We start from the raw sequence: 72089 nt of genomic DNA, 5'->3' as shown, positions 1-72089 counted from the left end.
ACATACTACCAGCTGACAATGTGATGCCAGATTCCCGCTCCGAACGTGTTTTACTAAAGAAGGAAAGCTTACCGGTTTGAAGTCACACGATTGGCATAAAATGTGTCAGGTACGTTCATAGTGGACTTTAATATCATTGCATAAAATGTGGACTTTAATATCATTGCTGCACATACTTTACAATTTATTTTACCGGTTGCCATTGAGGGATGTTTGTCTCTTGACATCCGTAACACAATCTACAAACTTGCAAAGCTGGTGCAATGGATCTCACAAAAGGAGATCAACGTAGACTCCATACCATTCGCCAAACTAAATGCTGCGGAGCTTGTGTGCATGTTTGAGAAACATTTTCCTACTACCATGCTAACCATTCAGGTGCATCTTCTTGTTCACATAGTTGATGAGGTGGAAATAGCTGGCATAGTTCATTCCTGATGGATGTTCTTCTTAGAACGTTTCATGAAAACGCTTAAGGGATATGTGCGTCAAAAGGCACGTCCGGAGGGTAGCATGGCAGAAGGTTGGTTGGTATCAGAGTCCCTAGTGTACATTGGAGAGTGGCTAGACGGATTTCATAAAGCCCGGGACATGCTATGGCAAACCATAGATGATGAGCGCATATCTGGGATTGTCATGTGCAATCTCGGTGTTGAGAAGAAGATGACGGAAGATCTAGAGGCTAAAATCAACCAATTTTGCATGCTTCACAATCCAGTGATGCAAAAGTGGATTTCACAATATGAGGATGTAAAGCAAGAGCGACAAAGGGCACGAATCGAGTGGAGACGGGGAAGACGACCACCGATGCACTATCCGACGGTTTTGGAGAGCCTACCAACATTCATGAGCTTAAGATGGTTGCACAACCAATTGAAAAGCGCACAACAATACGGTGACGAAGTGACTGAGGAAGAGTGGGAGTACTCTCGGGGTTGCGCGACCAAGGTAAGTTTGCAATGTACGACTAGCTAGTGACTTTATTTCTAAACGTTTGAATGGCCACTCATAATCTTTGTTCGTTGTAGTATAAGTCATACACAGCAGCATGGTGTAAAGGTGGACATTTTCGGGTGGAACGGATCGACAAAAAGCGTTTTACTCAAGATTGTGGAATCATGGCAAAATTTGAACAGTCTAGTCGACGACGTTCCTCTGATGCAGATCCTGTGGTGGCGGAACTCACTTACTTCGGCACGCTACAAGAGATTTTGAGGATCGATTACAGAGGATTTTTTGTCGACTCGTTCGACGTGGAATGGTTCAAGATAATCATGGAGGGTCGCAACGCTACTGTGCGTAGAGGAGAGTCTGGTTTTCTTGAGGTGGATTCTACTAAGAAATGGACTGACCTACGAGACACTTTCGTACTACCCGAGCATTGTGAACAAGTAAGTATGTAAATAGTTAACATCCCCCTTTTACAAGTTATGTGCTTGAAAGCTCTCATGTAAGTTATGTGGCTTTGGCAGGTAATATTTCATCCTACAAAGTCTACATCAAACTGGTGGTACGTCATAGAGGTAGCCCCTCGTAGTGCAAGGATGTATGAAGGCTACCATGTGCCAATCACAACGGCATCAATGGAGGAGATCAGAGAAGATGCTCAATCAGAAGCCGCTGCGTTGGTGCCAGACGAGCATCAAGATGCTACTACTCTATATGGGGTGCATGCAGAGGAGCTACAAAATGAAACAGAGGATATGTGTTTAAACGTCGAGCTCTATATAGATATAGGAAGTTATGCTGAGTTATGCGAGGATGAGAGAGAGATCTCTTAAAGCCACAAATATTGTATTTGAACAATTTTGCTCCGTGTTGTAAAAGCTCTGGCTCTCTAAGTACCTTCCATGGTGTATAACGCTCTTTTCTACTCGCGCTCACATCTTTTGATTGAAAATTCTGAGTTTTCGACTTGCCTCTTCTATCACTCAATTCATTGCGTCATTGTATTTATATGCGTCATTACGTCATTGTATTTAATGGTCTTTGCGTCATTGTCTACTCTATTCATTCAATATTAAGTTTAGATATTCGTGTGTTTAATGCAGGTATGGATGATGAGGAGTTTCTTTCTTCTTTGTCACCGCAGCAGAGACAGTGGTACGTGGAGCGTCATCGCTCTGGCGCATCATCGCGCGTTCCTACTCCATCCGCATCTCCCTCTCTTTCGGAGCATTCGGCGCGCTCCGAAGCTTCGGTGTCGACGAGACGATCTTCACACTCGTCTAGACACCGGCGCTCTAGTGGTGGCGGTGGCGGTTGTTGTGGGGATTCCGCCGCCGATGCCTCCACACCGCCTCATGTTCGACGAGGCTCTTTACCCTCCCCTTCTTTGCCCGCCCCCACACCAGCCACAGCATCGCCATCTACACCAGGTTTTGCGCGGCTGACTGTTCCTAGCAGCTACACACCTCTACCTACTCCGCCAGGAGCCACCCCGCTCGACACTCCTCGCTTCGGGGCCCAGACGCCGGTGGAGACACCTGACGTCCGTACCCCCATTGACACGCCGCTAGAGACCCCTGCCGGGACACCCAGGTTCACGTGTCACCGGCCAGAGGGCTTGCCTTACTCCGTCGACTTCAGCGGCGGCATCATCATGGATGATGACGGCAAGAAGGTGATCTCGCGCATGCGTGGTCTTTGCTCTCAGCTGTTTAGACACTACATACTAAACAAATGGAGTGAAGTACCAAGTCATTTAAAAGACAGAGTCATCAGCATACTTCATGATGAGTTTCCCGTTCCAACACGGGATCAACGCTTCAATGAAGACCTGATGAAGATTCGAATGCGTGAATACTGCAAACACAAGCATTCCAAAGTGCAAAAAGCAATCAACCATGGGTGGAACAAGCCAGATTGGCTGGTTAAGAAGATTGGAAGGATGCGAAGAAAGCAACGTGCGAGAATCCCGACAAGTGGAAGCAACAAAAGGATGCAGCCAGAGCGCAAGTAGAGGCAGGGAGCTCGCACCACTTGGGGAGCGGTGGCTGGGCATCATTTGAGGCCGATTTTGTAAGTGTTTTCGCATTGCTCTTTATGTTCGATAGTTTAGGGTTTATGAGTTTTTTAATTCTAACATAATGAAATCTTTGTATGTTTTGACAATGGTCGATGACAGGACGTGATCCCACACCGTACGAGCGCGAGTACGCAGGCAGGAAGGGCTTAAACGCCCTGATGGACATTCTCAGTTCTTGCGGCGGCATGGTTAGTATTAGGGTTTACTCTTTTCTATTTTTTGTATTGTTTTATAAATGTCGTTATATGTTTATACTTACTGAAAGCTGTCTTATTGTCTTTTTTTGCAGAATCCGACAGATACGCCGCTTGGACGCGATGAGACGTCTGACTAGACGACGTCAGTTTAGCCGTAGCTAGATAGCAATAGTTTAGGGTTTCTCATAGCTTATGTATCATGAGATGAATTTTATACGTCTTTTTGAACCATGTATATTATTACATTTGTCACCGCAGTTCATTTTGCCAATCAATTCTTTATGCCTATGATGTTGTACAATTGTCATTATTACATTTTCCAATCAATTCATTTTGCCTATGATGTGTACAATTGTCAATTTTACGCTTGTCAATTTTGCAAACAATGCGTCTTGTGGGTGACTATTTTGGGTCTATTATCTACCATTGCACTTTTTTTAAAAAGTGAATCAAGTACAATATGGTTGATGGGTGGCAGGGCATTCAATGCCCTGTCACCAAAAAAAATTTCTCTCGAGCGTCGCTATAACCGTCGCTATTTATGGCTCTGGAGCGTCGCTATAGACTTCTGTGTAAACGTCGCTATAACCGTCGCTATGAGCGTCTCTATATAGCGACGCCTATAGCGTCGTATATAGCGACGCTCTCGTAGCGACGCTATTAGCGACGGTTTTAGCGACGCTGGGGGTTATAAAAACCCAGTGTATTTCCATCGCTAACAGCGTCACAAGAGTACACAACCTCTTGTAGTGTTTTATTTTTTTATTTTTTTTATTTTTTTGGCTCAACTAGCCTAGTGACTAGCTAGCTGAGGGTTTTTAAGAAGATATGGGAAAATCCCCCTAACTCACACACGCCTATGTACAGTGAAATGGTAGGGATAGCCATAGCGTTTGGGTGAATTTGGTAGGGTGGAGTAACTTACTATGGCAATTATGGAGAGCTGAAAAACGGCTATCATTAGCCCTCCCCCAGGATGATGGTATATTCATGTACCATCATAGAGCATCTTTTCCAAAGAGAGTGCTTCAGAGTCCTTGACAAGATCTTCATTGTTTTGCCCCTCAGAATTTTGGCTGGAGTTACACTCATGCTTCATGTAACAATACTTACATGAGACAGTGGCCTTTGGACAGATCTTTGGTAGATCCTTTGGTAGAAGGCGACTCAAATAGGGCTTCAAGCGATACCCGTTTACCTTCCTAGAGTGCTCTTTACCATTCAAGTCCATAAGCTGATAGTAACTAGAATTGAAAGCCTTCTTGACTATGTATGGCCCTTGCCATCTAGTTTCAAACTTGGCATCAAAACGATTGTCAAGTCGATTGTCATACCTTAGCACAAGCTCTCCTTCCTTGATGCCTTTGTCCTTCAGTTTCTTGTCGTGCGTTTCTTTCGCTTGTGTGGCTTTCCTCTTGTAGCACTCATATGCTGCTTCTCTTTTCCACTCAAGCTCCACTAACGTAGGAAGTTGATCCATCCATACCTCTTGATCATCTTGTGCTCCTTTCCCATGAAGTCGCATTGTTGGAATGTTGAGCTCGATAGGCTGCAAAGTCTCTTGACCATAGACCAAGTGAAATGGTGTGAACTCCGTGGCTTTCCTATATGTGGTTCAATATGCCCACAAGGCACCATCCAAGAAGTCATCCCATAATTTTGTCTTGTTTTGCACCATCTTTCTAATGATTCCTGCAATGACACCATTAGCCTTCTCCACCAAACCATTTGACTGTGGGTAGTATGGTGTGCTATGACGATGTAGAATGTGAAGCTCTTCACAAACTTCTGTGAGCAAGCCCTTCCTAAACCCTGGACCATTATTAGAAACAATCTCCAAAGGTGTGCCAAATCTGCAACAAATGTGATTGTACACAAACTTGCTAACTGTCCTCTCATTCACTCTTGCCACACTTTGAGCTTCCACCCACCTAGTCATATAGTCTACAGCCACTAGAATGTAAAGTTTACCATTGATAAGGCGGTTACGCCGCTAGCGGAAGCTAAATAGCGAGAACTCAACCAACAACAGAATTTGTCAGACGAGGACGGAGCTTGACCCGCAGGCGCATGGAAACAACTAGGTGGGTGTCAAATCATCTACTCGACCTTCTAATGACAATCACTACTAAGGAAATCAAATCTAAGTTCTAAAATACGCAAGTGACTAAAATCCGTACTACAAACGAATGCTATACGAAACAGGATCTAGAATCATTGAATCGGTCTCAAACTCAAGGGGAAGTCTATACACTAGGTAAGAACAACACCCTAAAGACTTGAACTGCAAAATCAACCTATAACCACTCCGTGCGGTAAACGCGTATGAAGACAGGCCAAAAAATACAGGTGATCGAAACTTGACCCCGATGGTACTAATGTGTAGCTCTACTCGTTGTGGTTCTATAGATATGCTGCACGCTCCATTCCGACACACGAGTTGGAAGAAAACTCACACCGAAGCTCGTAGGAACTTACCACACATAGAAGCCGATAGCGCGCACTCTTGGTATCTGTGCGTAGCTCTCGCCGTTGCTAACACAATGGCGGTTTTGTTTCTCCAATGGCGGCTCCGTAGCTCGCGTAGCAAGTAGATAAGACTCTCTCTCTCTCTCTCTCTCTCAGACACAGTCACGGCGCTCAAAAACTCACTTTGATTAATAATCTGCCCCCCTTAGGTTACAAAAACTTTGGCTTATATACCTCAGCCTTGGAGGTGAGAACATCTTTAACTAATTACATCAGCAAGTGAAATTACTTCCGGATTACAAGCTGGAAACTCAATTGAGTCCCGTTACTTAATGAATGGCTCAAATAAAAATTAATGTCTGAAAGACATTTATTACAATCAATGGTTACAAAATGATGAGTGTGAGCAAAAATGTGGGTGTGATCCTCTGCTGGCTCAACACTCCCCCCCTCCGTGTTCATGTCGTCCCTGACATGACTTTTATGCTTGGTCAATAAAGTCCTGTCGTCTTGAGCATCTGCAAATGTGATTCGTATCGTAGGTTGTCGATGGTCAAGGTTGGGCCGAGTATTTTGCTTTCGTGGGTGAAAAAGCTGGTGTAGAAAGCTTCTTCGAATGTTTGCATGTGGAAGCTAGGCAAAAACATAATCCTTTGGTATAGGAGGTGTAACACTTTTGGAGAAGGCTGCAATGAAAGATCGTACATCATATCAGCCACTGTGTCGGCCGTCGATAGTAGACTCGAGGTCGTGGCTTTATCTCGCGCGAACACTTCAATGCAAGCCAAGAGAGTCCTGCATATTTTCTTGAGCATTTGACATGAAAGGTCAGGAGAGCCAGTAAAGAGCTTGATGGTGCCCGTTAGGGTTTTCACCATGTAGGCTTGACCTATTCTCTCTCCTGCCTTTGGTCCTGGCATCCTGGGATAATTAAGCCAATTTGGCTTCTTTTCTGCAATCCTGCCATGCTCTTTTCAGTTTCTGACTCTTGGCACCGGGCAGAAGGTTGCATCCTCCCGAATCTCCTTTGGTGTCTCCACCAAGTAGATGAGGTAGGCTGGGTATTTGTTCAGCCAACCTTTCCTCCATCTAAGTTGTGAATCTACTATCTTCTTTGATTGTTCCTCCTTTGTGATGTCGCCTTTGTAAAGAGCGACATACTCCTCTTCCTCTATTCTCTTTTTCGTCTTTAGCACTTCAAATTTCATCAAAGGGAAAGGCAGGCTGGGTTGCATCCACTGTTCATGGAGAAATTTTGTGTCTAGTCCTTGAAGTCTAATGGAGATTAGGAGTCTCCTCTCCCATTCCATTTCCGCCTTGGCACTCTCCTCTGCTGACTTTTCTATTTGGTCATGGAGCCTTTGTTCTTCTTCTTCAGAGATTCTTGAAGTCAAGGCCACCTCTTGAGTTGGGGCTGGATCTTCAATTGTGGTTGCCTCTCCAGTTTCTGGTAGCTCTATGGCTGCTCCACCTGATTCTTCTTGTGGTGTCTGTGTCTCTCTCCTTTGTTGCTCTTGTAGATCTTGGAGCTGTTTGCGGAGGGCCTCATTCTCTGTCCGTAGTGTTTGATTTTCTAATGTGAGCCTCTCCTCTGCGGCCAATGATCCCTCCGCAATGTGCAACCTTTGCACTTGCTCTAATCTCAGCTCTCTTTGTAAGCTTCGGACATGGTCTTCCAAAGCTGGTATGATAGCTCCCTCTTGTTCGGTTCCTGCTCTGCTAGCTCTAGGGATAGTTCTGAGTCTAGTGATTGTTCTTTCTTGGAGCTCGACTCTCTCCCTTAGCTCAATGAGCTCATCCTTGGCCGCCTCCAACTCATCCTCTATCCGCTCCCTTGCTTCCTGTGCACTTGTTACTTCTCTTGAAGCCTCGGCTAGCTGGAGTATCAAGCCGTCTCTCTCGTTTTCCGTGCCATAGAGTGATGCTTTATGACTTTCAGATTCAGTCATAGCATTCTCTGATTTTCTCTGCAACTCCGCTTCCCTTTGTTTGGCTGTCTCAATCTCTACTTCCTTTGCCTTGGACCTTTCTTTTATCTTGCTGAGTAGTTCATGCACCATGTGCATGTCTTTTTCATCATCATCTGTCAACTCTAAAGCTCTTTCCGCCACCACCTCCACTGGCTTTGGCTCTTCTAGTACTTTCGGTTCTTCCAGTTTCTCTTCACTTTCTTTTTTACTCTTTGTTTTTTTCTCCGTTCCTCTCCGTTCATCTTGTTTTTGTAGGGTGATCCAATAAACTGCCTCAAGGGCCTCTTCTTCGGTGTATCCTATCTCTACCAGATCCTCATAATCATTTCTCTTTTGCTGAACTGGATCTATCTTCTTTTCTTTGGTCTCGGCCTTTGGCTTTTCCAAATCATCTGTGTCCACCTCTACTGTGGTCTCCTCCATAATTTTTTCCGTCTTCTTAGGGCTTGGTACATCAGTCATAGAGGGATATCTGTCCTCAGCTTCCTTGGCTTTCCCTTTGTCGGCTTGCCCATCTTTCTCTTGAGGCTTAGTAGACTCATCTACTTTCCTTTTCCCCTTGTCGTCTTTTTTCAGCTCAGCTTTTAATTGCTGTACCTCCTCTTCAGTGTATGGCTCGACAGGTTGCTGCTCCAGAATAGCCTCTGACTCCTCATAAGCTTTAATATATTGATCGTATTGATCAATATGTGGCCTGGCTGAGCTAGTTCCGACTTTAGTGGGGTCTGTCACCCACTTTTCTTCAAAGTCACCCTTTAGAGCTCTTTCCGCTCTAAACTGCTCCACTAGTCTTTCCATTCTTGCCGCTTTCTGACTTTTGGTTTGCTTGGGAGCAACCTTCTTCTTTACTTTCTTCTTAAGCGGCTCGTCCACATCCTCTGCAGGTTCTGAAACTACTTCTAGTTTTCGGCGTGCTCTTGTGGATGCCCTCTTGGATACTTCGGGCTGTTCTTCCTCCTCGTCGGCTTCTCTAAGCCACTCATTCTGGGAGGGAACCTTTGGCCACTGATCTCTAGCTCCAATAGCTTCATAAGCTATTCTTGTCAGAATTTCCGCTCCTCCTATGTACTTTGGCTTCTCGTTGTGCATGGCAATTACTTGCTCGTGGATGTGTTGAGCGTAATTCACCTCTTTTGGCATATTGCTCTTTAATGCCCATGTGATGGTGGTCGTAATGGCATGGGGTGGTGTCGTATACTTTTGCGGTCTTTTACTGCAAACATGAAGAAATTGGTTGTACAGTCGGCAAAGGGTTGCCGCTCTTGGGTCCGCCATATCTCCATAGGTTGCATTTTGCTTCTTGGGCCCATAGACCTCTATGGCCTCCCTTCTTTCCCTGACCGAGCTCCCTTTGTTGTGCAGCTTCAATGCATCTGCAATGAGCTGTGGAGTGATCTGTACTTCTACTTTCTCTCCATCCATGGCTGTCAATGTGGCTTTTCCATCCTTCTGAATGGATGTTGCCAACTCGTACACTCTTCTTGTATCCACACCTGATGGTCTCGAGGTGAAGAAATTGTGCAAGTCTGCCCTTTCCAGGTACTTGCTGATGTCTTCTGACCTGCTATAATCTACCAATTCCTGTGGGATCATCGGTACATCCACCGCTTGCCCTTGAGGATCTCTGAAAGTCCCCTGGTAGATCTTTATTCCCTCTTTCTCCGATACTGCTTCCTCCACCCAAGTTTTGGTTGGCTTGAGGGTTTCTGCTGGAATGTCAAAGGGTTCCGCTTCTGCAAGAGCATCTTTGATTGTCGGTCTCTTTCTCTTCGTTGCCGATGACTTGGCGGAATCCATGGATCCTGTAACTCCAATTTCAGAAGTTAGTGTCTTTTTAGTACTGAAAGCCGAAGTGAAGCTTTTAACTATTCAAATGACTTGAAAATTGAAACATGAGCTATTCAGGGCCTAAGGATGCAAGGTAGGTGAAAAAAATATGCAAAATGGGCTCAAATTCATGCTGGAGACATCATACGCGTATGATGTCTTTGTGTCAAAATGACTTCATATTGGTTGTGCTTGTAGCTGATAGTGTATACATGAGTATCATATGCTTGGATTTGAGTTTGGATCCCATTTGGTCAAGTTTTGGCCAGTTTAGTCCAGTTCCGGCTCTTGGCAAAATTTTGAAAGGGAATTGGATTTTATGATCCAAATTGGATAAAACTTGGTGGTTCACTTTCAAATGGCATGTAGATCACTTCTGTTTGGTGGTTGAAGCCCTGAGGTGCCAAAATCACATAGTGAGACATCATACGCGTATGATGTCTTTTAGTGTATTTTTGGATCAAATTTCCCTATAAGCTTGGATTTGGCTTAAGATAGGCTTATTCAGTGGATTTATGAAGTTTGGATAGATTTTGGGCTCAAAATGGCTCTGGAGACATCATACGCGTATGATGTCTTTTTCATCAATTTTGCATGGGATTGGTTCTGTGGACTCCCCATGTACTAGTGAAGGACTGTTTCTACTCAAATCTTGGTTTGGACTTGAGTATGTTGGATTTGGGCCAAAAATAGGCTTTAGGTGAAGGATTTTCCCTCAATTGGGCTAATGGGGTGATCCTCTTGACCAAATGGTTCCAAATTTCATATGTAGCATGTATTAGATATATATAATGGATGTATGATGACAAATGAGCAGTTTTGGCTCTGTAAGTGCAAATAGACATCATACGCGTATGATGTCTTTTGTGTCAAAATGGTGCTTTTTGGTTCCAGATAGCTTGTAGATGTGTTAATCAACAATCCTACAAAGTTTCAATGAGTTTGGAGTTATTTTGACAAAATTAGGACCAAAAATCAATTTTATGGTCTACTTTGCGTCTTTTTGGTTTTCCTCGGGTTTTCTAACTCCAATTCTGATGATACTTGGTTCATAGGATGTGATTAACATGTGGAATGAGGCTATTCACTCAAATGTTGAAATGGATGTGAAATTCATGCTGTGAGACATCATACACGTATGATGTCTTTTCTTGAAATGTTGGTCCTTTTGTGCAAAGAATGCTTTGTGCTAGTGCCCTAAGCCCTGCTAACTAGTTTTCAACTTAAAAAGTCATCAGTTTAGCTAAAAAGCCCCCTTATAGGCATTTCAGTCTTCGAAGTCGTCTTTTTGCCTTGGAGTTGAATTTCTTCAACTTTTCTTCTCGAGAGTTGCATTTCCAGCTCATTGGATATGTTGTGAAGCCATCTATTTGGTTGAACTTGACTTTGGCTCCCCGTTCTCCATCTTTCTCCTTTTGGTTGCCCGAAAGCGTCTTTTCCACCATCGGTAAGTGAATCAGCTTTCTTTTGGGTTTTGCTTGCAAACATAAGTCATCCATGTATATTTGAAGCTGCTTGTGAAGTTTCATTTCATCCGGTCGTCAATTTCAGTCGTTATGCCAAAATGACGCTTTGTGTGTCTGTCGTCGAATCGGTTGTTTAGACCCACTTTTGGTGGTCCAAACGTGGAGATACTCCATGGTTGCATTGCCCTCGATGTTGTTAAGCTTCCTGAGAAGTTTTGTGTCGTTTCGACAACTTTTTCCTGTTTGCCTCTTGCAGGCTCTGTTGACCTAGGGTTTTTCTTGTCGTTCTTTCTCGAGCTTTGAGTGTTAGAAACCCATCTTCTATACTAGGGTAACCCACCTATAAGTTCTTGCAAGGTTTGGTTAGGCGGTTGTGCCACTACCTAGCATTCTACCGCATTCCCCGTCTGCTCTTGTTTCTTGGTTTTGGTCAGTTTTCGCGACAAAAGTTAATGATAAGCATCAAAAGCTTATGGCAACGAGTCTACCTCTCATGTCTGGTGTCCTCTGAGCTCTCGTAGCAGTCATAGAAGGCTGTAGAAGGTTGGATGCTCCTGTGTGCTCTTTGCTCTCTCCAAGAAGGTAATAGTGGAAATGAGCTTGAAAGTGATGTGAAAAATACTTAACTTCGGACTTCCCGGATCACTTGTTACCAAATTTGACATGTGCTCCTATCTCATCGTGAAATGCACTTTAGGATTTAAAATTTCTCAATTTGGACTCCGTTTGACCTGTTTCTGAGAAATCTGTCCACTTTGCCAAAATTCTGTCATTTCGGGCTTTCCGTAACTTTTCTCGAATTGTACTCAATTTTTACCATGGGTTGCCCTTATCATTAGGATCATCACCATCTATTCTTTTCTTTTTTCTGATCTCGTTTCACCCGCTTTTTTATTTTTCTTTTACTTTTATCAAGAAAATCATAAAAAATAAAGGAAAATAGCAAATTGAAGCCAAAAAATTCCAAACATACACAATAAATAACTGGTAACCCTGTGGATATGAATATACACTTATTTGTGATTTCTGGACTTGGATTACCACTTTTTAGCTCCAAAAACACTCTTATTTAGTAATATTTACACGTCTAGAGACCCAAATTCATCATTTGATCTCTTCTTGTTGCAAAACAAGGTATATAAGGGCATAAATATTATCAATATCCGTAATCAAACTTAAAAATTGCGAAATCATGTAAGACACTGCCCTTGTAATATAATTTTTGTTTTTCTTTGTTTTTGTCGCTTGTAGCTGCTTTGTAGCTCCTGTATACCTGTATACCTCCCCCCTTCCTAGTCTGAGTCCTCCTGGACGACTATGAAGTGTCTGTGGGCGAAGCATTGTAGTTGTTTTGGTCATAAGTTCCCAATGCAATTGTAGAGCGATGATACAACAGTCGTTCCAATAAAGCTGCTCTTTGTTTGATTGAAGGATTGGTGGTCGGGTTTTGGGTTGGTTTTGACATTTCGGTAGTAGAATCAATAGATGGATTCTTCTTTACCTTGTTGTTCTTTTTCACAATCCAAATCTGCTTCCGCTTCGCTTGTGCTTGCCACAAACTCTTTGCGACCCAAACCTGCTTTGTTCTTTGTGTTGATTTCCTTGCCTTGAAATACCTAGGAGTTTCCGTGGATTATACTGAAGGGAGTTCCTGTTTACAAATCCTTGGGATCCAAATTTGCTTGCTATAGCTTTGTGCCGTCATGAACTTCTTTGGAATCCAGATCTGTTTCACTGTCCTTGATTGTCTGGAATCACTCTGTTGTCTGGTATTGAAGACTCTGTTTTCCACCTTTGTGTTCTCTGGCACGACCTTTTTTGGTCTCCATACCAACTTTGACTCCGTTTTTTCCGAAGGTTGAGCTGTTATATTATTGCTTGTCTTCCTTATCCAATGTTGAGAGTTCCTCGTCGAAGAGCAATCCAGTTGTATAGAAATTTTTGGTTGCCATTGCTTCTTCTTTTTCTCTGGTTGTTGTTTACCTTTGTTCTTGGATTCTTCCTTTGGAGTTGTCTCTGATCCTTTGGTGAACTTAACTGATTGACTTTCACCTTCGTATTTGATAAGCACTGATTTAGAACTCCAGTCAATCATTGCATTGTATTGCTTATGCCATGGTTGTCCTAGCAATAATGGATGTTGTGTAGCTTGGTCTTCAACCACGTAAAATATATGAGGATACACATACTGGCTAATCTGTATATGTAAAACTGTGCATCCGACAGTTTTGATTGAATTCTCAGAGTAACTTTTTAACTCTTGCTTGGCAGTTTGTAATTTAGTGTCATTTGTCAATTGTCTGTACAAACTAAGTGAAAGTAGGTTAGTTTGAGCTCCTGAATCCAATAGTGCTCTGGCTTTGATTTGAGTGGTTCCTACTTTGCATTCAATGATGGGTTCTTTTTTGTCATTATTCATTTCTGTTATACTGACTGCGTTTATTCGTATTGCTCCTTCATTGCGCTGTTTCTGACGTAGTAGTCTTCTTTTCTCCATTCTTTCCTTCGCCTCGGCTTGCGCTTCCTCCACAATCTTTTTCTTTTTCTGGACACGCAGCTTTTCTTGATGTATTTTGAGAAGCATGTCTTGGGTTAGCGGCAAAAGATACTTTTTCACTCTGCATCCACTAATCCAATTGGGCATTTCTTCTCCGTCTAATGTAGCAAGCTTGATGGCTCCACTTGGTGATAGATCTTTAATCACCAGAGGTCCCATCCCTCGCTTTTTAAGCTTCTTAGCATGCTGTTTCAGAGTGTAAACTAGGACATAGTCCCCAACCTTAAACTCTTTAGTCCGCACATGCTTATCAAAAAATTCCTTTTGTCGCCTTTTTTGAGCGTAGATAGAAGCTACTGCTTTTAGGCGAAGCTCGTCTAGCTTTTCCAGGTCATCTATTCTATCAGAAAGCTCGTGCCCTGTCCACTCTAGATCCTTAGCCACCCTTAAGGTTGAAATCAAGAATTCTATTGGTAAGATAGCATTTAGCCCAAAAACCATGTTATATGGGGTCGTTCCTATTGATGTTTTATATGCTACCCTATATGCCCATAATGTTGAATGCAACTTCTGGTCCCAGTGAGTTCTCGACTCAGATACAATCTTTGTAAGGACCGTGCATATGGTTTTGTTTGTTGCTTCATCTTGTCCGTTTGCTTGTGGATGATACGGGGCTGATTTCCTATGGATTACCATGAATTCATCTAGAAGGATCTCTATCACTTCATTTATAAAATGTGTGCCTCGATCACTCACAATTTCTATTGGCAATCCATATCGTACAAAGACGTATTCATATAGAAATTGTGCCGTGGTCCTGGCATCTGCTTTTTGAGTTGCCTTTGCTTCGACCCACTTTGTTAGATAGTCTGTAGCCACAACGATGTATTGTGCATGAGTCTTATATGCAGGAGGTGAAATGGGTCCGACATAATCAATCCCCCATTTTGCAAAAGCTCTTGCCCCCATCATTGGTCTAAGCGGCATATCATCTCTTTTAAGTGGTACTTTGGTCCGCTGACAGTCATCACACCGTTTAACGTATTCCTCAGCGTCCATATGTAATGTTGGCCACCATATTCCTGTGGCTAAGACAAGTTTTGCTGTCTTATCACCTGAGAAATGGCATCCACCTACTCCTCCATGAGCTTGCTACAGGATTATCACATATTCAGACTCTGATGCGCAAATCCTAAGCTGGTTGTCTTTACCTCTCTTATAGAGTTGATCTCCTATTAAAGCGTAATCTCTAGCTTTTGTCTCTACAGATTTCTGACGAGCTTTTGACGTTCCTTCTAGGAAAGTTCTATTTGTGAGATACTCAACAATATACTGACTCCATTCCGGAGCTATCATTATCTGATATAATGTCGAATACTCTGCTGGCGGTTTTGATGAACATACAATACATATAGTGACATATTCATGTACGCTTTCTTTCATTCCTGGCCAATAGACTCCCAATTGTAACAAATTCCTATATGTGTTCCTTCTTGAACAATGAAATGCACATTCCTGAACATGTGCTTTGCGCAGATATATATTATATTCCTCAGGATTGATGCATAGTCGTAAAACATGATCATTTCCCAATTGATACAACCTTCCTGCAACCAATTGAAGATTCTTGGATTGCTGAATAGCAATATGTTTCTGGTTGTATTCTCTTCTATCAAACTTTCCTCCATAGGTTAATAAGCTAACGACATTTTGAGACCACTTCGGTATCATTTCTATGTTGAACAAGTACGCGTCTGGCATGTCGTCATCTACTCCTATAGGGTCTTCCCCATTCGTCAATCGCGAAAGATGATCAGCTCTAAGATGTGTTTTTCCTTTCTTTACTACTACCGTGAAGTCAAATTCCAGTAAGATAATGAACCATCTCACTATTCTCCCGGTATTGCATGGTTTATTCACTAGGTAGAGCAAGGCTTGGTGATCCGTAAAAAACACAAACTTGTTGGCTAGAAGATAATGCCGAAATTTCTTCACAACATATATCATTTCTAATCCCTCTCGCTCTGTTGTGGTGTAATTCTTCTCTGCATTGTTGAGCTGTCGACTGGAGTAACAGATAGGAAAATCCATGTTTCCTTCTTCTGGCTGAGCCAGAATGCATCCTATTGCATATGCCGAAGCATCTATATGCACATGGAATATCTTCTCCCAATCTGGTGATTTCAAGACTGGAGCAGTAATGAGTGCCTCTTTCAATTTCTTGAATGATTCCTCACACTCCTCTGTCCATTCAAAGTTCACTATTAGCCTGTAAAGTGGTTGGCCTATTATAGCATACATGTAAATGAATCGTCTATAATATCCGCAATGTCCCATAAAGCTCTGTATTTGTTTCGCATTGGTTGGTCTAGGCATATCCACTATAACTTTTATCTTCTCTAAATCCGTGGATATTCCGTTTTGTGAGACAATATGTCCCAGAATTCTGCCCTGTCGGACCATAAACACACATTTCTCAGGATTGAGACAAATGCGATATGTTTTACATTTCTCAAATACTTTTCCTAGGTGTTCTAGATGCTTATCTCTCAGAAGAGAATGTACACATAAGTCATCCATGTATATTTCTAGAAACAACCTTAAGTATTCTTTGAAAGCATGCGTCATCAGCCTCTGGAAGGTTGCGGGAGCATTGGTTAGACCAAAAGGCATAACCCAATAAGCATAAATTCCCCACTCCGTTGCAAAAGCTGTTTTATGTTGATCTGCCGGTGCTATGGCTAGCTGGTTATATCCTGAAAAACCATCAAGAAAGGAGTATGCTGTTTTCCCTGATACACGCTCTAGAACATGATCAGTTATCGGCAGGGGATAATTGTCCCTGATTGTTGCAGCATTCACTTTCTTTAAGTTGACACACACTCGGAGTTTTCCGTTCTTCTTGGGTACCACCACAATCGGAGATACCCAATCGGTGTGTTCAATCTCGTATATGAATTCAGCTTCCATTAGCTTATCTATCTCTTCTTTGATTCGCTTAGCAAACGTATCATTATATGTGTATGGTCTCTGTCTGCTAGGCTTTGCATCTTGTTTTAGTGGGATTGTGTGTTGGCATATCGATGGGTCAACTCCCCTTAAGTCCTTATAAGACCATGCAAACACATCCCTGTACTCTCGGAGAAGACTCAAAAGTCTCTCTTCCTCGCCTAGAGACAAATCTGTGGCTATGTACACCGGTCTAGGTGTCTCACCTGGAGCTGTTAAATCAACTTTTTTTGCATCCTCCGGTCCGTCATAAGATTCGTTCGCCTTTCTCTCTCGAATAGGTTGGGTTAATACCACCTTCCTATCCTCTATTGTGAATTTCCTGTAGTGAGAGGGAACATCCATGTTTTCCTTGATTTTGGTGTTTTCGTCCTCTCCACTCTCAATTTCTGTCGTCCAAACTTCTTTCAGAGTTTTCTTGAGCTCTCTGTACTTGTTTCTACGTTCTAACTTGGACTCCGTGTGTTCTCTGTTGTGCTTGTTCTTTTCTGATTTTTCTGTTTCAGTTTTCGTTTCATTCCTTTGAACTTGATTTCTTGAGCTTCTTTTGTCTTTTCGTAAGCTCTTTTGATCATTGCCTCTCATTCTTCCAGAAATCTTGTCCTTAACACAATCTTCCGCCTTTACTAGCATTAGGAATTGATTTTTTTTCTCTTATTCTAGGCATCGGATTGGTTCTAACCCCCTTTGTTTTTCTCTTTGCTCTATAGCGTTTCTGGCGTTGTTTAGTTTGGTTCGGAAAATCATAAAATCTGACATCCGTTATAGTTTCTTCATTTCCGCTTGAATTGTCCGTTGACTCGTTGTCTGCATCATTTCCCCACTCTGGATGATCGGGAATGTCGTGAAACACCTCTTCTTCATCTTCCTTTTCCAGTGTATCGTTATTTTCAGTTTCTTTTTTGAGTACAGTTCTCAACATGAAGTACGGAACCACGTCGTACCCGTCCTTGTCGCAAAATTTTGTTGTGGGACCATCCGGAATTGCACAAACATCTAGGGTTGCTAGAATGTGTGTCCATTCTAATGGTTCAAGCGTGTCCTCCGGAAAGGATTCTCCTATATAAGTTTCGTCTATGATAGCCCTTTCTAAAACATATTCTTCTCGCCTCAGACTTCCACATTTCGAGGCCCCACACATCCATAACTCCTTGGGCTTACCTAACCAAGCTGGAAATTCGGATCCCGCCAAAGTAGCTGAATCAAACTCCTCTACCGGTGTTCGGTTCACATCTTTGTAGCTATGGTCTTTCAGGTTCACGCGTGTAGTGGTTTCCATATTTCTCAGGTATATGTGATCGTAGCCCCAATCCTGGACCATTTTCAACTGTCTCATGAATGGTATTCCCAGTATGATATCATAGTTATTCTCCTTGCCAAAATCGACAATAGCAAAAGTATGTTCGTATTCAATGCCGCAAGAAGTCACTACGACTTTCTCTAATAACCCCATAGGTTTCTCCATGTGTCCATCTGCTAATTGGAGTTTCAACCTAGTCTTCCTTATTGCTGGTTTCCCCCATTTTTTCCAGATTTCTTTTGTAGCAATGGCTACCCCAGCTCCGCTATCTAGTATTGCCATCGTGTTCACTCCTTGGAATTCAACTGGTAAGGTTGTATTCCCCTCTTCACCTTCGCAATACTCTCCGACCTTGTTTAAGGGTACAGGCTTAGTGTTCTTTTGTGGTTTGCTCAGCTCTTGTATACCCTCTTGCAGTCTCGATGTTGGATCTTTTATCCCAAATTTCTCCAAGAATTTTCCTACAGTGGTCCACATATGTGGTCTTAGCCTCAAAAGCTCAGCTAGAGTGATAGTGCATGTCACTGGTGTTGACAAGATCTCTATCAGTCCTTGCGAGTCCATGACTTTTTCTGATGAGATTCTTCGTGAGGGAAGTGCTTTAATCTCGGATTTTGCTTCATACTCTCCTAAGTATGAAGGTAAAGTATTCAGTGAATGAGGTTTGCTCTCCATTGTTCTAACAGAGCCCCCATCTCCCCAGTAAGATTGCAGATCCAAGTCCACTTGAGATCCTGCCTCAAATTCCACTATGGGAGGATTCCTGATGTCCTTTTCCCAATTTGTCTGATTAGCTTGGCAACTTAGCTCGTTTGCAAAGTTTCCTCTCTCACTTGTTTCCAAAATTCATTGTAATCCTCATCTCTTCTGTAAGACCTCTGTATGACTGGATGAAATCTCTCTATCTCTTGATCAGTTGTGTTCAATAATATGCGGTCATCCTTGTGTGTATCTTCAAACTTTTGTGCACTGTGAGTCTTTTCAGCTACCCGTGAAATGATAGTCTCTTGCTGAATTGGGTTTTCCGTTCCACAATTCATTGTTTCTCTTGGTGGTTCTAATAAGGCTTGTGCAGTCTCGATCATTCTCTGGCACATTTCAAGTCTCTGTTTTTCCAATTCCGCGTTTGGGTATGTCATCCACCTCTGTTCTTGTGTTTGGTTGTTCTTTAACCTAGCTTCGTAAGCTCTCATCAGTGCGTCCAATGGTTCGTGTACTTTGTCGACTAGCACTGATCCCCCTGAGCTTAAGCTTGTTGTTTCTTTGATACTCTTTTGTTTCGTTCTTTCCGGGCTCATCTCTCGTTTTCCGTTTTGACTCTCAAGTTTTTCTAATCTATCTTTAGTTCGCTTTAGTTCCTCAGCTAGAATAGCGTCTTCACGTTCTTTTCTCAACTTCATGCGCGCTTTTCTAGCTTTCCATGTGTCTCTCTGACTCCGCGGTCCTTGACTAACCACTTCAGTCGCTAACTTTCCATTCTCAGGTTCTCTAGTGGTTTTCTTAGCTTGAGCTCTAGTAACAACTTGCGTTGGTATCAGAGTTTCATTTTCAGACCCATTGCTGGTAGGAATAGTTTCTAGCATATTCAATGTCGTCTTTTGCACTTTGTTTGGATTCTTTGAACAATCCTCAATGAAGTGAGTAACCCTACACTCAGTGCAATAAGCGTTAATTCTAATGATTTCCGTATGTGGACAAACATTCATCCGATGGTCACCTCCACACTTGTAACAGGGTCCTAGTGCTGGTCTTGGTCCCACTTGATTCGTCCTTTGTGGATAGGATGGTCTTTGTCCTATTAACCCTCCATGAGCTATGAACATCAATGTTCTTGCGTCCAAATTGTATCTCTCTTCATCAGAAGCACTTGTAACTGTTGGTGTTCCAACATTCCCAATCATGCCCCATGGTTCTAGTTGTTTGGGTTCTTCTGGTGGGTAATACACAGTTGGAGACATGTGTGCACCAGATTCTTCATAATAGGCTTGAACAGGCACTAAGGCTTGTTCTTCCTGATTCTCTAAGGTTGGTGCATATCTAATGCCCACTGGTCTTGCTCCTGGTAAAGGTGGTTGTTGTCCCAATACCGGTTGCGGTCTTTCTATCCCCATAGGTCTTGGTACATTTCCCGTTGGATATCGAGGTACTGGATGTACCTGAGGTGGTGCTAATTGAGCAGGAAGTACATACTGACGCTCCCTTACATACCCTTTGTTGTAATAGCACTCCTCTGTTGGATGGTTTGTCCATTTTTGTTCAATAACACACCATTTCAGTGGTTTTGGCAATGGTTTTTGGTATGGTGCCATCCTTTTTAGAGCATCTTCTATCATTTGCTCTACATTTGGAATGGTTGTTGTTTGAACATTCTTTTTAGTGGTAGTCTCGCTCGCTATGGAGGAAGAGCTACTGAATGCAAAATCTGTATCCGCTGACACCTCTCCATAAACCGTACAGTTATCCACTAAGTACAATGCTGCTCTCGTTACTTGCTTGAAACTTGTACAAGCTTTCAAGTGCAAGTCCTTCTTGAGAGTGTCGTTTCTCAATCCTTCAATAAAGAGAACAGATAGTCTGTCATCTTGTGGTCGTTCACGTACTGGACATCTCTCAATGTATTGTTTGAAGCGAAGTGAAGCTTCCTTCACTTTTTCGTGTTCTCTCTGTTTAAAAGCATATATTTGTGAGACCGTATTGTGCTTAATCCCTCGTTTTGAGAATTCCTCAGCAAACTCTCTTAGCAAATGGTCAATGTCATGGAATCCCCCTCTGTTCAGTGGTTGAAACCATGTCAATGCCGTACCTTCTAGAGTAAGACCAAATCCCTCGTATTGTGTATGGAAATCTGTTATCTGCTCAGCTCTTAAGACTTGCTTAAAGAGTGACACATGTGTATACGGATCTCTTGAACCACCATACTTCTTTGGCATACACTTGGCTACTTGAGATGGTCTCATACGTCTATGGTCTGCTACCAATCTCATTGCTCTTGTGTCCCGGCTAAAGCTTTCTCTAGCATCATGGACTTCATGGGTTACCCTTGTCGGTTCCCCTGCCCTGAGTCTACTACTAGGAGGTAAATGTGATGGTTCCGCTTCGAACCTTGGACCTGGAGTGGTATACGTGGGGATTGGAACTGCACTACCTCGATTCGTATCCATTGACTCTCTGGAATGTAATGATCCCATTGGTCCGGGCTTCGAGTACTGAGGTTGACTGAAAGAGTCAGCAGCCTGAGTTCTTTGTCCTCCTGTCATCATTGGGTTTTGCACTCCATTTGTTGGTGCTGGTCTTTGTGAGCTAGAAGTAACATAATACTGATGTAGTGGTCCCCCAAAGTATGTATATCCTTCTAATTCTTTCTTGCCCATTGTTGAGTATTGCCTCCCATACTTGTCGTAAGCGGCAATTTTCACTTCCGATCCCTCTGTGTAGGTAAAGACATAAAGTCTTTTTTTGGTCTGTCAACTCTCCGGTGTAGGGTTCTTCACATCTATAATAGAGATCTTGCTCCCCATTATTATATTTGTATAGCCCCACATAGATGTTATCAATGTTGATCCTTGTAGTTTCATTCTCTCTTCTTAACCTCGCATCAGGGAAGTTCATTATTGGTGCTTTCTCCTCGAGTTCTTCATCTACTTTGGCTTTGGTGCCCATCAATCCCCACTTGTCCACAATGTTAGGGTTTAGGACTACCAAGTACATGGTACCCTCGTCATCTAGATATCTATCTCCGCTATAGCTCACAAGCACTAAGTCCTTGAACTCACTAGGTCTATCTTTTATCTTTACACAATAGCGGTCCATTCCATCTTTGTAGATCTTGGCATCTTGCTCATTGTCGTACTGATATTTTATGAACAATAGCTTCATTGTGGCGGAAGGGTTTGATGATACTGCTGCCATATTTTCCCTATTGTTCAGGTTCAAGTGTTCTAAGTGTTTGGTGAAAATCTCGTAAGATCTCTCCGAAGAAGTATCGGAAACACTTCCTTCAAAGATCGGCTCTAATGGTTGCACCCAACTTTGGTTTACACTTCCCTCGGTTGATATGACACTTGCTTGTTCCCCTTGTTTTGGTTGGTTATTCTGGAGATTCCTGCCCGATCTCAAATTCATCAATTCCCCTAAAGGACTTTAACTTTTCCGTCTCGACAATTTGTTTTCCCAAGTTTTTGTGGTCAGAATTGATCCAAACTGATTGATACTTGGTCAATTGTTTAATCTTGTCAGTTGGACAACTTTTGTTTCATCAAGTGAGAATTTTGTTGCAGTTATGCTGAAAAAGACATTATACGCGTATGATGTCTTTTTTCACAGATTTGGACTATTTTGGTTATGCTCACTCTCAGTAGCCCCCTTATGCTCTGTCCACTCACAAAATTTAGTTTGAACTCTGTTTGAGCAAGTTATGGCTAATTTAGGCTTTTCTTGGCAATTTTCCGCTTTTGACTTGTTTTGGGTCAATTGTGATCCAAATGGGATGAAACTTGAAATATAACCTCTACACAGCTATTACAATGGATCTGTGTTGGCAAAGTATCAAAATATGTCCAAAATTAGGTCAAAGACATCATACGCGTATGATGTCTTTTTCATCAATTTGGGTCAAGACTTGATATTTATGCTTTCTACAGTGTTTGTAACAATCTTGTCAGGTCAGATATAAAAAATAAGCAGTGGATGTGCTAAAAGACATTATACGCATATGATGTCTTTTGTCCCAGATTTTGACTATTCTTGGTTTTAAGCCTTCTCCAATGTTTATAATTGAGTTTCAAGTGTTTTTGTTAGGTTTGAATGTAAAAACAAGATCTAAATCCAAAATTTCCTATTCTTTGCGTTTCTTGGACTCCGGCTTGTCTTTTTGGGTTTCTTTGAGTGTTAATGCTCTTGTTTTAAGTTGAAATTAGGGTATAACCCCCCTTTTGAACACTCTGGAAAAGTCAAAATTTTTGTTTTGGTCTCTGTTTGGTCATTTAGACATTATACGCGTATGATGCCTAAAGTTGCAGATTTCCAGTTTTTTGGCACAGAATCCTTCCTAAAGCTTTCTCAAGTGCTCAGCAGCTCCCAAATACACATAAAATTTCTCTGACTTTTGTTTATTGCAAGTTTCACCACTAACTCGACGGTTTAGTGATCTATCATGCAATCAACCATATCAAGCAAATACTCCGATGATTACTAGCTCCAGATCAGGATCAAATGAAGTCCTACCTAAGCTAATCCTAATCATAAAATGGGTTTGGTAATTGTGATTTTAAAGAGATCCACTGTCACTCATGGACTAGCAAATTCTTCTTCTATCAACAACTACCCAACACCAACAAAACAACAAACAAATCTAAGCTAAACTAAAAATACTGTCAACACGGAAGACCCAGGAATACCCCACTTCTTAGTATCTCTCGAGATCTTCGGAGTCCACCACTCCTAGATCTTTTCTAACTAAAGTATACAAAGTAGTTTATACGACTCACCTCGTAGGATTAGTCTAAGGTCACCTACTTAGGGCTCTCGTCCCCAGCAGCGGCGCCAAATGTTAAGGCGGTTACGCCCTAGCGGAAGCTAAATAGCGAGAACTCAACCAACAACAGAATTTGTCAGACGAGGACGGAGCTTGACCCGCAGGCGCATGGAAACAACTAGGTGGGTGTCAAATCACCTACTCGACCTTCTAATGACAATCACTACTAAGGAAATCAAATCTAAGTTCTAAAATACGCAAGTGACTGAAATCCGTACTACGAACGAATGCTATACGAAACAGGATCTAGAATCATTGAATCGGTCTCAAACTCAAGGGGAAGTCTATACACTAGGTAAGAACAACACCCTAAAGACTTGAACTGCAAAATCAACCTATAACCACTCCGTGCGGTAAACGCGTATGAAGACAGGCCGAAAAATACAGGTGATCGAAACCTGACCCCGATGGTACTGAGGCGGTCCGGGGCAGGCAACAAGAAGAGCAACCTCTAGACACCCTTCAAGGCTCCCGTGCTGCTCAATGGGGCTGGGGCACAACACAACACAAACCAAAACAACAAACCCCCAGCCAAATCCCAACTACACAAGGGGCACCACCTAGTTTAAGAGCGAACTAGGACGCAAAAGAGGAGAATCGTTAGAGCAACCCACAAACAAGCAAGGAATTTACACTAACCCTAACACCAATGGAACACTCTCACACACTAAAACACGAGAGAGAGAGAGAGAGAGAGAGAGAGAGAGAGAGAGAGAGAGAGAGAGAGAGAGAGAGAGATAGTGCTCGGGCTGCTTTGAAACGTATCGGCAATGATCAAGCAAACACAACTATATATTTAAGAAAGAGAGAGAAAGGGGGAGGGGGTGCTTGTTGCATTAATACCTTCTTACGAATCTGTGATGACAAATCAAAGTGAGATTAGTATTTGTTCAACATAGCTTGCGTAAATTTCACCACAACGCATCACAAGAAAAAACCACCCCAATCACTGTCTTAAGGCCAGGGGAGTCCTCTCCACCCTGTCGCCCTCTTACAGTATGTGGGATTTATGGCTAGATTGATGACAACACCAAAGACAAGCTATCAAGAACTTAACAAAAAACACCAAGACACTTACGCATCATTGTTGTCCATTACTTCATGTTGGAAGGGAGACAAAGTATCCAAACTTAGTCCAAATCCACCCTCGATTCAGCAAATGTTGGGCTTACACTAGTAGGAGAAATGATAGATTTCCTACTCTCAATTGAATGAACACTCTCTCTCTTATAAATGGCATAGAGTTCCCTTGCTAATCCCCTATTACAACACATGCACATGCATAAGACAATGAGCTTCCACTCAAGAGCTCCTTCTAAAGAGGTTGAGCTTGGCTTCTCAAGCTATAGCATAGTGCTCTTGCTTATGGCTCCCCCTTTTGTGCTAGCTACACCCTCCTTTTATAGCAATTTTGAAGGCTAGGGTTACTCCTCTAACCATGGTTGGGTTAGATTTTCAGCAATTTATCTAATTTCTTTTGCTTGGAATTATCAAGAAGTTGGTGGGGAAAGAGAGAGGAGAGAAATGGAGGTGATAGGACTTTTCATAGTGGGTTAGTGTTAGTAGAGTTAGTATTAATTTACAAATGGAATTGGATATTTACAATGGGAGTATCCATGTAGGATACAAATAAGGAAGAAAACTCTTAAGAGGTAAGAAAAGGTGGATTTCTTACAAGGTTGATGCTCCAAGTGTCTTGAGTAGGCCAATTTTTGACGCTTGTTGATGGTCCACTAGCTTTGACGGTACATTATTTCTCCACTCTTGACCTTCCTTGAGAGACAAGGTAATTGAAGCTGAGTAATCAACCACCATGATGCTGTCTTTTAAGAGAAGAGACTGAATTTTGTGGTTTTTTTGATAGATATGGGTAAATTGGAGGAGGAAAAATGAGACTAGGTGGTCAATTTTGGAATGGAATTGTGTGTGGGAGGTATGAGTTCACCATGGTTTCTCTTATTCTTCAAGGTTGAGGAGAAGGTGAGTAGGGTGCAGAGAGGAGTGGTGAGAGAGGTGGGGATGATGAGTGGAGAAGTGTGTGTGAAAGAGGAAAATGATAAAGTGGAAGAGAGAGTGTGGCTGCATAGCATGGGAAAACTGGGGTCCACTAATAAAATCATAGCTCACAGCTCGTAGCTCAAAAAAATATGAAAAAATTTGAGGCAAAAGTTCAACCCACGAGCTACAACGTTTGTTTGTATCACCTTTTCAAATTCGGAGAGCAAGTGAACTTTAAAAATTCAGCAAAACCGACCGTTTTTTTCCACTGCACAAGGTCCTTGTGGGGTCCTTCTTTGGATGATTCTTTTGAATACCTCCAAGAGTGAGCCCTCCATAGTGCATGTATGCATGCCACCTACCCTTGACCTTATTTGGTAGGTCTATAATTGAAGATATTGTTGAGATTATGATATAAGTGAATAGTACAACTAAGAAAATCAAATATTGAGGGGTCTAAAAAATATGTACATGTCAAATATAAATAATATAAGTGGAAAAATATAAAGGGGTCAAAAGAAATCTCTCTCATTATGAGGCTACCATAAAAAGATAAATATTTTTGGTGTTCTAATTTTTTAGAAAAAAAAAACAAAATAGATGTGGGAAGGGAAAAATCACAATAGTGAAAAAATATACACATAAATAAAACTAGTTTTTTGGATTTTTGTTGGGGTGGAGTTACACCAAATATAAGAGAAGCATACATGAAAATATTTCTATATGGAATAAAGAGTATGAAAAAATTGTGGTAATGGTGAGGCAATGTACAGAGCATAAATAGCACACACCTAGGTAGAAATATTTAAATAAATACCAAAATAATTATGAAAAAATCTTTTATATAGGCCCTATATACAAAGAAATATTTACATACGCATGGGCCATAATATACTTATATTTTTTATTTATTTTTATTTTTTTGGCTCAACTAGCCCAATGACTAGCTAATTGAGGGTTTTTTAAGAAGATATGGGAAAAGTCCCGTGACTCACGCACGCCTATGTACAGTGAAATGGTAGGGATAGCCACAGTGTTTGGGTGATTTTGGTAGGGTGAGGTAACTCACTGGGGCAATTACAAAGAGCCGAAAAAATGGGTATCATTAGCCCTCCCCCTGGATGATGGTATATTCATGTACCATCATAGAGCATCTTTTCCAAAGAGAGTGCTTCAGAGTCCTTGACGAGATCTTCATTGTTTGGCCCCTCAGAATTTTGGCTGGAGTTACACTCATGCTTCATGTAGCAATACTTACATGAGACAGCGGCCTTTGGACAGATCTTTGGTAGATCCTTTGGTAGAAGGCGACTCAAATAGGGCTTCAAGCGATACCCGTTTAGCTTCTTGGAGTGCTCTTTCCCATTCAAGTCCATAAGTTGATAGTAACTTGAATTGAAAGCCTTCTTGACTATGTATGGCCCCTGCCATCTTGTTTCAAATTTGGCATCAAAATGATTATCGAGTCGATTGTCATATCTTAGCACAAGATCTCCTTCATTGATGCCTTTGTCCTTCACTTTCTTGTCAAGCTTCTCCTTTGTCTGTGTGGCTTTCCTCTTATAGCACTCGTATGCTGCTTCTCTTTTCCACTCAAGCTCAGCTAAGGTAAGAAGTCGATCCATCCATGCTTCTTGATCATCTTGTGCTGATTTTCCATGAAGTCGCATTGTTGGAATGTTTAGTTCAATTGGCTGTAAAGCCTGTTGACCATAGACCAAGTGAAATGGTGTGAACTCCGTGGCTTCCCTATTTGTGGTTCGATACGCCCACAAGGCACCATCCAAGAAAGTCATCCCACAACTTTGTCTTGTTTTTCACCATCTTTCTAATGATGCCTGCAATGACACCATTAGCTTTTTCTACCAAACCATTTGATTGGGGATAGTAGGGTGTACTGTGACGATGTAGAATGTGAAGTTCTTCACAGACTTCTGTGAGTAATCCCTTTCTAAAACCTGGACCATTATCAGAAACAATCTCCAAAGGTGTGCCAAATCTACAAAATGTGAGTGTAGACGAATTTGCTCACTGTCTTCTCATTTACCTTTGCCACACTCTTTGCTTCCACCCACTAGTCATATAGTCTATAGCCATAGATTGTAGAGTTTACCATTTTTTGTCCTAGGCAGAGGACCCATAGCATCAATGCCCCACTTTTCAAACGGTCCATTTGCAAGCACGATTTGCCTTGGACCATAACCAATCTTCTATTCCCATTTACCTGACAATTGTGACAACTTTTACACCAATGTTGGACATCCACATGCAGACTTGGCCAAACATACCCGCAAGCAAAAATCTTCTTCACAGTTAATTCTTGGCAAAATGACCACCACATGCTTCTTCATGCAAACCTTTTAGAATGGCTGGAATTTCCTCAATAGTTGGTACTCTTCTGCATACTTGATCCCTCCCTCTTTGATAGAGGGAGCCTTCTAGGAAGAGATATGCGCTTGCCTTCTTCATGAGTCTCCTCTTCTGAGCCTTCGTGAAGTCTTGTGGAAACTCGCCCTCCAAAATGTAGCTAATAATGGGAGTCAATGACTCCAATCCCTGGTATCTCGGTTGCTTGACAGTTGCTGCCACCATGATGACCTGCACTTCTTTCTCAACATATATAACTACTTGCTGTGCAAGTAAATCGGCTCTTCATTCTGTTCCTAGGAATATGATATAGTTGCACTTCTTCAAATTGATTAAACAATCTACGAATGGCATGAAATTTTGTCCGTAAGCTTTCATTCTTGCATGCCAAATACCTAAAATATGTTTAACAATGAGAAGTGCATCTCCCTTTTACCTGAGGCGTTGTATCCCTTGGCCAATGCACATCTTCAAACCATGAAGTAGTGTGTCGTATTCTGCTTCATTGTTGCTAGTTGAACCTGGTAGATTGACCTTCTCTTTCATGACCACCTCTCCACTTGGTTGAGCAACACTAGCCTCCCCCTGCTTTTCCTGTGGCTCGACGAAAAGCTCCATCAAAGAACAAGGTAAAAGCATTAGGAATACTTTTCGGTGGTGGCAATGGTAGGGTCTTTACTTGAGGCACCTTAATCTCCTTTTCATGCACCCTATAAGTGAGAATCCCTGCCAATTGTGCACGCACACTATCTTCTACCTTGAAAGAGTATTGAAACTCTTGCAACTCCATAATCCACTTTGAGATCCTAGTACTAAGATTCATTTGAGATGACACCCAGGGAACAAATTCTCTGCAGTGAGAATTACAAAAGGTTTTGGTAGCAGGTAGGATCTAAACTTTCTCACCGCAAACATGAGAGAAAGCATCATGAGTTCTGCTTCTGTGTAGTCTCTCTCCAAAGCATTCATGACCCTACTAGCAAAGTAGATGGGTCGCATCCTTGTACTGTGGGGATCTTGTTGTAGCAACACAACACCAATTGTTTCCCTTCCAACACTAGAGCTAACAAAGAATGTGTACTCCCAACAAGGAGGCATGAGTGTTGGTAGCTCTGACAAAATGACTTTAATGTTACAAAATACTCTTCAAGCTCATCAGACCATGCAAATTCTACTTGTTGTGTCAACTTTTGCAAAGGATGAAGCAACTCCGAGGCTAAGTGAATGAAGCGTGACATATACTTCACCTTTTGAATGAATGAGATGACCTCCTTAAGACTCTTGGGTGATGGTAGCTCAATAAGAGCCTTTGCCTTTGAAGGATCCACTTCAATGCCTTTGTAAGAAACTTTATGACCAAGCAAGATTACTTCATCCTCACCTATTGGCACTTATCGGGGTTGAGTTGACCTCCCATGTCGTAGAGCTTCTTTAAACCTTCTTCTACCCCTTTGTAGATGCAATGATTTTGAGCTATAAATACAGAAATCATCAATGAACACCCTAATTGACTTTCCAAAGAATGCTTGAAACACCATATTCATGAAACGTTGGAATGTTGCAGGAGCATTTGTCAGACCAAATGGCATGACTCTAAAAGTATAACAACCCCAAGGAGTGATAAAGGTTGTTTTCAATTGATCCTCCAATGCAATCCCTATTTGAAAGTAACCTGAGTAACCATCGCACACAGTGTACTTCTCATGACCAGCTACCTCATTTAGTATCTCATCCTGGAATGGGAGGGGAAAGTGATCTCTTTTTGTTGCCTCATTGAGGGGACGGTAATCCACACACACCCTCCACTTGCCATTTTTCTTAGGAGTGACAACAACAGGAGATACCCACTTTGAATTCTCCACTGGATAAATGAAACCTGCTGCTAGAAGCTTTCTTACCTCCTTGAGTAGAGCCTGCTCCTTAATGACTCCTAGCCTTCGTAGCTTTTGAGCCTTAGGTGTGCCCTCTGGCTTCAACTCAATCTTGTGTTGAACAACATCTACTCCACGCACATCGGTGTAGTCTTTAGCAAAAAGCCTCGGAAATTTCCTTAGCACACATTTGAACTCCTCTCTTTCATCCTTTGTAAGTGTTGTAGACAACATACCTTCTAACATTCCTTCATCTTCCACCTTTTGGTTCTCTTGGGAACCTACCTCTTCCAAACCTCGACAAGAGGTCTCTTGGTTGCTTGGCTTAAACCTTACCCCCATGACTTCGATGGAAGACTCCTCTTCAGTAATGCTGCTGCTACTTTCTTCTTCTGAAGTGCTATCGGTCCAACCTTCTTCCGTCTCACTTTGAGATGATTCTTCATGGAGCTCCTCTTGGCGTTGCTCCTTCATGTCAAAGACAACCTTCTTATGATTGTCATTCCTGCAAATTAATTTCCCACTCTCCCAATCCTGCAAAGCTCGCATTTTCATTAGCCATGGTCTTCCAAGGATAAATGGTTAACCACTTCCCTTAGTCGACATAACATAAAAATCCACTGCCTTCTTAATGCCAAAGGCCTCCACAAAAACATTTTTACAAATGCCTACGCACCTAGCCTTGCTATTGTTTGCCATTTTCACTTTGATTTCAGGTGTCTCATGGATGTGCATGCCTAGTCTTTGCATGAGCCCTTCTGTCATGATGCAAATTTGTGCACCCCCATCCACTAGACCTTTCCTAACCAATCTTCCTTTTATGTAACAATCTAGCACAGGTGTAATATCCTCGTTCATTTCAACATGTGCAATTTTTACAACAGGAAAACTCTCTTTTACCTTTCTCCTAGTGCTAACTGCCTTTGTTAAATCCCTCCTAACTTGTGGGCATAATGTAAGAAACTGAGGCCATGAGATATCAGGACCCTTACCTCGCATGTCTTCCAACAGGTTGTATGGAGCCATACCATGTCAAAGAGGGAAGTCTTGGAGATTGATACGATGTCGAGTCCTCTTAGCTTCCTTGGTCTCCTTTGCCTTCTTGCCTTGTCCATGGTCACTCTGTGATGGGACACCCTCTTTCTCTTTACCTTTTCCTCGGCCACGCTTAATGCCATTTGCTTCCATGTCAACCTCATTTGAGTTTGTCACCTCTACCACATGCACATTTGGATCTGGCAAAGGTGGAACTCCTTCTACCCCTCGTGGAGGTGGTCTTGGTCCATTTGGTCTTTGTAGAAGCCTTGGTTGTTGACTAGCTCCTTCTCCTGCATTCATCACTGGGTAATTCAAGTTAGGTCTCCCTGGCTCTCCACGGGGGCAAGGACAATTATACATCCCATGTCCAGACTCTCCGCAATTCCAACATTGCAAGACTCTCCTAGTTCGTGGCTCTCTCTCTTCTGACTTCTTTGCTTGTCCCTTTGGACCTACAGCTTGTGCAAGGTGAATTGACAGGCTGCTTAAAGATTCATTTAACTTCTCAATCACTTCCGCCGTTACCTCAGGAAGCTCCCTAGATGTTGATGTTTGTGACTTACCTTTGGGTCTAAGACCTTCTATTGGAACCTCTCCCCTTAAGCACTTGAGTTTCCTATACTTCTCAGCAGCCCTAGTTTCAGCTACATCAAAAGTAGTAGGTGCACCCGCCTCAACTTTTACCTTAAGGTCAGGAAAGAGTCCGGCTATGAACCTCTCCTTCTTTAAAAATTCTGCACCATCACCAGGGTTAGCAACATTTCGTATCCATAGAGCCCAAAGACGTAGAAACTCTTGCTTGTACAAGTAGTAGTCATCTAAGTCTTTTTGCTTATGAGAAACAATGTCTTGCCATAGTTTTTGAGTGTTTTGGGGATCAAAGAAGTATCTCTTAAAATGATTCAAAATTTCTGTGTAATTTCCCTTAACTTCCTCAGGCAAAGAGTCAAACCAAGTACTAGCATCTTTCCTAAGGACCACCTCAAACATTTCTACACGTTCTTGATCGGTTACTATCCTCTTGATACGGCAAGACATCTTGAAATTTGCTAAAAATAATTCTGCATCCTCTCCAGGTCTCCAAAGAAAAGAGGATATCCAGACATTTGGCGTTGGCTCTCCATTGAATTGATTTCAAAGTGACGCGTTTTTGTTTTTTCTTTCTTTAAAAGATTTACACAATAATATTTTCTAAATTGCAATCTATTCTACAACAAAATAAAAATATTCACATCAAATGACCTATGATAATCAATAAGAGGTAGAATGACAGGGTTTGGTGACGCGAGAATTTCTCCTGCTCTTTGGGCACCAAACATGAATACCATACGTTGTTGAAAATGGATTTTTCTACTAATTGCAATGTTTACTCTAATGTGTGGAGTGAAATGAAAGGGAAAAACTTGTATTCCTAGGCCATTATCCATGGTCTATGCATGACCTAATTCTTAAAACAAAACAAAAATATAGACGTCCAAACTAAGGTCGTACCTAATGAGAGGCAAAATAAAAGGATTTACTGATGCGTTTATCTCTACCAACCTAAGAGGACCTAAAATTCTACGAATTACTTGTTGAAATTGCAACTTAGTACTAACAAATATGTGTACCTTTTGCCTTGCAATGGGAATGAAGGGATCATACAAATTCTCGTGATTCATGCAAGCTACTTGATTATGCTAAAGGTTGAGACTTCATAGAACATACACAAGCCTGTCCTCAGTGGGGGCACCAATTTGAGGCGGTCCGGGGCGGGCAACAAGAAGAGCAACCTCTAGACACCCTTCAAGGCTCCCGTGCTGCTCAATGGGGCTGGGGCACAACACAAACCAAACAAAAACAACAAACCCCCAGCCAAATCCCAACTACACAAGGGGCACCACTTAGTTTAAGAGCGAACTAGGACGCAAAAGAGGAGAATAGTTAGAGCAACCCACAAACAAGCAAGGAATTTACACTAACCCTAACACCAATGGAACACTCTCACACACTAAAACACGAGAGAGAGAGAGAGAGAGAGAGAGAGAGAGAGAGAGAGAGAGAGAGAGAGAGAGAGAGAGAGAGAGAGAGAGAGAGAGAGTGCTCGGGCTGCTTTGAAACGTATCGGCAATGATCAAGCAAACACAACTATATATTTAAGAAAGAGAGAGAAAGGGGGAGGGGGTGCTTGTTGCATTAATACCTTCTTACGAATCTGTGATGACAAATCAAAGTGAGATTAGTATTTGTTCAACATAGCTTGCGTAAATTTCACCACAACGCATCACAAGAAAAAAACACCCCAATCACTGTCTTAAGGCCAGGGGAGTCCTCTCCACCCTGTCGCCCTCTTACAGTGTGTGGGATTTATGGCTAGATTGATGACAACACCAGAGACAAGCTATCAAGAACTTAACAAAAAACACCAAGACACTTACGCATCATTGTTGTCCATTACTTCATGTTGGAAGGGAGACAAAGTATCCAAGCTTAGTCCAAATCCACCCTCGATTCAGCAAATGTTGGGCTTACACTAGTAGGAGAAATGATAGATTTCCTACTCTCAATTGAATGAACACTCTCTCTCTTACAAATGGCATAGAGTTCCCTTGCTAATCCCCTATTACAACACATGCACATGCATAAGACAATGAGCTTCCACTCAAGAGCTCCTTCTAAAGAGGTTGAGCTTGGCTTCTCAAGCTATAGCATAGTGCTCTTGCTTATGGCTCCCCCTTTTGTGCTAGCTACACCCTCCTTTTATAGCAATTTTGAAGGCTAGGGTTACTCCTCTAACCATGGTTGGGTTAGATTTTCAGCAATTTATCTAATTTCTTTTGCTTGGAATTATCAAGAAGTTGGTGGGGAAAGAGAGAGGAGAGAAATGGAGGTGATAGGACTTTTCATAGTGGGTTAGTGTTAGTAGAGTTAGGATTAATTTACAAATGGAATTGGATATTTATAATGGGAGTATCCATGTAGGATACAAATAAGGAAGAAAACTCTTAAGAGGTAAGAAAAGGTGGATTTCTTACAAGGTTGATGCTCCAAGTGTCTTGAGTAGGCCAATTTTTGACGCTTGTTGACGGTCCACTAGCTTTGATGGTACATTTTTTCTCCACTCTTGACCTTACTTGAGAGACAAGGTAATTGAAGCTGAGTAATCAACCACCATGATGCTGTCTTTTAAGAGAAGAGACTGAATTTTGTGGTTTTTTTGATAGATATGGGTAAATTGGAGGAGGAAAAATGAGACTAGGTGGTCAATTTTGGAATGGAATTGTGTGTGGGAGGTATGAGTTCACCATGGTTTCTCTTATTCTTCAAGGTTGAGGAGAAGGTGAGTAGGGTGCAGAGAGGAGTGGTGAGAGAGGTGGGGATGATGAGTGGAGAAGTGTGTGTGAAAGAGGAAAATGATAAAGTGGAAGAGAGAGTGTGGCTGCATAGCATGGGAAAACTGGGGTCCACTAATAAAATCATAGCTCACAGCTCGTAGCTCAAAAAATATGAAAAAAATTTGAGGCAAAAGTTCAACCCACGAGCTACAACTTTTGTTTGTATCACCTTTTCAAATTCGGAGAGCAAGTGAACTTTAAAATTCAGCAAAATCGACCGTTTTTTTCCACTGCACAAGGTCCTTGTGGGTCCTTCTTTGGATGATTCTTTTGAATACCTCCAAGAGTGAGCCCTCCATAGTGCATGTATGCATGCCACCTACCCTTGACCTTATTTGGTAGGTCTATAATTGAAGATATTGTTGAGATTATGGTATAAGTGAATAGTACAACTAAGAAAATCAAATATTGAGGGGTCTAAAAAATATGTACATGTCAAATATAAATAATATAAGTGGAAAAATATAAAGGGGTCAAAAGAAATCTCTCTCATTATGAGGCTACCATAAAAAGATAAATATTTTTGGTGTTCTAATTTTTTAGAAAAACAAAACAAAATAGATGTAGGAAGGGAAAAATCACAATAGTGAAAAAATATACACATAAATAAAACTAGTTTTTTGGATTTTTGTTGGGGTGGAGTTACACCAAATATAAGAGAAGCATACATGAAAATATTTCTATATGGAATAAAGAGTATGAAAAATGGTAAGAAAAAATTGTGGTAATGGTGAGGCAATGTACAGAGTATAAATAGCACACACCTAGGTAGAAATATTTAAATAAATACCAAAATAATTATGAAAAAATATTTTATATAGGCCCTATATACAAAGAAATATTTACATACGCATGGGCCATAATATACTTATATTTTTTATTTATTTTTATTTTTTTGGCTCAACTAGCCCAATGACTAGCTAATTGAGGGTTTTTTAAGAAGATATGGGAAAAGTCCCGTGACTCATGCACGCCTATGTACAGTGAAATGGTAGGGATAGCCACAGTGTTTGGGTGATTTTGGTAGTGTGAGGTAACTCACTGTGGCAATTACAAAGAGCCGAAAAAACGGCTATCAGTACTAATGTGTAGCTCTACTCGTTGTGGTTCTATAGATATGCTGTACGCTCCATTCCGACACACGAGTTGGAAGAAAACTCACACCGAAGCTCGTAGGAACTTACCACACATAGAAACCGATAGCGCGCACTCTTGGTATCTGTGCGTATCTCTCGCCGTTGCTAACACAATGGCGGTGTTGCTTCTCCAATGGCGGCTCCGTAGCTCGCGTAGCAAGTAGATAAGACTCTCTCTCTCTCTCTCTCTCTCTCTCTCTCAGACACAGTCACGACGCTCAAAAACTCACTTTGATTAATAATCTGCCTCCCTTAGGTTACAAAAAATTTGGCTTATATACCTCAGCCTTGGAGGTGAGAACATCTCTAACTAATTACATCAGCAAGTGAAATTACTTCGGGATTACAAGCTGGAAACTCAATTGAGTCCCGTTACTTAATGAATGGCTCAAATCAAAATTAATGTCGGAAAGATATTTATTACAATCAATGGTTACAAAATGATGAGTGTGAGCAAAAATGTGGGTGTGATCCTCTGCTGGCTCAATAACCATTTTTTGTCCTAGGCAGAGGACCCATAGCATCAATGCCCCACTTTTCAAAGGGTACATTTGCAAGCACTATTTGCCTCGAGCCATGCACCAACCTTCTATTTCCATTTATCTGACAATTGTGACAGCTTTTACACCAATGTTGAACATCCACATGCAAGCTTGGCCAAACATACCCCACAAGCAAAATCTTCTTCACAGTTGATTCTTGGGCAAAATGACCACCACATGGCTCTTCATGCAAACCTTTTAGAATGGCTGGAATTTTCTTGATAGTTGGTACTCTTCTGCACCCTTGATCCTTCCCTCTTTGATAGAGGGAGCTTTCTAGGAAGAGATAGAAACTTGCCTTCTTCATGAGTCTCCTCTTCTGAGCCTTCGTGAAGTCTTGTGGAAACTCACCCTCCAAAATGTAGCCAATAATGGGAGCCAATGACTCCAATCCCTGGTATCTCGGTTGCTTGACAGCTGCTGCCACCATGATGACCCGCACTTCTCTCTCAACACATGTAACTGCTTGTTGTGTAAGTAAATCGGCATCTTCATTTTGTTTCCTCGGAATATGATATAGTTGCACTTCTTCAAACTGATTAAACATCCTACGAATGGCATGAACTTTTGTCCTTAAGCTTTCATTCTTGCATGCCCAAATGCCTAAAATCTGTTTAACAATGAGAAGTGCATCTCCCTTTACTATGAGACGTTTTATCCCTTGGCCAATGCACATCTTCAAACCATGAAGTAGTGTGTCGTATTCTGCTTCATTGTTGCTAGTTGAACCTGGTAGATTGACCTTCTCTTTCATGACCACCTCTCCACTTGGGTTGAGCAACACTAGCTCTCCCCCTGCTTTCCCTGTGGCTCATCGAAAAGCTCCATCAAAGAACAAGGTAAAAGCATTGGGAATACTTTTTGGTGGTGGCAATGGTAGGGTCTTTACTTGAGGCACCTTAATTTCCTTCTCATGTACCCTATAAGTGAGAATCCCTGCCAATTGTGCACGCACACTATCTTCTACCTTGAAAGAGTATTGGAACTCTTGCAACTCCATAATCCACTTTGAGATCCTAGTACTAAGATTCATTTGAGATGACACCCAAGGGAACAAATTTTTTGCAGTGGGATATCATGGCACTGTATGAGACAGTTATAGGGAGAGTATGGACAGCAGAGGGTCTTTAGACCCGGTTCAATCTACTATTGGGGGGAAGCAGGGATTGTCACAAATTGATGATGTGGCAGTGCAACCCAGACACACACACGGCAAAGTGATGACGTGGCTGATTGTACAAAAATCCCTGATTTTGTGCTAACAGCTGACGTGGCAGTACTATACGGATTTCCGCGTTTTACGTTGGTTGCTAACGTGGTAGGGCTGTACGAATTTCCGCAATTTAGGCTGATGCTTTTTGGCAGTTTTTGAAGACCAGTTGCTTTTGGAACAGTTTGCTTTTGAGTTTAACTGCTTTTAGGGCTCTGCTTTTGGGCATCCTTTGTAAGAATAAAAGAGCCCTAAGGGCCTCACTCTTCAGAGCATCTAGACGCAAAGTCTAAGAGCGGAGGACCTTGCGGGAGTTGTACTTTGCTCAAAGATTAATATAAAAGAAATACCGAAAGGGGCGCCAGTCTTTGGGACCCCTTTCGGCACTTGGGCACTTTGTAAATTGATATTGAATAATCTTCGTGCTCCGACCCCGGACTTATTAGCCACCACTCCCACCCTTACTTCATCGCGCATCGGGCGCGCTCCCATCTTCATCGCTCTTACACATGCGTTCTCGTGGAGAATCTGACAGAGATAACACCTCCCAATTTCAGATCAGGCGCGGGAACCGAAGAAAAGAATAAAGATTTGGGCAAATTTTTCAGTGGAGAAGTTTGCCAAAGCAAAGTCCAAGCGTCACTTACAGGTTGACATGGGTGTGAAAAGATTGATGAAGTACTTTAGAGACCCAAGATTTGGGAAACACATGAAGATTACCCGATTGATGAGATTCACTCAAGATGGCGTGAGGCCATTGATTCCCCTCTCAGGACGAGACGAAAGCTGAAAGGGCAGAAGAGTGCAGAAAAGCGGAAGCTTTACTCGCAGGAAGACCTGGAACAAAACTGGTTACCAAAAGATGAAGCCAATATTGGGAAGGACACTGAAAGAGATACTGATGTACTGACTATCTGGTTATTTGTGACAGATAACCAGAAATAGGAGTGAGGAACTCGCATTTGTATGGATTCGGAAGCATGGAGCTGGACATCCACTCTTTTCCAACGAGCTGAGCCATCTCCTTGTCTGTTTTGCAAGTGAAATCGAGGATGAGTTGGTGAAATCGAGAGCGAGACAGCTCAGGAATGAATCGGGTATCCTTTCGATTCGAGATAAGAATGATAAATTTGAATGAATGAATGATGACGTATATTAAATGATTCTAGTGCGTCAAGATTCCCGTATGAATGAGATGACTAGATGATTGAAACAATGTGTTCAGTATGAACTAACTGTGTGAATGAAGAACTTTGAAATAGAAATTTTTGAAGATGAATTTGATTTATGTATGACATTGATGTTCTCTGGAAGAACTTGCTAGATGTGTGCAAATAATAGGTGAAATCGATGATAATGGATGACGAATTCGGAGCAATGACAGCTCCAAAATGAACCTGACAATGATAAGTATCATAAATGGAACCTGCTATTTGTAAACAGATAACACGATTAAGAATGAGATGATCATGATTTTGGAGCAGTGACAGCTCCCAAATAAACCTGATAACGAATCATGAATCACGACTTATTCAATGGAATGAATGACTGGACCACTCTGCTCATTCTGAACTTGGTGATGGATTGGAATCCTCGGAAACGATTCTCGCACACGACAGTGCTTGAGGCGACAGTGCTTGCCACAAGACTACTTGACACCCCCTTGTCAGGTGGGATTGACGGTCCACAATCTCTGGATGATGTGGACAGTCCGTGTGCGCTCCTTGCCGCACTGTCGAAGCAAGGGACTTGCCAATACACCGTGTGCGAGCCACAAACGGCTCCAAGCACACAACAAGCCTAAACTAGCAAGCTCAAGGAAACAAAGGGTGTGTCACTCACCGCTCTACGCTCGCCTTCGTGGTGGATTCCTCACCGCGATGAAGAAGAAGCTGCAGTCGTGCCGCGCTCAACCGCTTCGCCGCCGTCGTGCCTTCGTAATGCTCGATCGCACACACACTCTCCCTCTCTCTCTCTCTCACACACACACACACAAGGAGGTGAAGAAGAAGAAGATGGAGATGGAGCAAGAGCACTCTTCTATTGCACAAATGAGAGAATGAGTAAAAATTAGGTTTAGTTGGCTTTTATAGGAGCTCACCCCATTCACACTTGGGCGCCCATGCTTAACCAACTAATCCCTTGAATGTCCAAGTTAAAGTGCGCCTCTCATCGGCGATCACTCTACCTTTCCCTATTGGACCGACAAGCCCGGTGCCTGACTCTAAATAATACAATGTTTATAGATCATAGGGTGTCCGTGTGCCGTGAGGGTTAACATGCCCCCCTTCCTGATGTAGATTCCATCCTCGGAAGCTATTGAGTTGAAGCTGGTTCGTCGAGGTGGAAGAGCATTTGAGATGAATGTCCTTAGCCTTCTTCAGTCACTGCAAAATCAAACAACATTGGCACAGTAATGGCATTCTCTTAAAAAGCATATGCAGTTTTAGGTAGACACATTGATTGGAAAAGAATTTCAAACAATTTGTCAGCAATGAACATTAAATTTCAATGTAATCAAATGCATAAAAGATGTAAAGGTAAAAAATTAAACAAGTCTGGGGTCGCTAATTTGACGGTCGAAAAGCACTAGAGATCAAGTATTAATACCATGGGTAAGCTTCTTAATTTTCTGTGGTCAATTAAGTTGTTTAATCGCGAGAGCCAAGTATTCATGTTCGAGGGCTGACTAGAGGCTATATCTAGAAAACCTTGTAGTTAAGCTACCATAAAAGGAATTTCTCATGAAATCATCGCCTGACTGATTACTTTTTCTTTGACCCCCCAAAGTCTTTTCACATTGATTCAATTATGAAGTGGGTGCTTATTTTGTATGCCTTGGGTTTTTTGCTTTTCAAGGAAAAGCGCCCACACTGGGAACCTCTAGGGCTCTAGTACCATAGGCGATACATGTGAGTGAAGTACCAATTTAAGCAGGGATTTCTCTTCCAGCTTAAAATTTTACATTGTGGCACTTTGATTTTTTGTTTGTTCATTTTCAGCATTTTAATTTTGTAACTTTGGGGGGTCATATAACACTGTTACCCTCCCCAGGCTCATCACATTAGTAAACTCCCTTTATAATACTTAAGCTAAAGGTCAATAGGTTTAAGCCCACTAGAAAGCCCTAGTACATTTCATACAATGCTGCTTAAATCGGATTAAGAACCTAAGTAACCATTGCTTATTAGGAAGGCATTCCCCATGGTATTAAGAGAAGATTTCTAATACCTAGCTTGGTCAAACTAGCTTAGTCGGACTGCTTGATTTTTACACCTAAACAAGTGATTATGACAAAACACTACATTGAATTAAATGTTTGATACTAAGCCAATGTGCTGAATATTATGCTACCAATCACAATCAAAGCAGACAATCATGGATGCAAAAAAGATAAGGGCAATGCTAATGGACAAGAAACACCTGTTTGTGTTGATGGTCGTGCTTGATTTGAAGGTTCCATGAAGGTCCAAATCCTATCAATAGCAACACGTTCCTGTACACACTATGAAACACAAACAATACCTCTAGGAGGCACATCAGTGGGAAAAGAGAACTTTGCTAATCACTCAACTCTAAAACAGAAACACTCCTATCGTACTAATCTTACCTACCCTCCATCACTCAAGTGATGAGGATCAAAGGTGTTTTATGGCATAGGTTTCTGTTTCACTTAACCAAATGTGACATGTGTAGGTCTGAGTCAATGTTTTGACTTTAATGTGCATACTCGTTTGCTAATTGCTCTTGCTCTTTTTTTTTTTTTTTGTGAGTATAAAGCTTTATATGTACATTCCCTAAGATTGGAGATTAAGAGGTCAGGGAAAAAGGTTGAGAGGGAAACAAATGAATGATGACTGTCAGCAAACACTCCCCCCTTCCTTGGGTAGATCATACCGTTTGAAATGAGCTTGTCACCCTTTGAAACCAATTGTTCTAGTTGGTAATAGGTGAGGATTTTTGCCAGTAGTTTTCTATTACCCTAGGCACCTTGTCGAGTTGCAACGGTGGTAAGGTACTCTCCCAGGATTTTATTTGCAACGTTGTCGTGGGTGGTGAACTTACCCCGGAAGGTGCAAACTCTTTCGTGCTTGGATGGATATGTACAGTGGTAGGTGGAGGTTGTGTCGAAGCTTCTATTTGCATATAGGAACTACATGAAGAGCAAGAAGCTTCATTTGATTTCCCTGTTCCTGAGCTAGGTGGAACAAATCGTTCTTTCTTTGGTACCCAAACTAGCTCTAGAACGGGTGTGTAACATTCCATGATTTTTTCCTTTCCGTGATTTTCAATTTGTTTTGGAGCCACAGGATTGGGTTTACATGGGCCAGGTGACAGGTAAGAGTACACTTTACATTTGGGCACCCAGATTTGATCATTTCCTTCATAGTATCCTTGGGCTTCCAATAGTCGTTTAGGAATCCAACGCAGCGTTTCTTTACATTTCTTGGAGTGAGTGGTACGGTTCTTACTAGGTTTCCGTTTTTTTGCATCAACCATGCTCACTACAGAGGTTTTAGGGACCCACTTGTATGTTTTCTTCGTTACATTAGGATGAGTCTTGTCGGAAGCGATATGCATTGCTTGTAGCATATTTAAGGGTATAGGCATTTCATCCCCCTCAGGTGTTACCCAGGTCGTCCCCCTATTTCCCCAAGTGTCTATGGTTGATGCTAGGTGGACCCAGTCTACGTTGTCTGATTCCGTCATACCAGGTAGGATATCCATATAAGGAGAATCTTGGCCAATGTCTGTATCCTTCTTACAAGTGTAACAATATTGTAGTGGGGTCGAGTGAACTGTGGTGTCAGAGCGATGATCAATAATGGTTTTACTCCCTAAGGGGTGTACCTTACCAGTCACCAAATCCACTCTAAGGACAGAGTCTTGGAATTGCAAATAGACATGATTTTTAGACCAATCGTGAACCATTTGTGCTTCCCTCATGAATGGTCGTCCTAAAATCATTTCATATGACATAAGGTGTTTAGAGAAATCCATTACAATGAACGTATGTCGTACCTTGTGTCCTAGAACTTTGATCTTAAGATCCTTGAGCATCCCCATAGGTTTGACTATGGTACCATTTGCCATCTTTACCACAATGTTAGTAACACTGAGGCGGGGTTTTCCCATGGATTCCCAACAATCTTTTGTAACGATGCTAACTCCCGCACCACCATCAAGAATTCCCTTTATAGTTAATCCCTTGGTAGTGATGGGTAGGGTCGCATTAGACTCGTCGCCTTCAAAATACTGCCCTAATTCGTTAATGGGTACCTCAATCACAGACTCGTGTCCATCTAAGTCAAGTGATTGCACATGATTTTCCTCATCAATCATAATCGAGTCAGGCCTATTTGGTTGTGCAAACTGCGGTAATCCCGTTCGTAGCTCTCCGTTAAGGAATGCTCGAAGTGCTAGGAATAACTCAGGATCTCCATACAGCTTTGCTATGATCGTGGTTCGGACCTCAGAAGACATGAAGTCCACTAGTTTGGCAACATTCATTGGCGTTTTGCAAGGTGTAGGTCCTTGACTAGGAACTGGTGAGGATGGAATCTCATATTCCTCAATGGGATCAGGTATTCCTTCGTTAAACATCCTTTCCAACAAGAAGGGTGTATGCTCACTTTCTGATGTCCCGTCCTCACTCCCTTCTTGGATGATACTAGATATGGCTAACGGTCTATGGTTCATGTGGGGTGGATGAACTTGCGTGGGAAACACTGTGTCATGAATTTTGACCTGCATGGGTTCTGGTTCTAGTTTCCTTTGAGTCTCCTCCACTCAACCTCTTAGATGTTTCACCTGCTCAATCTCGTCTACTGGGTTTGGGTAAGTCCCAATCTTCTTTTTACGATTCTTCCCTTTTTGCCCCTGCGGTTTATCTTGGGGGTCTTGGATTGGATTTGGAAACACTTGTGGTGTTTTCAGAGGCTCTTTATGATTTTCTCTTATTCGCTTTTCATTTGGTTCCATGTTACGGTTTTCTTTGTCGGTCTTTCCCTTTGTGGTATTGGTTCTAGTCTCCATTGTCTCGACTGAATCTGAATCATCCTCGAGGTCATTCATATACACGGGGTCATCTCCTGTTCCTATGTTTGTTTTGCAACTTGGCTTTGAATTTTCCGTATTCTGCGACTTCTTCCTTCGTGTCTTCTTTTTCTTTGCTTGGATAATTGACGCGGTATGTCTCTCTTCGAGGATATGGCCTGGCCCTTGAAGCATGGACCGTGTAATCGCATAAGCGGGTGCGACGGGTGGTATTGGCGATGTCACACTAGCAATTTCGACCAAATTTAGGGGTGTGATTTTAGGCGCATTTGGGTTATAGGGGCATTGGACAATCAAGTGATCTATGCCACAACGATTACATGTGAGTATTGGCATTGCAGACGTGCTCCCTTGATTCATTTGCATCTGTGCAGCATTCTTTTGCAGCCTAATAGGGCACTCCGCTACTCGATGTGGTCCACCACACTCGTAGCATTGAAGAGGTGGCCTCCTAGCCTGGGTGTTGATATTTTGACCTCTGGATGCGAGAGCAGCAGCTTGATAAACCGGCTTGACTTGTCCCCAACAATCTTCCATGTAGTATATAGGACACTCTTCCACTGTATCAAGTCCGTAGGCAATACTAGTGTCTATTTCCTCCTCACAGCCATCTGCATAAGCATTTGATGGCTTGCAACCCACTTGGTTCATAGGGGCGACTCTTGGATGCAGGGGCTGCGGTCCTAGCACAGGAGGTGGTAGCGGTGTAGCTTGTACAACATTTTGAGATCTAGGGACCATGTGTTGCGGTAGTTGCTCAACAGGTGGAGTAGGCATCAATACAGGAGCTCGAGGCGCATCCGTCCAGGCTACAGGTGGTCTATTTGCCATCATACGTTTGATCATTAAACAATCCTTAGCTTGGTGACCATACCTACCACATGCGTTGCAAGTTCCATTAAATTTTACTCTAAACGTAGGGCACTCACTAGTGCTATGTGGACCTAAGCAAATGGAACACCATTGTTGCTCCCTTCTTGGATACATGTGACTATTTTGAGGGGGTCGGTTATCCTTAAGAGACTCTTGGATTGCCTTGGTGAGGTCTGTCAAGAATGTCTCAAATACCTTTGGCTCATTGGCAATGGGCTTTGCAGTCATGGGTTCATACTCAATGGCTTGTGAGCTAGTGGATCTCGTGTCAGTAGACACCCTCATGCCTGCTATCATCAAGTTGTCCTCTAATTGGATTGCATTGGCAGTGACATCTTCCCAGGTTGTGATACCTCTAATCACTAGTCCATTATAGATTCCTTCATTCCTCAACCCTCGAATGAATCGATCAAGCAGTTGATTATTGTTGAAGCGCTCATTTACAGGGCAGCGAGAGTTTAAGTGCTTTAGACGACTAATGAAGTCCCTTACTGACTCTCCTTCCTTACGTTCGGCCTTCTGTAGCTGAGATGCTACACCCCAAAGCACACCTTCTCGTATGTACTCCTTTAGAAACAACCTTCGAAGGGTAGGGTAGATTGTTTTCTTGTCCACCCTTAGGGTTCTATACCAATCTCCAGCCTTCCCACTTAATGTCAAGCTTAAGGTATTGCACTTATGTAGTTCGTTGCGTTCCCCTAAGGAATCACATACTTGTTCAAACACTTCAATGTGTTTCCTAGCATCTTCGTCCCCATTGAATTTTTGCGTGAGTTTGGCAATTTGTACTGCCTTACTTCTAGGCTCTCTATCAGATGCATGACGCATATTTTCCGCGATAGATCGACCTATGGTTTGAGCAAACGCTGCCAAGTCACCTATGTGAGGAGGTAGGGCCGGTGGAGGTACTCTTGGAATCATATGTGGGAGAGGGACGGGTGCCGGTCTTGGCATATGTGTGGATGATGCAGGATATGGAACATAACCGGGCATAGGTCCACTCGGATAAGGGCTAGGGAGCGGCACTCGAGGAGCATAATCAAGGGGCTAGAGGCACATACGGTCGAGGCCCCATATTAGGTACTACGACACTAGGTAGTGGCACTGCGCTAACCGTAGATGTCATCGGTACATTCTCTATCAGGCTTATCCCTGGAGTGAGCACTGGGTTTTCCTTAATAGAGGGTTGAGCCAAGTTAGGGAAGCTAAAGTTGTCGCTCGGAGGCTCAGATTGCATAGAGACCCTAGGTGAAATGACGTAAGATGGGTCCATGGGACTCATTAGAGGAGTCTCCATTTGTCATAGAGTAGGCTGTTGAGCCTTGCTCGTATCCAGAAATCTCATGGGGCCAGTTGAGAGTATATTTACCCCTCGGTTTTGCCTTTCTGATTGAATAATGCCATGGATAACATTACAGATCATTTTCTGTTGATCTTCGATGCTCGTGGCACTAGAGGTGGATTGTACAATCTCTATCCATCCTACATGGTAGGCGTGGCCAGAGTGTAGATCCGTCAACACCTCAGTGTGGAGGTCGTATGTCCAATGATCATTAATGAACAATCCTTCTAGAGTCGACGTGTTAACGGTTTCTTGTGAGGTAGAAGCAATGTTGCTCCCCGTGGTTTTACTTGTCACCAACGGTACTCTAGAGGGAACTTCTGAAGGAGGCAGCTCAACAGGGCCTTCTTGGTAAGAAGTTGGCAGGATATCCACATGGACACTCTTTGGGGGTGTGGGGTCCACGTGCGATGTGAAAGGAGATTCCACTTCCCCACCCCCTTCGTGTGCTTCATTTGCATCAGGTTCCGAGCGAGTAGCTCTACCTAATGTTTCCATGAAACGACTAAACATACTAGTACTAGGCTGTGGAGCTTCGGGAGGTGCATGGCCTTCTCTCTCAGTGTTTTGGGTAGGGTATGCTTCCATGATTTCTGAGTCGGAGGAGGAATCACTAGCGGCTATTTTAGGGTCTTGGGTGGTGCTACCTTGTGTCCCCGCTGAGGGTCTAGAGCTTATCGTGGATGGGTAATGGGTGTCCGTATGAACAGAGGTACCCTCAATATGCTCGTGTTCTAGCACTCGCCCAGAGCGTAAGTGCATGTGCTTTTGATACCCTAAGGTGTCAAAAAGCTGCTCTAGGAGGCCTTGTGACTAGTTTTTAGCGTGTTTTTTGTTTGTTTTTTTGCTAGATTTTTTAGAGCGTGTCGTGGAATGGACCGTGTGATAGCTCGAAATGAGCGTATCGGTCAGAGGGTCGTGCCGTGCTTTACAGCCCTCCGTTTGGTCACTCTATGCTCTCGGAATTCCTAAAACTGTCAATTTTCAGTAGGGAACTAAGCCCAAACTAAAAAGTCTAAGGGTGGAAGTGGGAAGAGAAAGGAGGAGAGTGGAGGACTTGTCCCACATGCTCTCATTCTCTCTTGAGGGAGTAGGGTATATATATAAGAGTGAGTCTAGTGTATATCATAAGACTGAGGACTGAGGCCTAGGCCTGTGCTTGGGCTTGGGCAAATGATCCCGACCTACCTTTTATACAAAGCAACCCGTCCATTTGAAGAGTCACGTTTTTTATTTTCGAAAAATTTAGCCGCCCGCTCGCTCGCGTTTTTAATTTCCGTTTTTTTTTTTTAGATTTTTTTTTTTTTTTGGGTGCAGAAAATACAGAAATTGAAAACGCAGATATGCAGAAATTTCAGAAAACGCAGATATGCAGAAATTGCAGAAATTGAAAACGCAGAAATTGAAAACGCCGAACTTGAAAATGCAGAAATTGCAAAAAATTAAAAAAACGCAGAAATGCAGAAAATTGCAGAAATTGAAAACGCCGAACTTGAAATTGCAGAAATTGAAAAAACGTAGACAATAGCAGAAATTGAAACTTGACAACAAATGCAGAAAACGCAAAAAACAGAAATCTCCACACACTCCTTCCCTGCCTTTCCTATGATAGAAATTGCACCACAAGGAAGCGTAAAGTGCTAACCGAGCTTAATGTAATGCATTTCCCCGGCAACGGCGCCAAAAATGTGCACTCTTTGCCGCACTGTTGAAGCAAGGGACTTGCCAATACACCGTGTGCGAGCCACAAACGGCTCCAAGCACACAACAAGCCTAAACTAGCAAGCTCAAGGAAACAAAGGGTGTGTCACTCACCGCTCTACGCTCGCCTTCGTGGTGGATTCCTCGCCGCGATGAAAAAGAAGCTGCAGTCGTGCCGCGCTCAACCGCTTCGCCGCTCACACACACACACACAAGGAGGTGAAGAAGAAGAAGATGGAGATGGAGCAAGAGCACTCTTCTATTGCACAAATGAGAGAATGAGTAAAAATTAGGTTTAGTTGGCTTTTATAGGAGCTCACCCCATTCACACTTGGGCGCCCATGCTTAACCAACTAATCCCTTGAATGTCCAAGTTAAAGTGCGCCTCTCATCGGCGATCACTCTACCTTTCTCTATTGGACCGACAAGCCCGGTGCCTGACTCTAAATAATACAATGTTTATAGATCATAGGGTGTCCGTGTGCCGTGAGGGTTAACAATCCGTTTATTCCCAAGAATAAAAAGATTTCGGTCAGTCAGCCCCCGCGACTTGAACCGGCCACCTCCCACACTAGAGGCATTGACTCTCCCATTCAATTATCGTGCGCCACTGGAAATGAGGGTGAGAACATAGTATAATATGGCAAAAGTAACGGGGTGGGGATCATTAGGAGATCACTTTGGAATGATTGGGGTCACACGGTTATCACTTTGGAATAGGTAGGTTCACAAGGTGATCACATTTCAATTGGGTATCACATGGGGATCACTTGGCGATCACTTGATGTTCACATTGAGTTTCCTTGGGGTTCACTTCGATTGTGATCACATGACGATCACTTGGGGATTAAACCGCCATCGGACGACCCAAAACCAATCCTGCCACCCCCAATTAATAGGGACCATTGATCCCAACTGACACAAGGGGTGTCAAATAATCACGAGGGGGGCCTAGCTTGAATCATCATCGTAGATCAAGGTGCACATGTGATGGATAGAGATCCATGGAGAGACCAATTGTTTCCAGGCCGATCTGAGTGAATTATCAGAGCTGAGATGAGCCCACCACCAATTGGTAAAGGCTCTTGCTAGATCAGTGTCTTTCATTCATAGCACATGGGAGCTACCACGCAACAGATATGCTTACTTCATGTTGGTTTGCATAGATATCATCTTGGTTTGAGCTACATGGATTTAGTATGGACAAGTTGCCCCCTTTTCAGTATTCGTTGGATGCAGGGTTTAGGGTTTAGGGTGACTAGGTCTCTTCTTGTTGGAGATCCGTAGAATCAGAGAGACTACCCTTGGGAGCAATGGACCTACACATAGAGGATCCATACAGAACCAGATCACTACTTTTTACAGAGGCACTACTCGGGATGGCCCACCATCGGTTACCTAGTCACACCCTCATTGGGGCATTCTTCTTGATCAAGCCATCTAGCTTCGCCGCTCACGACGCCTGAAGATGAGAAGATCTTTACACTGTAGATGAGGTCTGCATCAAAGGCTACGGAGCATCATTGCCCCCCCCCCCCGAGCTGACCATGGAGGACATTGAGGTCATACTGCAAAGACCCATGAGAGAGCTCATGGGATGGTCACCATTGTCTACTTTCCCCATTGTGCACCTCAGTAGCCCTCATGTGATTTTACCCCTCCCCATATGTTTTGAGCGGTGATGTATTATGTGATGAGGATGTTGATGATGATGAGAATGTAGGTTAGGCTTACATACCTACCCACTCTACGTACCCTCATTTAATATAAAATTTCGTTTCATCTCTCTCTCTCTCTCTCTCTCTCTCTCTCTCTCTCACAGCTTTTACGTAGTGGATCATCATCATTGTAATCATAGCTCTTATTAGTCATGAGAGCTTTCAGTGTAGAACTCTCTCTCTCTCTGCCGGGCCTTTTCTTTTGACACAAAAAGTAGCTGTATACTGTGTACAAAGAGACCGCTGGGGATGCTCAAAATTCTTTCACCCAGAGGATGTACAAGACTGGGGTAAAAAATGAGTGCTGTACAAGACGGGGGTAAAAAATGAGTGCTATGTACATCAAGGTGGCATGTCTCTACTCCGGGCTTTGGTTGAGAATAATTTCAAAAACTGTTCTCTGGCCTGAGCCAATCTTTGTTTATGAGGGCATCCATGACAACTTCCATATTCCATTGTAACCTTATACCCCACAAAATCTTGTAGATCTTTAGAAAGCTACCAGTCAATGATGTTCTACTCTCCTCCATGTCCCAAGGTTGAGTGGGCCTTGTTCAATATGAGCTAGTCTGTACATTCGCATTAATAAGGTGAGGTTTTTGGAGAACAGAACTCAAGAATCCATGGGAAAAGATGAATGTGACACACCTTGAGAGATGATATGCGCCATCGCTGGAAAGCAAGTGCAGCCTCAGAAGCAGAAGCAGTTCTGCCAAGTTTTTCCTTGAGGTCAGTCACAAAAACAGGGGCAGTCGAATCTGCACAGTCAGAAATATCTGGATGGGTTGCAGATGGAGCTTCATTGCCCGGGTCTGGAGAGAAAGAAGATGGACGTGACAAACGGGGCATCTCACTCGCAGAACTGGTGGGCTCTACATCGTCATCCTCTCCATTGTTGGAGCTCTGCTCGTCGCTGTAGTTCAGCACGCTTCCCATTCTGCTCAATTTACTTAGCTCATCACGCACTCTGCGATAACCAGGGCTTTTGCTTGGAGGGCGATCACTAGCGGCAAGGTCCTCGGCTACCATGGGGGCTGCTGTTACTCCCTCCCGCATATCCTGCTGTGCGTGGACAGGAGGAGAAGGAGGAGGAGGAGAAGCGTAGCAATATGTTGTCGCGGGTAAAGCTTTCCGAGTCCTCCTGGACTTCACCATCTCCGGAACAAGAAGAAATGACAGTTGAGTGCCACCATACACATTGGGCAATGTCCGTGTTGCTTATGAGCACCCAAAAAGCCCCTCATGGTCACACACAGCGGTCATTTTAATTTTTGTAATATTTTCCCTTTTGGGAGAGAGTAGCTCCATGCTTGGGGGTTCAAAGCCTATGTTTGTTGCTCGCGTGTTTGCTACAGTTGATGTCTGTTGTAAGGATGATCAAGCTACAGACACTCCAATCAGCCAATCGCTTTTTTTTTTTGCAAACAGGTCCGACTGGATGTGTGACATGGGCCTAATCATGGGATAGTAATTGAAGTGGGAGCGATGGAAAGGACGAAGGGGAAACTAGGAAAAATCCATTCCCTGCCTTCCTATATGATTTCTTCAAATTTGGCCTTCACACGATTTCTTTCGAAACTCGAAAGTTTCTTGATTTCCACGTTTGTTTGAGATAGCAAAAGCGGACTAGGTGTGTGCATACCAAAATGGCTTGGTTCTTGAAAGGCTTTTCTCCTAGAATCAAATCATTCTTGAAAAGCGGATCTTCCAAGTCTTCTGAACCCACTTGCAAATTTTACATGCTAGACCTTTTGTGGTTGGGCGGTCTTTGAATAGATGAGAACTTTCCTCCTAGAATCAAATCATTCTTAAAAAGCGGATCTTGCAAGTATTCTAGACCCACTTGCAATTCTTACGTACTAGATCTCTTATGGTTGGGCAGTCTTTGAGTAGATGAAGGGGGTCTTCAATTGCCGCTTTACACCTTGAGCATATGTATGTTCCAATCCTCCCTAGCTTTCACCTTGTTCCCAATTGATATGCTCCCCCAAAGCACCTTCCATAGGAAGATCTTCAATATGGTAGGCCATGGAGGATCCCAGATATTACTTCCAACTACCGCCCACTTAAACTCATCCCATAGTAGCCTCCACTATTTGTTAAGCGGAGAGTACCGATCTGCTTTGTAAATTAGCCTGATGTATGTTCCCTTAGTTTGTGGTATGGCAAAGGTCCTATTGTTGGGCCAACAGACTTTCCAATCAAATGATACCTCAATATGGGCACTAGAACCTTGCTCAAAACTTCAACCACTCTGTTGTGACCAATAGTCTTTCATTTTTTTCGAGGTTGTATTGGGTAGCCAGTTGGTCTGCTTCTTCCCATCTTAGACTGCTTCTGTCCCAGAACTAAGGTAAATGTTTGAATCCTTTGTTGTTGATTTGTCTGGCTATGTCTCTCAAGAACAGGCTTAGTAGAGCATCTCCAGCCTTAGAAAGCCAGGGGGACCAATGAGTGACGGAGTTCTTGAAGTATCAAGTTTAACCCCATTCAAGGGCTTTTGATGCTTTGGCACATTTTCTTACGAGCTCGCTTGGGTTGCTACCTATCTTCACATTTGCCTAGAGAGCGGTACTAGCAGCTTTTCATGAGCTCTTACCTCTTTCCATGGGCCCTTGGGGAGACTAGTTTTACCTTATCAATCACATCCCATATCATAATGGCCCAGGCCTGATCTTGGTTCACTATGGACACCAAAAATTTGGCACACTGGGCCTCCGCATGTATCGTCGAGTTGAGTATCCATTCCACCTTTCTCCTTGGATCTAGCGACCCACTCCCATTTTCCCCGTTGTTACAATATCATATCCCTGGAGGTTTTTCCCATAAGAAACATTTCATTGGTTTCAAGAATTCTTTGGGTCATCTTCAATATTGGCGAGAAGAAGCATATGGATGATGAATAAATTGATTACCTTCACTCTATTGTGAAAGGGAAGAAGCATCTACTCTCATCTTGCACCTAAATTTTTCGATGACCCATTGAAATTTTTGTTTGTCAGGGATGCCTACCTCTAGTGGAGCCCCAAGGGGATTAAAAACCATTCCTTTAGAGAGAATTTCTTCATGCCAATAAGATTGGACAAACAAGTCATTCTCAAAGAGAGAGATTAACCACGACGTCCTGATTTGCATTTAGAACATGAGGCTATGGAAAACATTCAAACAAGTTCTAGAGCCTTCCAGAAAATCAATGGGGTGGCTTTTAGGAATAGCAAGAAGTCACTAGTAAACATGCGAGGAGTTGCTTGTCATCTAGGACGGAGAGAGGCCTTGAATGTCACCTTTCTCCATGCTTTCCTCGAGCATGGTAGCTAAGGGATGAGAGTTGGTCACATAGAAGAGCAGGGCTAGAGAGAATTCTTGTTTGATTGACCTTTGTCTTCGAAGGCTCCCACAACTCTATTATTAAGGAGAAGTTCTAAGCAGCTGCCTACTCCTAGGGTGAGTACCATCTACCACATGTAGGGGCAAAAGACCAAAGCTTTCATGACGTCTTCTATGTACGCCTAGGAAAGCGGACTATAAGCTTTGTCAAGGTCAAGCTAGAGGAGGATACGTACCTAATTGGTGAAGTTTGCATATTTAATGCCAACCATTGATGCCAAAATGTTGTCATATATTGAATTTCCTTTGATAAAGCCATGCTAATGGGGGGTGATCACCTTAGCCACGATTGGATACAACCTTAGGGAGATCACTTTAGCAATGATTTTGTAAGCCACTATCATCATAGTTATATGATGCCACTACTTTAGCTAGGAGTAGCATACATGCTTGGGTATAGGCTTGACAAGACCTCTTTTAACGATGGGGTCTAGCATTCCCTAAAACACTGCTTTGTTTGGCAAGCAAATAATGGGGGATTTCAGGTCATCTAAAAACTCCTTGAAGAACTTTGTTGTCATTGCGCCCCATTCTCTTGATTTTTTGATACCCAAGGATTGCAAGGCAAGTGAGCATTTATCTTTGATGATGGTTTTTCCTAGGAGGTCTGCTTCAATGGGTGCTATTGTTCTATTAACACTGCAGCAAAGTGTGGCTCTCGCATCTTCAACTCTATTGATTGAACTTCTGGTTGCCCTATGATTTGGCATAAGTGATCCGTCATCAATTTTTCCATTTCATCTCTCTCTCTCTCTCTCTCTCTCACACACACACACACACACACACACACACACACACACACACACACACACACACACACACACACACACACACACACACACACACACACACAAGGAGGAAAGCATGGAAACACCTCAATCTCTTGTGGTTGCTATTGAAGAGTTTTTTGCTACATACTTTGGCATATCTAGAATCATGGCTTATGGTGCATATCGAGTTGGAAAACAAGGAGTCCCTCGCTTAGGAGAAAGACCTATTGTATGTACCATGGCTAATGAGGTGAAGAGAAAGATCATCTTTAACAATAGTTGGATCTACCTCAAAGGAATGGGTTGTAATGTATATGAGGATTGCACTCTTATGCAACAAAATGCATGTCGCAAAGCATATGAGGAAAGAAGCAAGAAGGCTAAGGTGTCATCTCAAGAAGAAAGGTCACTTGAGGAGGATGCAAGTCCACCCAATAAATAGGGACATATGATTTATGAGACCAACTCACGCTTGCGAATAATCTTTTGGAATTGTAACGGGTATCCATGGAATGCGGGAATTAGCATTGATGAACTTACCAATGACTCCAATGTGATACTTCTTATGAAAACATGAGAGCATGATGCACAACGAATTCTTGGATTTGACAAATATAATGTGCATTCTTTGATGTGGGCCAAAAATACAAAGCAACATAGAGGCCAAGGAGGCGTAGCATGTATGATCAAAAAGGGTTTCAAAGATGTTTCCATTGTCAAAGAAGATAAGTATAAGCGTTACTTATGGCTGAAAATTAGCTCACTAAATGGTCAACTCATGTTTGTGGTTGGTTGCTACATTTCTCACTATGACTTCAAATCATCAATGAACACTCTAATTGACTTTCCAAAGAATGCTTGAAACACCATGTTCATGAACGTTGGAATGTTGCAGGAGCATTTGTCAGACCAAATGGCATGACTCTAAAAGCATAACAACCCCAAGGAGTGATAAAGGTTGTTTTCAATTGATCTTCCAATGCGATACCTATTTGAAAGTAGCCTGAGTAGCCATCACACACAGTGTACTTCTCATGACCAGCTACCTCATTTAGTATCTCATCCTGAAATGGGAGGGAAAAGTGATCTCTTTTTGTTGCCTCATTGAGTGGATGGTAATCCACACACACCCTCCACTTTCCGTTTTTCTTAGGAGTGACAACAACGGGAGTGACCCACTCTGAATTCTCCACTGGATAAATGAAACCTGCTGCTAGAAGCTTTCTTACCTCCTTGAGTAAAGCCTGCTCCTTGATGACTCCTAGCCTTCGTAGCTTCTAAGCCTTAGGTGTGGCCTCTGGCTTCAACTCAATTTTGTGTTGAACAACATCTACTCCATGCACATCGGTGTAGTCTTTAGCAAAAAGCCTAGGAAATTTCCTTAGCACACATTTGAACTCCTCTCTTTCATCCTTTGTAAGTGTTGTTGATAGCATACCTTCTAGCATTTTTTCATCTTCCACTTTTTGGTTCTCTTGGGAACCTACCTCCTCCAAACCTTGACAAGAGGTCTCTTGGTTGGTTGGCTTAAACCTTACCCCCATGACTTCGATGGAAGACTCCTCTTTTGTAATGCTGCCGCTACTTTCTTCTTCTGAAGTGTTATCGGTCCAACCTTCTTCCGTCTCACTTTGAGATGATTCTTCATGGAGCTCCTCTTGGCGTTGCTCCTTCATGTCAAAGACAACCTTCTTATGATTGTCATTCCTGCAAATTAGCTTTCCACTCTCCCAATCCTGCAAAGCTCTCATTTTCATTAGCCATGGTCTCCCTAGGATAAATGGGTAACCATTTCCTTTGGTAGACATGGCATAGAAATCCACTGCCTTCTTAATGCCAAAGGCCTCCACAAAAACATTTTTACAAATGCCTACGCACCTAGCCTTGCTATTGTTTGCCATCTTGACCTTAATTTCAGGTGTCTCATGGATGTGCATGCCTAGTTTTTGCATGAGTCCCTCTGTCATGATGCAAATTTGTGCACCCCCATCCACTAGACCTTTCCTAACCAATCTCCCTTTTATGTAACAATCTAGCACAGGTGTAATGTCCTCATTCATTTCAGCTTGTGCAATTTTCACAACAGGCACACTCTCTTTTACCTTTCTCCTAGTGCTAACTGCCCTTGTTAAATCCCTCCTAACTTGTGGACATAATGCAAGAAATTGAAACCATGAGATATCAGGACCCTTACCTCTCATGTCTTCCAACAGGTTGTATGGAGCCATTCCATGTCCAAGAGGAAAGTCTTGGAGGTTGATACGACGTCGAGTCCTCTTAGCTTCCTTGGTCTCCTTTGCCTTCTTTTCTCGTCCATGGTCACTTTGTGATGTAACTCCTTCTTTCTCCTTACCTTTCCCTCGGCCACGCTTAATGCCATTTGCTTCCATGTCAACCTCTCTTGAATTTATCACCTCTACCACATGCACGTTTGGGTCTGGCAAAGGTGGAACTCCTTCCACTCCTTGTGGAGGTGGTCTTGCTCCATTTGGTCTTTGTATAAGCCGTGGTTGCTGACTAGTTCCTTCACCTACATTCATCACTCGGTAATTAAAGTTAGGTCTCCCTGGCTCCCCACGGGGCCAAGGACAATTATACATCCCATGTCCAGACTCATCGCAATTCCAACATTGCAAGACTCTCCTAGGTCGTGGGTCTCGCTCTTCAGACTTCTTTGCTTGTCCCTTTGGACCTACAGCTTGTGCAAGGTGAATTGACAAGCTGCTTAAAGATGCATTTAACTTCTCAATCACTTCCGCCGTTAGCTCAGGAAGCTCCTTAGATGTTGATGCTTGTGACTTACCTTTGGGTCTAAGACCTTCTATTGGAACCTCCCCCCTTAAGCACTTGAGTTTCCTATATTTCTCAACAGCCCTAGTTTCAGCTGCATCAAAGGTAGTGAGGCGTTCCGGGGCGGGCAACAAGAAGAGCAACCTCTAGACACCCTTCAAGGCTCCCGTGCTGCTCAATGGGGCTGGGGCACAACACAACACAAACCAAAACAACAAACCCACAGCCAAATCCCAACTACACAAGGGGCACCACCTAGTCTAAGAGCGAACTAGGACGCAAAAGAGGAGAATCGTTAGGGCAACCCACAAACAAGCAATGAATTTACACTAACCCTAACACCAATGGAACACTCTCACACACTAAAACACGAGAGAGAGAGAGAGAGAGAGAGAGAGAGAGAGAGAGAGAGAGAGAGAGAGAGAGAGAGAGAGAGATGGTGTACAACTTAGCTTCAACTTTATATTTGGCACAAAAAGGAACTTAGAGCTTGCGGAATCAAGTGACAAGATTTGGTTATAGCATCACTAGCACATTGTCTTAGGGTTATGGGAGCCCTCTCAGCATCCACCCTCTTACAATGGTAGCCAAAGAATAGCCAATGAATCACAAGCAACAAAACAACAACCTTCAATGAAACAAGTCACCTTATGAAGTTGAATGAGTTTGCCAAGCCAAATTGGAGGAGAAGCGTGAGCCTTTGGACATGAATTGCACCCAAAACTACCAATTCATTGATGTTGGGATAGATACAACAATGGTAGGAAGAATATCTTCTACTCGCACTCACTCAAACTAGCTCAAGCTTTTCTATGCACCAAGGTGATGGTGTATAGAAAGCTTACTCTCTCTTTACAACCAAGATAGAACTGGCGTGTGGTACGCTCAATCTAGTGTGCAATGGTATAGTGATGTCTTTTACAAGGAGGAATGGGTTCTATTTATAGGTTTTAGAAGCCTTGATTAGGATTAAACCTAATCAATTTTATTAGGAAAGATCAAGGATTATGAATTTCAAATGAGAATGGGGTCTCTCTTTTCTCTTGAGTCACATGGATGTGGGCTCAAGTAAGAGAATTATTGATGTGGTGAAAGGAGAGAAACTTCCATGGGAGTGAGTGAATTTGGTTTACTTGTGCGGTTGCCTACTCCATATGTTGATAGTGTGGGTGCATTTTTACAAGAGAAGTTAGTTGTTAGTGGTAATAATCACTAGAATTGTTAGTGATACATTTACAATGGGTAGGATGAGTTGATTTGATGAAGGAAGAGGGGTGAATTAAAAGAGAATCATTGAGATGGTGAAGCTTTGAAGAAGCTTGAACTCACCCTTGTGTAGATTGTGGAAAAAATGACCGCTGGTCTTCTTCTTCGCTTCTTTACGCCGCCGCCACGGTTGACCACCACGATGAAAAGAGGATTTGTTGATGAAAAATCCTCAATTTGCAGAAGTTATCATGGTTAAGATGCTGAATTTAGATATTTTTAGGAGAGGTAAATGAAATTGTTACATAGAAGCAATAGAGAGAGACATGGAGAGGGTGTATGTATGTAGAGGTTCATAAAAGAACTATAGGGATGAGAGAGAAGGGTAATGGTGAAGAGGGTGGGAGAAGCCATGGAAATTGCAGGTTTGAGTGAGAGAAGGAGAGGGAGGGATGTGTAAGAGTGAGTAGGTGTGTGGAAGGGTGAGAGAAGACTAAGGGCTACTTGTGAGAAAAGTGGGCAGACTGGGGTCCACTCAAAAAATCATAGCTCACTGCTGGTAGCTCCAAAAATCATGAAAAACTTTGAGGTGATTATTCAGAGCGTGGGCTACATTTTCTCTTTTGACTCCAGCTCCAAATTCGGAGTAGAAATAGGTGCCAAAATTCTCACCAAAAAGCCTGTTTTTATGCCCGCAAAAGTCTTTTAGTGGCCCCCTCCTTTGTTGAATTTGTACAATGCATCCAAGAGTGAGCCCCTCCTTTGTCATATTATAATACAAAGCATCCAAGTTGCCCTTGACCCATGCATGGAGGAGGATTATTGGTGAATAAAGAAATATATACATGGTGGGACTAGTGTATGGACTATTCATGGACTTTAGCTCAATGAACACATGGTGTTAGAATAATGAGTAAAAGTAATAATAAAAATATGGAGGAGTTACGGATAAGGAAAGATATTGGAATCATATGATATGGTCCCTCCTTGAATTATTTTGGGTGAAAGAGGAAAAGGTATGCAAGTAAATAATATAATGAACGTAACCAATGAGTAGAAATCAATTTTTTGTTTACACGAGGGTGAGGGTGAAAATGTGGGAGTGATTTGTATAAAGGAAAAATATGAGGTTAGAGTATGTACATATTGGCAAAAAATATAATTATGGTGTAAGAGGATGAAAGAAGGTGTACATAGGTTTAATAAAACACACACCTAAGTAGAAATATTTAAATAAAATACCAAAATAATTATAAAAAATCCCTATATTTAGGCCATATATACAATGAAATATTTACACACAAAGAGGCCATAATATACTTTTATTTTTTTATTTTTTTTATTTTTTTGGCTCAACTAACCCAGTGATTAGCTAGCTGAGGGTTTTTAAGAAGATATGGGAAAAGCCCCCTAACTCACACACGCCTATGTACAGGGAAATGGTAGGGATAGGCATAGCGTTTGGGTGAATTTGGTAGGGTGGAGTAACTTACTATGGCAATTATGGAGAGCCGAAAAACGGCTATCATTATAATGCCCTCCCCCAGGATGATGGTATATTCATGTAGCATCATAGAGCATCTTTTCCAAAGAGAGTGCTTCAGAGTCCTTGACGAGATCTTCATTGTTTGGCACCTTAGAATTTTGGCTGGAGTTACACTCATGCTTCATGTAACAATACTTACATAAGACAGCGGCCTTTGGACAGATCTTTGGTAGATCCTTTGGTAGAAGGCAACTCAAATAGGGCTTCAAGCGATACCCGTTTACCTTCCTGGAGTGCTCTTTACCATTCAAGTCCATAAGCTGATAGTAACTAGAATTGAAAGTCTTCTTGACTATGTATGGCCCTTGACATCTAGTTTCAAACATGGCATCAAAACGATTGTCATACCTTAGCACAAGCTCTCCTTCCTTGATGCCTTTGTCCTTCAGTTTCTTGTCGTGCGTTTCTTTCGCTTGTGTGGATTTCCTCTTGTAGCACTCATATGCTGCTTCTCTTTTCCACTCAAGCTCCACTAACGTAAGAAGTCGATCCATCCATACCTCTTGATCATCTTGTGCTCCTTTGCCATGAAGTCGCATTGTTGGAATGTTGAGCTCGATAGGCTGCAAAGCCTCTTGACCATAGACCAAGTGAAATGGTGTGAACTCCGTGGCTTCCCTATATGTGGTTCGATATGCCCACAAGGCACCATCCAAGAAGTCATCCCATAATTTTGTCTTGTTTTTCACCATCTTTCTAATGATTCCTGCAATGACACCATTAGCCTTCTCCACCAAACCATTTGATTGTGGGTAGTATGGTGTGCTATGACGATGTAGAATGTGAAGCTCTTCACAAACTTCTGTGAGCAAGCCCTTCCTAAACCCTGGACCATTATTAGAAACAATCTCCAAAGGTGTGCCAAATCTGCAACAAATGTGATTGTACACAAACTTGCTAACTGTCCTCTCATTCACTCTTGCCACACTTTGAGCTTCCACCCACCTAGTCATATAGTCTACAACCACTAGAATGTAGAGTTTACCATTTTTTATCCTAGGCAGAGGACCCATAGCATCAATGCCCCACTTTTCAAAGGGTCCATTTGCAAGCACTATTTGCCTCGGGCCATGCACCAACCTTCTATTTCCATTTATCTGACAATTGTGACAGCTTTTACACCAATGTTGAACATCCACATGCAAGCTTGGCCAAACATACCCCGCAAGCAAAATCTTCTTCAGAGTTGATTCTTGGGCAAAATGACCACCACATGCCTCTTCATGCAAACCTTTTAGAATGGCTGGAATTTCCTCGATAGTTGGTACTCTTCTGCACACTTGATCCTTCCCTCTTTGATAGAGGGAGCCTTCTAGGAAGAGATAGAAACTTGCCTTCTTCATGAGCCTCCTCTTCTGAGCCTTCGTGAAGTCTTGTGGAAACTCACCCTCCAAAATGTAGCCAATAATGGGGGCCAATGACTCCAATCCCTGGTATCTCGGTTGCTTGACAGCTGCTGCCACCATGATGACCCGCACTTCTCTCTCAACACATGTAACTGCTTGTTGTGCAAGTAAATCGGCATCTTCATTTTGTTTCCTCGGAATATGATATAGTTGCACTTCTTCAAACTGATTAAACATCCTACGAATGGCATTAACTTTTGTCCTTAAGCTTTCATTCTTGCATGCCCAAATGCCTAAAATTTGTTTAACAATGAGAAGTGCATCTCTCTTTACCATGAGATGTTTTATCCCTTGGCCAATGCACATCTTCAAACCATGAAGTAGTGTGTCGTATTCTGCTTCATTGTTGCTAGTTGAACCTGGTAGATTGACCTTCTCTTTCATGACCACCTCTCCACTTGGGTTGAGCAACACTAGCCCTTCCCTTGCTTTCCCTGTGGCTCGTCGAAAAGCTCCATCAAAGAACAAGGTAAAAGCATTGGGAATACTTTTTGGTGGTGGCAATGGTAGGGTCTTTACTTGAGGCACCTTAATTTCCTTCTCGTGTACCCTATAAGTGAGAATCCCTGCCAATTGTGCACGCACACTATCTTCTACCTTGAAAGAGTATTGAAACTCTTGCAACTCCATAATCCACTTTGAGATCCTAGTACAAAGATTCATTTGAGATGACACCCAAGGGAACAAATTTTCTGCAGTGAGAATTACAAAAGGTTTTGGTAGCAGGTAGGATCTAAACTTTCTCACCGCAAACATGAGAGAAAGCATCATGAGTTCTGCTTCTGTGTAGTCTTTCTCCAAAGCATTCATGACCCTACTAGCAAAGTAGATGGGTCGCATCCTTGTATTGTGGGGATCTTGTTGTAGCAACACAGCACCAATTGTTTCCCTTCCAACACTAGAGCTAACAAAGAATGTGTACTCCCAAAAAGGAGGCATGAGTGTTGGTAGCTCTGACAAAATGACTTTAATGTTACAAAAATACTCTTCAAGCTCATCACACCATGCAAATTCTACTTGTTGTGTCAACTGTTGCAAAGGATGAAGCAACTCCGAGGCTAAGTGAATGAAGCGTGACATATACTTCACCTTCTGAATGAAAGAGATGACCTCCTTAAGACTCTTCGGTGATGGGAGCTCAATAAGAGCCTTTGCCTTTGAAGGATCCACCTCAATGCCTTTATAGGAAACCTTGTGACCGAGCAAGATCACTTCATCCTCACCTATGTGGCACTTGTCGGGGTTGAGTTGACCCCCCATGTCGTAGAGCTTCTTTAAACCTTCTTCTACCCTTTGTAGATGCAATGATTTTAAGCTATAAATGCAGAAATCATCAATGAACACCCTAATTGACTTTCCAAAGAATGCTTGAAACACCATGTTCATGAAACGTTGGAATGTTGCAGGAGCATTTGTCAGACCAAATGGCATGACTCTAAAAGCATAACAACCCCAAGGAGTGATAAAGGTTGTTTTCAATTGATCCTCCAATGCAATCCCTATTTGAAAGTAACCTGAGTAACCATCGCACACAGTGTACTTCTCATGACCAGCTACCTCATTTAGTATCTCATCCTGGAATGGGAGGGGAAAGTGATCTCTTTTTGTTGCCTCATTGAGGGGCGGTAATCCACACACACCCTCCACTTGCCATTTTTCTTAGGAGTGACAACAACAGGAGATACCCACTCTGAATTTCTCCACTGGATAAATGAAACCTGCTGCTAGAAGCTTTCTTACCTCCTTGAGTAGAGCCTGCTCCTTTATAACTCCTAGCCTTCGTAGCTTCTGAGCTTTAGGTGTGGCCTCAGGCTTTAACTCAATCTTGTATTGAACAACATCTACCCCACGCACGTCGGTGTAGTCTTTAGCAAAAAGCCTAGGAAACTTCCTTAGCACACATTTGAACTCCTCTCTTTCATCCTTTGTAAGTGTTGTTGATAGCATACCTTCCAGCATCCCTTCATCTTGAACACCTTCGTTCTCTTGAGGACCTACCTCCTCCAAGCCTTGACAAGAGGTCTCTTGGTTGCTTGGCTTAAACCTTACCCCCATGACTTCGATGGAAGACTCCTCTTCAGTAATGCTGCCGCTACTTTCTTCTTCTGACGTGCTATCGGTCCAACCTTCTTCCGTCTCACTTTGAGATGATTCTTCATGGAGCTCCTCTTGGCGTTGCTCCTTCATGTCAAAGACAACCTTCTTATGATTGTCGTTCCTGCAAATTAGCTTTCCACTCTCCCAATCCTGCAAAGCTCGCATTTTCATTAGCCATGGTCTCCCTAGGATAAATGGGTAACCATTTCCTTTGGTAAACATGACATAGAAATCCACTGCCTTGTTAATGCCAAAGGCCTCCACAAAAACATTTTTACAAATGCCTACGCACCTATCCTTGCTATTGTTTGCCATCTTGACCTTAATTTCAGGTGTCTCATGGATGTGCATGCCTAGTTTTTGCATGAGTCCCTTTGTCATGATGCAAATTTGTGCACCCCCATCCACTAGACCTTTCCTAACCAATCTCCCTTTTATGTAACAATCTAGCACAGGTGTAATGTCCTCATTCATTTCAGCTTGTGAAATTTTTACAACAGGCACACTCTCTTTCACCTTTCTCCTAGTGCTAATTGCCCTTGTTAAATCCATCCTAACTTGTGGACATAATGCAAGAAATTGAGGCCATGAGATATCAGGACCCTTACCTCTCATGTCTTCCAACAGGTTGTATGGAGCCATTCCATGTCCAAGAGGGATGTTTTGGAGGTTGATACGACGTCGAGTCCTCTTAGCCTCCTTGGTCTCCTTTGCCTTCTTTTCTCGTCCATGGTCACTTCGTGATGTGACTCCTTCTTTCTCTTTACCTTTTCCTCGGCCACGCTTAATGCCATTGGCTTCCATGTCAACCTCATTTGAATTTGTCACCTCTACCACATGCACATATGGATCTGGCAAAGGTGGAACTCCTTCTACCCGTTGTGGAGGTGGTCTTGGTCCATTTGGCCTTTGTAGAAGCCTTGGTTGTTGACCAACTCCTTCTCCTGCATTCATCACTGGGTAATTCAAGTTAGGTCTCCCTAGCTCTCCACGGGGCCAAGGACAATTATACATACCATGTCCAGAATCACCACAATTCCAACATTGCAAGACTCTCCTATGTCGTGGGTCTCGCTCTTCAGACTTCTTTGCTTGTCCCTTTGGGCCTACGGCTTGTGCAAGGTGAATTGAAAAGCTGCTTAAAGATTCATTTAACTTCTCAATCACTTCCGCCGTTACCTCAGGAAGCTCCTTAGATGTTGATGCTTGTGACTTACCTTTGAGTCTAAGACCTTCTATTGGAACCTCCCCCCTTAAGCACTTGAGTTTCCTATATTTCTCAGCAGCCCTAGTTTCAGCTGCATGAAAGGTAGCAGGTGCACCCGCCTCAACTTTTACCTTAAGGTCAGGAAAGAGTCCGGCTATGAACCTCTCCTTCTTTAGAAATTCTGCACCATCACCAGGGTTAGCAACATTTCGTATCCATAGAGCCCAAAGACGTAGGAACTCTTGCTTGTACAAGTAGTAGTCATCTAAGTCTTTTTGCTTATGCGAAACAATGTCTTTCCATAATTTCTGAGTGTTTTGGGGATCAAAGAAGTATTTCTTGAAACGATTCAAAACTTTCGTGTAATTCCCTTTAACTTCCTCAGGCAAAGAGTCAAACCAAGTGCTAGCATCTTTCCTAAGGACCACCTCAAACATTTCTACATGTTCTTGATCAGTTACTATCCTCTTGATACGGCAAGACATCTTGAAATTCGCTAGAAATAATTCTGCATCCTCTCCAGGCTCTCCAAAGAAAAGAGGATATCCAGACATTTGGCGTTGGCTCTCCATTGAATTGATTTCAAAGTGACGCGTTTTTGTTTTTTTCTTTTTTTAAAAGATTTACACAATAATATTCTCTAAATTGCAATCTATTCTACAACAAAATAAAAATATTCACATCAAATGACCTATGATAATCAATAAGAGGTAGAATGACAGGGTTTGGTGACGCGAGAATTTCTCCTACTCTTTGGGCACCAAACATGAATACCATACGTTGTTGAAAATGGATTTTTCTACTAATTGCAATGTTTACTCTAATGTGTGGAGTGAAATGAAAGGGAAAAACCTGTATTCCTAGGCCATTATCCATGGTCTATGCATGACCTAATTCTTAAAACAAAACAAAAATATAGACGTCCAAAGTAACGTCGTACCTAATGAGAGGCAAAATAAAAGGATTTACTGATGCGTTTATCTCTACCAACCTAAGAGGACCTAAAATTCTACGAATTACTCGCTGAAATTGCAACTTAGTACTAACAATTATGTGTACCTTTTGCCTTGCAATGGGAATGAAGGGATCATACAAATTCTCGTGATTCATGCAAGCTACTTGATTATGCTAAAGGTTGAGCCTTCAGAAAACATACACAAGCCTGTCCTCCGTGGGGGCACCAAAATTGAGGTGGTCCGGGGCGGGCAACAAGAAGAGCAACCTCTAGACACCCTTCAAGGCTCCCGTGCTGCTGAATGGGGCTGGGGCACAACACAACACAAACCAAAACAACAAACCCACAGCCAAATCCCAACTACACAAGGGGCACCACCTAGTTTAAGAGCGAACTAAGACGCAAAAGAGGAGAATCGTTAGGGCAACCCACAAACAAGCAATGAATTTACACTAACCCTAACACCAATGGAACACTCTCACACACTAAAACACGAGAGAGAGAGAGAGAGAGAGAGAGAGAGAGAGAGAGAGAGAGAGAGAGAGAGAGAGAGAGAGAGAGAGAGAGAGAGAGAGAGAGATGGTGTACAACTTAGCTTCAACTTTATATTTGGCACAAAAAGGAACTTAGAGCTTGCGGAATCAAGTGACAAGATTTGGTTATAGCATCACTAGCACATTGTCTTAGGGTTATGGGAGCCCTCTCAGCATCCACCCTCTTACAATGGTAGCCAAAGAATAGCCAATGAATCACAAGCAACAAAACAACAACCTTCAATGAAACAAGTCACCTTATGAAGTTGAATGAGTTTGCCAAGCCAAATTGGAGGAGAAGCGTGAGCCTTTGGACATGAATTGCACCCAAAACTACCAATTCATTGATGTTGGGGTAGATACAACAATGGTAGGAAGAATATCTTCTACTCGCACTCACTCAAACTAGCTCAAGTTTTTCTATGCACCAAGGTGATGGTGTATAGAAAGCTTACTCTCTCTTTACAACCAAGATAGAACTGGCGTGTGGTACGCTCAATCTAGTGTGCAATGGTATAGTGATGTCTTTTACAAGGAGGAATGGGTTCTATTTATAGGTTTTAGAAGCCTTGATTAGGATTAAGCCTAATCAATTTTATTAGGAAAGATCAAGGATTATGAATTTCAAATGAGAATGGGGTCTCTCTTTTCTCTTGAGTCACATGGATGTGGGCTCAAGTAAGAGAATTATTGATGTGGTGAAAGGAGAGAAACTTCCATGGGAGTGAGTGAATTTGGTTTACTTGTGCGGTTGCCTACTCCATATGTTGATAGTGTGGGTGCATTTTTACAAGAGAAGTTAGTTGTTAGTGGTAATAATCACTAGAATTGTTAGTGATACATTTACAATGGGTAGGATGAGTTGATTTGATGAAGGAAGAGGGGTGAATTAAAAGAGAATCATTGAGATGGTGAAGCTTTGAAGAAGCTTGAACTCACCCTTGTGTAGATTGTGGAAAAAATGACCGCTGGTCTTCTTCTTCGCTTCTTTACGCCGCCGCCACGGTTGACCACCACGATGAAAAGAGGATTTGTTGATGAAAAATCCTCAATTTGCAGAAGTTATCATGGTTAAGATGCTGAATTTAGATATTTTTAGGAGAGGTAAATGAAATTGTTACATAGAAGCAATAGAGAGAGACATGGAGAGGGTGTATGTATGTAGAGGTTCATAAAAGAACTATAGGGATGAGAGAGAAGGGTAATGGTGAAGAGGGTGGGAGAAGCCATGGAAATTGCAGGTTTGAGTGAGAGAAGGAGAGGGAGGGATGTGTAAGAGTGAGTAGGTGTGTGGAAGGGTGAGAGAAGACTAAGGGCTACTTGTGAGAAAAGTGGGCAGACTGGGGTCCACTCAAAAAATCATAGCTCACCGCTGGTAGCTCCAAAAATCATGAAAAAATTTGAGGTGATTATTCAGAGCGTGGGCTACATTTTCTCTTTTGACTCCCGCTCCAAATTCGGAGTGGAAATAGGTGCCAAAATTCTCACCAAAAAGCCTGTTTTTATGCCCGCAAAAGTCTTTTAGTGGCCCCCTCCTTTGTTGAATTTGTACAATGCATCCAAGAGTGAGCCCCTCCTTTGTCATATTATAATACAAAGCATCCAAGTTGCCCTTGACCCATGCATGGAGGAGGATTATTGGTGAATAAAGAAATATATACATGGTGGGACTAGTGTATGGACTATTCATGGACTTTAGCTCAATGAACACATGGTGTTAGAATAATGAGTAAAAGTAATAATAAAAATATGGAGGAGTTACGGATAAGGAAAGATATTGGAATCATATGATATGGTCCCTCCTTGAATTATTTTGGGTGAAAGAGGAAAAGGTATGCAAGTAAATAATATAATGAACGCAACCAATGAGTAGAAATCAATTTTTTGTTTACACGAGGGTGAGGGTGAAAATGTGGGAGTGATTTGTATAAAGGAAAAATATGAGGTTAGAGTATGTACATATTGGCAAAAAATATAATTATGGTGTAAGAGGATGAAAGAAGGTGTACATAGGTTTAATAAAACACACACCTAAGTAGAAATATTTAAATAAAATACCAAAATAATTATAAAAAATCCCTATATTTAGGCCATATATACAATGAAATATTTACACACAAAGAGGCCATAATATACTTTTATTTTTTTATTTTTTTTATTTTTTTGGCTCAACTAACCCAGTGATTAGCTAGCTGAGGGTTTTTAAGAAGATATGGGAAAAGCCCCCTAACTCACACACGCCTATGTACAGGGAAATGGTAGGGATAGGCATAGCGTTTGGGTGAATTTGGTAGGGTGGAGTAACTTACTATGGCAATTATGGAGAGCCGAAAAACGGCTATCAGTAGAACTTGCAACATCCTCAACAAAGCCTATATCAATAGAAGGGGAACGTACATCAATGACTTGCACAACATTCCAGATTCCCTTTGAAACAGGAACATGTGTCATCATGTAAGCCCACATTGGGTAGTTATCCCCATCCAATTTGTCCTCAACAACAAATATCTTAAAAAAATTTGTGATGTTGTAAGCCGTGGTGAGATCGCACCCAATGTGAAAATTGCTCCAAGAGAGGAAAAACAAAGTAGGAATAGCACATTCCATGTAGCACAACCCAAAGAGGATGATAAGGGATCTGTTCTACAAAAAATTGCATTGATGAAAATTCTTTACAAAAGGACAAAATTGTCTTTGTAATATTTCTTGTAGTGAAATTGGAGCTAAAATGAGCCCAAATCAAAATTCTAAGCACACCATGCTCTACAATTTTTTTGAAGTATTACTCCCACCCTTCGATGCTCACCAAAGCTTACCCAATTCAAAAAAGTGAGCAAGGGGTGTGGAAAATGCTGACAATTATGCCCGAGAGGATGCAACCTACTCTGATACCAATTATCTAAGCTCATGGGGAGTAGCACACGCACATCTCTACCCAACCATGCCATACATATGTGCTAAATATAGGCCTGTTGTATTGCATGTGTGTCATGGCCCTTGGCCTGGCCCATCTTTCCCTAGGCTTGAAATTACTTCCCGTTGAGAAACATTTTTCTCCTTGAAAACTAAAGTGGTGATATCTTCATAAGAACAATAATATTTTCCACAGTGGCATCCCTCATGGATCCAACAGTCAATTTGACTGATACACGATTCAGTAGGAGGTTCAATGCAACCAAGAAAACATCTTGATTTTCCACATTGTTGTCCCTTTGCAACCGTTTGTGTAATTGGCTTATATCCAAAATAGTTGGTATCCTAGATTTACGGCTCACTTGCATACAAAGGAGCTACCACAACTAAGAGGTATCTAAATGACTAATCAGATTTTAGACTTTCTGAAGGTATTGGTACCTGCAAGAGTACCTCTTCTCAACTTTCCATGAAAGTGACATGCTGGCATAACTCATTAGCAAATATTAAGTCCTTGACTTGTTATCATTTCTCTTCAGTAAACAACCCCACCATAATTGGTAATCGAGGTTGAGAACGTGACCTAAACATGAAGGGACTAAACATAATCGCAATATGCATTGCCTCATGGTAAGAAAACTCCAACTAGAGAGATAACCTTTCCAATTAGATTGCTTTGTGCTAACGTACACACTTAGCATATCCTTTAGCACAAGGTTAACACTTGTAAACTACCTATCTACCTCAAGATGACTGGCAGTATTGAGTTATGTTTCCCAAATGTTTACATACAGTCTTTCAAAAATGACTAGTAAGCTTCGGTCACAATTCCTTGCAACATTGCTAAGTAATCAACAATATTATGAACAATCAACTTGGTTAACTTGAGAGATTGAATAGTGGAGTGAATAAAATGTACAAAGTTTAGTCAACTTATTTACAAGCACCTAAACCGAGCCATGACCTCTTATGGTGATTGGTAGATCCACAATTAATCTCATAGAGATACTACACATAGAGTGCAAAATGCTTCATAAGCTATCAATTTTATGAATTTGCATGCATCTACAAATCTACCTTTGCTAAACACTAGTACCCATAACAACTAGTGTGCATGCATTTAGCAAAAACGGATCCGAATTTGCATTTTCATGACCATAATTGCCAATGCTTATGGCGAATGTTATGCTCACAACACACATAGAAAGAACTAAATACTTTCCCTTGTAATCACGTGAAAGTCAGACCAACATATTTGGACCATAATTGGACGTGAAAATTAATCACATCTAGTTACCGATAATGGAACATTTTTATAAACAAATCAAAGCCTTGCTATAGGCATAAACAACCATCCATTTATGTTGTTTAATCATACTTGTAACTTTAACAAGCCTTACTCGGTATTTGATAAATTTTGACCACTAAAATTGTTCCCAATACTATGTGCTCAAATGGTCTAATAACCAGATGTGATCAGGACCTAGGGACTCTATTATGGCACATAATTTGAATAATAGGCACCAGTGTCAGTCCCAAAGATTCGTATTCTCCACATGTGGAATATGTCTCATATAGCGATGTCTATATATATGACACCCATCAAGTACAAGACGTACTTGTGTGTGTAGATAATTGTAAACACTCAACTACATGAGTGAGAGGGACCCTCATAACTCTTGTTCCACACTCCCCTACACCAAACTCCATGAGTTTCTAGACAATGTTGCACCCCTTGTGACAAACAACATGTGCCAAGTGAAACCCTACCATGTAGGTCTATAATTGCCAGGTGCAAAAATATATTTGATATATGACTATCCCAAAATTCTTCGCTCCTACACGACCTTGTTACGTATCTCAAGAGCAAAATGGATGAAAGCATTCTAGTATATGCATGCTACTTGGAAATTGCAATCAAAGAATACTAAAAAATGATACAAAATCAAATCATATGTTTACCTGGAGGTGGAAAATAGCTTACACTTATATGGAATCAAGTGCACTTTCCAAACCTAAAAGGTACATTACCAAAATTTGAGCCTCAAAAGGCCCAAATATCTTTGACTTGTTACACACCCAAATAAGAGATTAGTGCAAATAACCCAATATTTAACTGGTAACCTTGGGTGTTGCCTTGGCAATCCAAACCCCTTGCTTAGATTTTGTAATTTCAAACCACATGGTTAGATTTTACAATTGCAAACCCATGGTTAGATTTTGCATGGAAACTGCTTATCTATGAGTGAAGTGTGACCAACCTACCGTGTCACCAATATTAATTGTAATCAACTTGGGAAGATGAACTTATCCACTATCCCTTGGCACATTTAGGACTTGTTTCATTGAAAGTACAACTATGAAGAGGCTAATCTGTGACCCTCAACCATATGGAGAGATTTTGCATTAGTTGGGTCATACTCGTGAAGATACCTCTCCTGTAGACACCATTAGTTCTATAAAGTAAACAAAAAATCCCCTCAAGTTGGAATCTTATTCACCACTGGATCAAACTAAGCAGCAGATCCTCTCAAGTTAGAATCTTATTCACAACTAGATCTAGCTAAGCAAAACCTCTCTAGCTGGAATCTTATTCACAAGTGGGTCTTAAAACAATCATATCTCCCCATGAAAAGAAGAGAAAGACTCGCAACACCAAAAAGAAGTTAGTCATACTAGACTTTCTTTGGTCTTTAGACAAGAGATTACCTACCTTGAGGCTCTCTTAGGAGATTCATGCTCGATTCATGTTGACCGATGAATTAGTTAATTGGTAGGGAGGCCATGTCTACTTGCTATCCACATAATTAGTTGATTGGTAGGGAGTCCATGCCTACTTGCTATCCATAGAAAGCATCATTTGTATTGGCTGCACCTTGAGCATAGTTCCAATGATATAAAGTGCCCACCGTTGTAGCCATATGCAACAATCACTACCAACCTCAACTGCTATTGAGTAAAAGGTTACAGCTATAGGTAACCCCTGCAAAAACTTCAACAAGAGAATCATCAATAAAAATCATTAGAAACAAAGAAGATCTTACCTCTGATAGAGTAGCTGATGTAGTGAAAGTGTAAACAACAATGGGTGGAAAGAATTTCACCTGGCTGGCATACCATACATTCGAATCTGAAAAATATGTGTAAATCCTTGGCTACAATGACGGCCTCAATAGTTTGAGCCGATACCATAAGTGTCGTGTACAATTTGTATTGGCATGTATATATCACAGTTTGACGTTGCCAAACGTAAAATGTGAGCTTATATTTGCATATTGGGAAGTCCCAAAACGTGTGTACTATTGCTCTTGATCCAAAGTCAATGGGCAGTTTCTTGGCATGGGTTAAAATCCTTGCTTCTTGTTAAGTCTTTCAAAGCACTTTGCTTTGCACAATAGGAAATCTTCTCCAAAATAAAGATTAAAATACAAAAAAACAAGTAGAACTTGAAATTGTCTAACCTTGTTGTCCATTTGTGGGCTAGTCGTCTTGAAATTTAGAAGTAAAGACTCACTTGAGAGTAAATTTTGGTCTGCTTTTTTGATTTCGCTTGAGTCTGGTTCGTAGCCATGTATGCTAATAGACTAAGATTTGTTGTATGTACCATGTATGCCCGGTTGGCTTGGTTATGACACCCAGTGAAAGACCATTCAGACGTGTTGTACGATCCCCCCAAAGTTCGTATACTAATAGTATAATCCAAACTTTGAAAGCCTCTATGCAAGAGGTGTGAACTTGAAGCCTTGCTTTTCATAAGTACATCAGAAGTATAAAACATGATGGAGCCTTTGCGCTCATAGCCGATGGATGCTCCTGATGATTTATAGATATCATGGCAGAATAAAATCAACCTTGCAGATCATGTACAAGTAATCCACCTTGTTGAATTGTATGTCTTATTGAGAATCATAAAAGTAGCATAGATTACCTTATTATTGGAAGGAGATAGCTCAAGAAACATAGCTATCAAATTGCCTTTGATTGCAAATCTCTTCTTGATGAAAGCAACTTTTTCTCACCAAGCGAATTGCTTGAATCACCGCCCTTGGCACTGGAATGCATATCACCCCTTGGTGTGGTTAGCTTATGCAAGATGCTGCATACGTATAGAAGCCTTACTTCATCATGTCCAAGTGTGTCCTGATCAAGCTAATAAGATTGAAACCTTGCTTGTGGGTATTGATCGTGGCTGTTTTGGACTGCATTGAGCTCAAAAATACTTGCCTAGGAGCCATTTCTAGCAAAAACCAACAAAAAGTCTATCATATCGAACATCCTTGCACCCATGCTCAAGACTAGCAACAAGCCTTGTCTTTGCATTATAATTTGAATTTTGGAAATCTATCTGTAGAATCCTGCAAAATAAAGTCATATACCGATTAAGAAACCCACGTAAATGAAATGGCAAACCTAATATCCATGTCGTTGTTGGCGTACTCAACAAAATGCCTTGCATATCATCGTAGTCATGATTTCCTTGCCATAAAATATTGCATATGCAACCATGGATCGTTAACGGAGACTTTGCATGACTTTTGTATACCTTATTTCATAAAATCTTACATATGCAACCATGGCCCATTATCGAAGCCTTTGCATGACTTTTGTATACCTTATGCCTTCGTGGGGGCTTGTATACATCTCGAATTTACGGTTCTTGACCCCCTTTTTGGTGGAGATTCGTCTTGATTGTTAGGGTAAAGGCGTCTATGCCTTGCCCGACTGCCCAGGCGATGGGTGCGCGCCCACTAACACC

The 72089-nt window shown here is 42.1% G+C and overlaps 1 protein-coding gene across 1 annotated transcript; it reads right to left on the bottom strand.

The window, feature by feature from the left end:
• Nucleotides 1-48656: 48656 nt before the first annotated feature.
• LOC147430525 (uncharacterized) lies at nucleotides 48657-49677 on the bottom strand. The gene is made up of 2 exons (XM_086494420.1): nucleotides 49172-49677; nucleotides 48657-49092 (listed from the first exon to the last, which is right to left on the bottom strand). Exons 1-2 carry the CDS (start codon nucleotides 49577-49579, stop codon nucleotides 49078-49080), a joined length of 423 nt encoding a protein of 140 aa, XP_086350546.1. The 5' UTR covers nucleotides 49580-49677; the 3' UTR covers nucleotides 48657-49077.
• Between the last annotated feature and the right edge of the window lie 22412 nt (nucleotides 49678-72089).

The sequence above is a fragment of the Adiantum capillus-veneris genome, chromosome 21 (genome assembly GCF_014529385.1).
Source record: "Adiantum capillus-veneris isolate H3 chromosome 21, ASM1452938v2, whole genome shotgun sequence".
Classification (NCBI taxonomy): domain Eukaryota; kingdom Viridiplantae; phylum Streptophyta; class Polypodiopsida; order Polypodiales; family Pteridaceae; genus Adiantum; species Adiantum capillus-veneris.
This window is presented reverse-complemented; position numbering and strand designations above follow the sequence as displayed.

Bases quoted from the DNA above. Each gene is read 5' to 3' on its own strand.
- LOC147430525 (XM_086494420.1), bottom strand. From the start codon at position 49,579: ATGCGGGAGGGAGTAACAGCAGCCCCCATGGTAGCCGAGGACCTTGCC.